The sequence below is a fragment of the Perissodus microlepis genome, chromosome 13 (genome assembly GCF_051167445.1).
Source record: "Perissodus microlepis isolate ML-2025 ecotype Zambia chromosome 13, ASM5116744v1, whole genome shotgun sequence".
NCBI classification, from domain to species: Eukaryota; Metazoa; Chordata; class Actinopteri; order Cichliformes; family Cichlidae; genus Perissodus; species Perissodus microlepis.
The window spans coordinates 32,368,537-32,439,627 of NC_140473.1; the positions used below are offsets into that span (position 1 = coordinate 32,368,537).

The 71,091-nt window shown below is 43.6% G+C and overlaps 3 protein-coding genes and 1 long non-coding RNA gene across 28 annotated transcripts; 2 read left to right on the forward strand and 2 right to left on the reverse strand.

Moving 5' to 3' along the window:
• Positions 1-5,002: 5,002 nt before the first annotated feature.
• LOC146375454 (uncharacterized) lies at positions 5,003-14,781 on the reverse strand. Of its 10 annotated transcripts, none has more exons than XR_014801982.1 (8): positions 14,676-14,780; positions 14,303-14,382; positions 12,284-12,465; positions 11,693-12,185; positions 11,074-11,204; positions 5,955-9,027; positions 5,728-5,849; positions 5,003-5,585 (listed from the first exon to the last, which is right to left on the reverse strand). XR_014801982.1 is itself a non-coding variant. In XM_084948848.1 (6 exons), the coding sequence occupies exon 6, from the start codon at positions 10,720-10,722 to the stop codon at positions 9,217-9,219; it is 1,506 nt and encodes a 501-aa protein (XP_084804974.1). In that variant the 5' UTR covers positions 10,723-11,204; positions 11,693-11,917; positions 12,072-12,185; positions 12,284-12,465; positions 14,303-14,382; positions 14,676-14,781; the 3' UTR covers positions 9,034-9,216. The 10 variants fall into 10 exon arrangements, 7 of the variants coding, with proteins under 7 accessions (XP_084804974.1, XP_084804973.1, XP_084804968.1 ...); XR_014801984.1 differs by having other exon boundaries at positions 7,894-9,027; positions 14,676-14,779; XR_014801983.1 differs by having other exon boundaries at positions 7,120-9,027; positions 14,676-14,779.
• A 3,499-nt stretch (positions 14,782-18,280) lies between these two features.
• LOC146375455 (uncharacterized) lies at positions 18,281-24,647 on the forward strand. 4 transcript variants are annotated; one of them, XR_014802052.1, is made up of 6 exons: positions 18,281-18,772; positions 19,066-19,145; positions 20,220-20,331; positions 21,058-21,215; positions 21,649-21,706; positions 24,160-24,647. It is a non-coding gene; the product is annotated as an uncharacterized LOC146375455 (long non-coding RNA). The 4 variants fall into 4 exon arrangements; XR_014802053.1 differs by having other exon boundaries at positions 18,291-19,145; positions 24,163-24,647; XR_014802050.1 differs by having other exon boundaries at positions 18,292-19,145.
• Positions 24,648-35,356: 10,709 nt separating this feature from the next.
• LOC146375456 (uncharacterized) lies at positions 35,357-45,126 on the reverse strand. Of its 3 annotated transcripts, XR_014801977.1 has the most exons (7): positions 45,014-45,126; positions 44,641-44,720; positions 42,620-42,796; positions 42,029-42,521; positions 41,409-41,539; positions 36,079-36,200; positions 35,357-35,936 (listed from the first exon to the last, which is right to left on the reverse strand). XR_014801977.1 is itself a non-coding variant. In XM_084948760.1 (2 exons), exon 1 carries the CDS (start codon positions 41,055-41,057, stop codon positions 39,438-39,440), a length of 1,620 nt encoding a protein of 539 aa, XP_084804886.1. In that variant the 5' UTR covers positions 41,058-41,372; the 3' UTR covers positions 35,357-35,936; positions 36,079-39,437. The 3 variants fall into 3 exon arrangements, 1 of the variants encoding a protein (XP_084804886.1); XR_014801976.1 differs by lacking the exon at positions 45,014-45,126 and having other exon boundaries at positions 42,620-42,801; positions 44,641-44,861; XM_084948760.1 differs by lacking the exons at positions 41,409-41,539; positions 42,029-42,521; positions 42,620-42,796; positions 44,641-44,720; positions 45,014-45,126 and having other exon boundaries at positions 36,079-41,372.
• Positions 45,127-48,460: 3,334 nt separating this feature from the next.
• On the forward strand, positions 48,461-54,024 carry LOC146375457 (uncharacterized). Of its 11 annotated transcripts, XM_084949326.1 has the most exons (8): positions 48,474-49,106; positions 49,400-49,479; positions 51,319-51,500; positions 51,599-52,091; positions 52,581-52,711; positions 52,964-53,002; positions 53,178-53,299; positions 53,442-54,024. In XM_084949326.1, the coding sequence occupies exons 1-3, from the start codon at positions 49,019-49,021 to the stop codon at positions 51,481-51,483; spliced, it is 333 nt and encodes a 110-aa protein (XP_084805452.1). In that variant the 5' UTR covers positions 48,474-49,018; the 3' UTR covers positions 51,484-51,500; positions 51,599-52,091; positions 52,581-52,711; positions 52,964-53,002; positions 53,178-53,299; positions 53,442-54,024. The 11 variants fall into 11 exon arrangements, 10 of the variants coding, with proteins under 10 accessions (XP_084805446.1, XP_084805452.1, XP_084805448.1 ...); XM_084949322.1 differs by having other exon boundaries at positions 52,581-53,072; XM_084949325.1 differs by having other exon boundaries at positions 52,581-53,002.
• Positions 54,025-71,091: the final 17,067 nt, after the last annotated feature.

Consider the following 71,091-nt stretch of genomic DNA (forward strand, 5'->3'; position numbering starts at 1 on the left):
GATGTAAATAAGAGATCTACAACTGAATCTAATCCTGTAGTGAGGACACTGTACTTTGATAGACCTAGTGATTGTCCTAGTGTCCTTTTAAAGGTTGTGAAAGTGCTCCTGCGAAATGGCAAAAGAACTCTTGAAACATATGCAGTACTTGATGATGGCTCCCAGCGTACCATTCTTCTACCATCAGCGGCGCAGCATCTCAACCTAACTGGGGAAGCAGAGAGATTATCACTTAGAACTGTCCGTCAAGAAGTTGAAACTATTCAAGGTTCTTCCGTAAGTTTCAAAATCTCACCCATCGCACACCCAGAGAAAACCTACACAATTAATAATGCCTTCACTGCAAGTCACCTAGCACTTTCAGACCACACCTACCCTGTATCATCTCTCCAATGGAGATACAAGCATCTTCAAGGTATCCCATTACCCATTATTAATAAAGCAGCGCCACTCCTGCTCATAGGCTCAGATCATACTCACCTCATCACGCCTACTGCTCCATTGAGACAGGGACCATATGGGTCTCCTGCAGGAGTTAAAACCCAATTAGGATGGACACTTCAAGGTCCGATCACAGATTTTCAGCCCCAGAGCAGTACAGAGCATGTGCAGTGTTTGTTCACATCTCTCAGTTCATCTGCAGACGTACTGCGTTATCATGTTGAGAAGCTATGGCAACTAGACACTTTACCTGAATACAGTGAGAAATCTGTGATCCGATCAAAGCAAGATCAACTGGCACTGGAACTCCTTGAACAGGCCACAAAAAGGGTTGAGATCAATGGTGTTAATCGCTACGCCACTCCTCTTCTTCGGATGGCAAACTTTCCTCCTTTGAATGTCCCTCCAACTGTAGTCATGTCTAGACTCCGCAACACTGAGGCTCGGTTAGCTAAAGATCCTGACAAAGCCATGTCTTACAAGGATCAGATTTTGAAATTGGAGCAAGCAGGCTATGTAGTTAAACTTAGCCCGGAGGAGATGCACAATAGCAAAGAAGCCTGGTATATTCCTCATCATATGACAAGTCACAACAATAAAGATCGCATAGTCTTTGACTGCTCTTTCACATTTCAAGGTCAGTGTCTCAATAAGTACCTATTGCCAGGACCAATCCTTGGGCCAACACTTCTCGGTGTTTTGTTGCGTTTTAGGCAACATTCAGTGGCAATAAGTGGCGACATCAAAGGCATGTTTCACCAAGTCCGTCTTCTGCCTCCTGATAAACCACTCCTCCGATTCCTGTGGCGTGACATGAACAAAGCAGCTCCCCCTTCAGTGTATGAGTGGCAGGTACTCCCCTTCGGTACGACCTGCAGCCCTTGTTGTGCAATCTATGCACTGCAGAAACACGTGAAGGAATATCAATCTGACAAAGATGTGCAGTCTTCAGTAATGCAGTGTTTCTATGTTGATAACTGCTTGCAGAGTTTTCCATCAGCAGAGTTAGCTCGAACACTCCTAGACAAATTAAGAAACCATCTATCAGAAGGAGGCTTCGATCTTCGCCAGTGGGCCAGCAATAATCCTGTTGTGATTAGCCATCTACCATCTGAGGTAAGAATGGCAAGTAATGCACTTTGCCTGACTGAAGACAAGCCATCTGGCCCACATGAACGCACATTAGGATTATTGTGGAATTGTGAGACTGACTTGTTTGCCTATAAATACAGAACTCTAGCCTCACACCCCACCACAATGCGTCGTATCTATGCAGTACTTGCTCGTCTGTATGACCCATTAGGCTACTTACTCCCATTCACAACACGCGCCAAAACCTTGGTGCAAGAGCTATGGAGAAAGGAGAGAGATTGGGATGACCCTTCCCTTCCATACAACCTCTTAGAGGCATGGAAGTCCTGGGAAGAAGAACTTTGTTATCTTCCACAAATTGCCATCCCACGTTGCTATACTTCTAAGGAAATGAATGTTTCTACCACAGTTCGAGACATTCATATCTTCTGTGACGCTTCGGAGCGAGCATATGGTGCTGTCGCATATTTGAGATCAGATGATCTTGAAGGTCATGTGGAACTGAGTTTCTTGTTAGCTCGCTCACGTGTTGCTCCTAAACGGAATTTAACAATACCCAGACTGGAGCTATGCGCAGCCCTACTAGGCGCACGCCTCTGTGAGCTCATACAAACAGAACTCACCTTACCAGTCAGGACTACCACCCTTTGGACTGACTCAACAACTGTACTTCACTGGCTTCAGTCAGATTCCTGCCGTTTCAAGGTATTCGTAGGAGCCAGAGTCTCAGAAATTCAAAACCTCACAAACAGTCAAGACTGGAGATACATCAATTCAGCCACAAATCCTGCTGATGATGTTACGAGAGGTAAATCCCTGAAAGAGTTCCTTAGCCCAAACAGGTGGACCGAGGGTCCCTCGTTTCTGCATGAACCTCCGAATAACTGGCCCACAGTTACAGATCTCCATCCTGATGATGATCAGACTGAGTTAAAGAAATCCTACTTTTTTGGTATTGTCAGTATACCCTCCCATACATACACACCCAGCTTCAGAATCTATCAAGAGCTATTGGATTTCACGGCTCGTTCACTCTCCAACCAAAAGGGTAACATTCCTTCTGCAGCTGATTATCTAACAGCAGAACAAGAAATCCTTCGTCAGGCACAACTGGACAGTTTCGGTGAAGATTTAGCCCGTTTACAGTCAGACAAACCCCTCTCATCCGACAGCCGTCTATTGTGTTTGTCACCAGTGTTGTGCAGGAATTCTGGACTTATCCATGTAGGAGGCCGACTACGGCAAAGCCCAGACTTGGAATTGAATGTCATTCACCCAATAGTACTTGATCCTGCTCATCCAGTGACCAAACTGATCATACAAGATTATGATGACAAACTGCATCATGCTGGTTCAGAAAGACTTTTTGCTGAACTACGTCGGAAATTTTGGATTCTCAGAGGAAGGGAAGCCGTACGCAGGCATCAGTATAGCTGCGTTGCATGTCAGAAATGGAGAGCACAGCCCATCATTCCAAAAATGTCAGACTTGCCTGCTGCTCGTCTTAGGTTATTCAAACCACCTTTCTACTCCACAGGAATAGACTGCTTTGGACCATACATGGTCAAGACCGGCCGCAGATCGGAGAAAAGGTGGGGAATAATATTCAAATGTCTCACGACTCAGTGTATACATCTTGACCTCCTAAACAGCATGGATACCGACTCCTTCCTCATGGCCCTCCAACGATTCATTTCTCGACGAGGAACACCCCTGGAAATTATATGTGATCAAGGAACTAACTTCAAAGGAGGAGATAAGGAACTACGGGCTGCTTTTGACAACCTTGCTCCGACTCTACAGCCGGTCCTGATGACTAAAAGAATCCATTTCAAATTCAATCCCCCGCATGCACCCCATTTCGGTGGAGCCTGGGAGAGGGAGATACGTTCTGTGAAGAATGCTCTGAAGAGAACCATTGGTGCACAAATGGTCACTGAAGAGGTCTTAAGAACGGTCCTAATTGAGATTGAAGGCATTCTTAACTCAAAACCCCTAGGCTATGTATCCTCAGACATTGCGGATATTGATCCCATAACCCCAAACCTTCTCATTATGGGCCGACATGATTCGTCACTTCCCTTAGTATCCTATTCTGATTCTGACCTCCTAGGTCGACGACGATGGCGACATGCACAAATATTGGCAGATCACTTCTGGCGGCACTTCATAAAGGACTATCTACCATCCCTCCAAAGAAGACACAAATGGCAGAAGGAGAACCCAGATCTCACACTGAACTCTGTCGTAATGATCATGGATTCACGCCTTCCACGTGCCCTCTGGCCCATAGGCAGAGTGACACGCCTCCTGAAAAGCCCAGATGAACGCATCAGAACCGTGGAAGTCTTAGCACAGGATAAAACCTACATCCGCCCTGTCTCCTGTCTTATCCCCCTGCCCCCGCTTCCTGACGAAGACTGATCCTGATCATATCAACATATTTCTCACTAGAAATATGGGGGCGGCTGTTGTAGAGACCCACCTTTTAGCACATCCCAGCACACCCACTCACTTCACCAGATGCACCTTGTTTAGTTCTCTCACCTTTGATTGGGTGTGGTGCTTGTCCTTAATTGCACTCACCTGTCACACATTATATAAGGACTGCATTCACTTTAGGCTCACTCCTTCTTCACTCCCACACGGGGCAGCAGCAGAGGTTCTGTTCTGTTCTGGTTTTTCTTATTTTATGTATTGTTTAAGGTAATGAGTAACTTCTCTGTTTTCTTTCAGCATTGGCAGTCCATGTGTGTCTTTCTTTCCTTCCTTCTTTGCTTTATTGATTTGAGAATAAAAGGAGAACCCTGTGAATGATTAGATGACTGCTTATTCTTATCCTAATCGGATGAGCCCATGATGCTGATTACTCAACCCTGAGCCTTCCTTTCCTTCATAACAATCAGTTTATGTTGTAAAAGAGAAGGAATATTGGAAAGAAAGATCAACATTGTAATATTATTTCTTCCAAACTGACCAGAAACATGCTTGTCAGACTCTCACAGCAAAGGATCAGACTCACTGTGCATGACGGCTCAGGCCAATGATGTCTGTTAGATTGTCAGTTGTTTAGTGCTTCTGTACAGTTAGGGTCACCGACTCTATTTCAGAATAATTAATATGCGGAAAACACTAAAAGTTGATTGTCTTCCAATATTCTAGCATAATTAAAAAACTTTGACTTTGTAAGTACATATTATTAGTCCTAATGCCAATATGATTCTTCATAACTCCTGCTTTGAAATACTGAACTTTAAAATTTACCTGATGAAAGATGATTTACAGTGGCACTCTGTCAGGATCATTCTGACTGTAAGATCACTGTATTAATCTGAATCCTTCTGAAATGTGCTGTGAATGAATGCTGATGCAACTCACTGTGGGAAAGCTGTTAATAAAATGAATCTGTGACACATGCAACACATTCACAGAGGAAGAGGACACAAAGGGAGGACACGCAGAGGCTGTGTTGAAGTCACAAATCCAAATCTTTATTAAAAAACAGGCGGCGGTAACAAACAGGAAGACAAGCAGTCCATCAAACAGTCTACAGGGTCAAACATACAGAGAATTCAAACAGCAGTAAAAAATAACTGGACACTGAAAAACTTAAAGCAATGTGTGACGCAATAAAAGGAAGCAGCGCAGTATATTCACTGAATTATCATCAATTATTTCTAAGGATTATTTTCTTAAATGCAGTTAGAGTGTGGCTGGTAAAGATGGAAACATACAGAATGTAAACTGTGTGAGTTTGGTGAACTTTGTTAGTAACAAATGAGGTAAAAAACAACAACCCCAAAACAGACAAAACACAGAAAGAGGCTCTCAGTATTCATTAATAATTAGAAAGAAAAATTCTGGTCGTGGATTTTTACAGTCTTAGTTCCGCTCGCTGTCATCATTATAATCATCATGATCAATGGCGAGGTCCTGAGGTGGGTGGGGCTGTCTCTGGTGATGTCACCATGAAGGAACAGCATCTGGCACGTGTTGGTGAAACATCTCAGTACACTGGTGTAGTTTCCTCTCCAGCTGTTTGACATGTGACACTTGAACATTAAGGGGAAGAAGAAGAAACAGTGTTAGGTCAGGTGACCACATGGTTTCTAAAGTAACTGACAGGAAGTAACCAGGCCGTTAGAAATGGATGGCATGTGTTTAGAGTTACTGGAGTTGGGTAACTCTACTTACCAAAAGCAGAAGCACACAGATGAAGGATCAGATGCTGAATGTTGCAGGAACATGCTCATGTGTGGTGGTCATTCAGTGCTGCTCCGGCAGGTTAGACAGTCCAAGACTGATATGCTGCCCATCTGAGAGTTTGAAAACACACATGCAAAGATTTATTTTGTATTACAGTCAAAGTTGGATGTTCATTTTTGTCCTTTAAAAATGTTTGTGTATTTGAAAGCACTAACATTTAAGGATGACTTGGATTGTCTCCTTTAAAGGGGAGACAAGTGTATCCACTGTTACGGATTCAAATATTGGGGATGGATACAAGAGGAAAAGTCACAATAACAACACTGGTCCGGCCGGGTTGAGTCAAACGATGATTTTAATGATCACACGCGTGGGAGATGGACACCGTACGCAGACAGCATCAGATCTCACCCCAAAAATCACATCACAATAGTTTCATGAAATCAGGGTATTAGAACGCCCCTTCATGCGTATGACAGGTGCAATACAATCAATGTTGACCATTTTATTTAACACAGCAAAAAGAACATTCTCTCCTTCCCGAGGACAGGCACTGACTCCCGCCTATCTCCTGGAGCCAACTGTCCCCTGCGGAGACACAATATTGCAGCTACAAGGATTTCCAGATTGGTTAAGGTGATCAGTGTGTAATGCTCTAAATCAAGTATGTAATATTAAATGAATATTGTTTAATCAATTGCCACTACTAAAACATAACAAAAGATATAACTGAATACAGAATCGCAAAGAATAACATGATATCAGTGTTGTGTAAGCGCGTGCGGCCTTCTATGCTCAAAGCCTTTCCCTTCCATAGATCAGCCAGACATTCGCGCTGACTGTAGCTTTTAACCCTTATTAATTTGAGCACAACTCTATAATGAGCAACAAACAGCAATATGTATGAGATGATCATGGTAACACCTGCAATGAAAGAGCATATGATTATTCTGGCACTTGTAAATGGAAAATCAACCTGAGGTTATGACCATCACTGTAATACAAATGTCAATGTAATGTCAAAAGCTTTAATCAAAGGTTAATTAAAGGCTGCTTATATGATTCTTATATGATTATGATTATATGATTCTGAGGTTTCAATAATGCCGATGATAAAATAACAAAATAATAAAAGAAAAGAAAAAGAACACCCCTTTTATCCCACAATTCCCTCTGTTGACCTCTGGAGAATCCAGAGGTCACAACACTGACAGTTGTGTCATGTCACTCCTTGGCCTACACAGCAGGTCCTACGTACATCATTGGCATCATGGACATTGGAGTGATAACTCTAGGCTCCACTGCCCTCCTAAACATCATCACTAACACTCTTCTGGCACAAGGAATGAGACAACAACAACAGGTAACCATAATACATACCAAAACAGATAAAGCCAGCATGACCGACACAATAAGCCCCTTCCATCGTCCGAACACTGAGGTCAGCCAGCCCTCCAGCGGATTGTCAATACCTGAGTGATCATGCATAGTTTCAGAAAGGCTCTTTAGGCCCTCCAGAGCCCGAGTCACTGAGCCATCTGGAGCAGTGTTGTTGGGAATGAAGGTGCAGCACTGATCGCCAAAGATGGAACAGACGCCCCCTTTTTCTGCCAATACCATATCAAGGGCCATCCTATTCTGCACGCCCATTAACGAGGTCGGACCCACCTGCTCCGCCAACCCCTCCATGCCATCTTTGGTGAGGTTAGAGAGTCTCAGCACATTATAATGAACATAATTTATCCTATCTACGTTCTTGTTTGGGGTCACTGGAAAGAAAGCAGAGATTATTGGAATATTCTCAAAACCGGCTGCTATTTGATCAGCGAGTTTAAATTCATTTGGAACTCCCCTGGGCACTCCAATGGAGTCAATCCAGGTGGGGGAATTCAACCTAGGGTCGTATGCATGTGTGCCATCAAAGCCTGTCTTCATTAAAATGTGTCTTTTGCGTTTAGCTGCCAATGTGCGCGTGTTGTGTTGTGGAATCGCTTTTACCTGGTTTCCAATTAGCATAAGTGGCGCCCCTAGTCTCACCATTGCGCATGTACCCACGCTCCCCACAGGAACACGAACCACAAGAGTCCTATGCCCGCAATAGTAATACAGCCCGCTTCTAGCCCATGTTCCAATTACGGTGGCTGCATCACTCACATTGTTGGTGGTCCTACCCGTCCGGGTGACCGAACACCAATTTGGATCGATTTCCCCTAGTCGATATTTAACTTTATCTGTGGAAAAAGTAAAACACGTATAGTTATCTTTTCTGGGCATAAACGGTCCTGCTCGCGTGAGTTTGTCAATAGGGGGAAATAGACTGGACAACACAGTGCAGTTCCCCGTATTAACAACTTCTCTAGTCATTCGCAACATACAGTTATAGCCCCACTGATCCTCTGGATGCAGCGGTGCTGGCTCAGTAAATAAACGCGGCCTTGCGGAAGCACAAGCTACACAGTTAGACACTTTCTGTTCTTTAGCGTTTTGGGCCATCCAGTCCAGCCAGATGTTGCTGTCACTGAACCCGGTGGCGCGTTCAATCAGATCTTGAGGTTTTAACGTGCTGTAGTCCACCGAAACGACTTGTCTAACTTTTGGTTCCTGTTCCTCTGGTCCAGCCTCCGACGACCCGCTCCCCTCTTGCCCTGTAAAAGATGCAACAGAGTTCATTGGATTGGGAATCACGTGTGTTGTCATTTCTTCTCTACCTGGCGACCTGGGATTAGTCTTTTCTAGAAAATTAACTTTAATTAACACTTTTGGATCAACCCCAGCTGTTTCCACCCCCAAGATTAGATATACAGGTTTTTCCCGACGCCAATTACCTAATGATAAGGTTAACAGATTTTTAGATGGGCTGTAGTCCCTTTGAAGTTTAAGCTCATTTTCTGGTCCTAATTCTGGCGGTTCCCAATTTTCCCCAGTGTAACCCCTTACCTGATCCCAATTACGGCACCAGCTGTCATAAGGCCGATTTCCCCTTTCGCAGTGTGTACTCACTGAATAGTCCCAACAGACCCACACATTATATCCCCTCCAGCTACTGCTTACATCCTGACAATTAAAAACATCACACAGATCAAACGTGAAAGAAGTTGTGGAACCCTTAACATAATCTAATTCTACTCCACCGTATGTGCTGAGACACTCATCCTTTTTACCAGAGACCTCGCGCTTCGTTCTCGCCCACGGCCTGAAGTCACTAAGGATCACGAGTGGTGTAAGTGGCGTATCAAACAGCGCCGGGCCGGCCTGACCTCCGTGCTCAGACAGTTTTCCCTTGTCGGCCTGCAAAAGATAAACCAAAAAACATATAGCTGTGATTAAAAACATCATCGACATTAAACCTATGGTATTATTGAACATTGTGATAGCCTTTTGAACTCTTTTCTCGTCACGAGTATCTGATTGTTGTGATGGCATGGTGTTGTGTGTAAGTTATGTTGTAGCAAAAAGTTCAAAGCCCTTTTTAGATGCTCAGTTTGGTGCCGCTCCCTTTCGCTGGCGCGGCGACTTCCTCCTAGGCTGCTCTTCTTTCTTCGACCTCCCGGGTAGACCACCGGTTGGCCCGTTGCGCAGGTGTGAGGGTTTATTCTGCCTCTGAGTTTCACCTGTGTTGGGTGGAGATTGATTTCTCCCCACCAAGTCCTCGTGCGCCGCTGCGCACTGCGTCCAGTGATACCAGGCGTCGCCTTTCCCTCTCAGTTGAACCGCTGTAGCTGTCCGAGCCGACACCTCGTATGGACCAGTCCAACGGGGTTCCTTCCACTTGCGTTTGATGACCTTCAGCCACACTGCCTTTGCGTCCGGGACCTCTCCTCCTCCTGTGGGCTTTTCACAAGCCACCTGTTTGGTGAAACTGGACACCAGCGCCTTTAACTCGTTCCAATAGTCTGCGTGAGACCTGTTCCCTCTGGTGTCCTGTCCCACCGAGCCCACCGTCCAAGGGGCCGGAAACTGTCTCCCAGTTTGCAGCTCGTACGGTGTGAAGCCCACTTCCGGTTTGACCGCTGGCTTGGGATTGTGTGCGCCACAGATTAAACACATCCTGGCCTTTTCCCTTATCATTTCTTTCAACTCAGGATGCCACCAATGACACAAGTTTCTCTCCATCTGTGCTACCCCCACGTGGGCAAGTCCGTGGGCCTCCTCCACCTTCTGTTTTGCCATTTTGGCTGTCAACACGGGGCGCCCGTCTGGCCCCCTCCACAAGTGTCCATCCTGCCAGGCTCCTTTGTTTTTCCACACCCCCTTTTCCTCTGGGGATGCCTCCTCCTGAGCCTGTTTGACTTCCTCCGTCATGTTAGTGGATACTTCCTCTTCTGCAGTTACCTGTATCATTTGTTTCCGTCCTTTGTAGTCTGCCGCCTCATTTGCGGCTTCATCTGCTTTCTGGTTTCCTTTTGCCACCATGCTGGTTCCTTGTGAGTGCGCTTTGCATTTTATGATACTCACTTCATCTGGGTCAGCCAAGGCCTTTTCCAGTTCCTCCATTTCACTTTTGTGGCAGATAGGTGCATTGGTTGCTGTTCTGAATCCTGCTCTTTTCCATTGAGCCAGCTCCACATGAGCTGCTCCGAATGCATACGCTGAGTCAGTGTAGATGTTCACTCTCCTATTCTTAGCTAATCTCAAGGCTCGAGCTAGGGCTATCACTTCAGCTCTCTGTGCCGACTGCTGTCCCCCAATTCTTCCTGCTTCTTTGACCTGATACTCCTCTCCTACTCTGCAGACTACCGCATATCCTGCTTTCAGTCCTTCTTCGTCTCTGTGGCAACATCCATCAGTGAACCAGTCCTCAGCTCCAGGTATAGGTTCTGCCTTCAGGTCCTCTCTAATTTTTTCTTCAACCTGTGCTCTTCTGACGCAGTCATGGGGTTCCCCTGCTCCCATTAAATCTGCCATGTTTGATCCTTCATGTGTGAATGTTAGATTTGGGGCCTCTAAGACTTTGCTCAATCTCTGTTGTGCCCGTGGTGACATACTAAATGCTTGTGAGTTCACGTATGCCACTATGCTGTGTGTAGCTCTACGTCATTTTACCTGGATGATGACTCCTCTCCCCCTCACTCAGAAACACTCCTAATATAACCAAGCAAATAAATAATATTGAAGATTTACTTACATCATTACAAAAACAGCAAAAACATCTCCCTTTGATTCTATTTCTCCATTCCTGCTGAACATCAGGCAACAAATATCTCAATAAATCAGAGTAAAATGTAAAGCACATGTTTTCTCTGCTTTGTCTAACCTCTGCAGAGCCTCTGTCAAGAAAAACATAACTGTAAGCATAAAACAAATATACATTTCATAACACGTCACTGGACAAACCTTGGTCAGTTGATTTCCTCTGTGCAGTGCAGACGAACATCAGTCAGCAAGTGACTCTGCTGGTTCTTCTGAGGAAACACCACCGTCTCTCCACACCGTCACCATCTGTGAGCACAAACTGCCGCTCTGCTCTGCCAGCATGTAGGAAATCACATATCACACACAGGGGTGAAGAAACATCAGAGCTCAACTTTGGATACTTTAGATCTTAACAGATCAAAGTAGCTCTTAGTTTCAGCAATCAGTGAGCAGACAAACAATGATACCATACTGATTCTGTATGAATACAATATGGTATTTTCAATACAGGTGTCAAATTAATTTATTAAAACTAATACAGATATATGTATATTTTTTTTGATAAATTAGTTTGCTAAATTATAAGAATATATTTTTATTTATTTTTTTCATTTAACAATTGCAACTGAAAGAAATTAAATATTGAACAAAAATATATTGTCACATTCTGAGCATGCTCAGCACGCTGACAGACTTGAAGTTGCTACAGATTTTAAGAAGTGATAATTATAGGGAAGAAACTTCTCTTTTTCATCCGTTTAATCAAACATTTGATGCCTCAGCTGTCTCAGTCCTATAGCGTTCTGCAACTACAACTAACCTGAAGCTTGGATTTGGCTGCAGGTGCCCCTGTACATCCTTCTCAGCAGCACACATGTGGGTACCATTTAATCACACTTCTTCCTGAGCTTTGCTTCATCACAAGACCAAAGGTGGCATCCCGTGTCACAGTCTTATCATCATCCAGAAGAAACATTTGAAGAAACATCATGGAGAAGAAACATTTACGCGCCTCCTGGTTTTGTTTTCTGATCCTGCGAAAAGACTGAGGACAACAAAGCCCAGAGAACACGAGATACACAACATCCAACATTCAGACTCAACAGCCTCCATAAATGAAGAGCACCAGGTTGGTTCAGTTATAGTAGATATAAGCATACTTCACATTACTGGGTATGAATAATAATGAGGAGGCAAACTTTGAAGATGCAGAGCATGATGTCCCATCATCAGACTGTAAACAAACATCCACCAGGCTTCTTTGTTGGCAAAATTGATGATTCTCCTATCAGGGATCAGTAGCGTGTATTAACCTGTGGTATAAGCAGCAGTCACTGAAATATTACTCTTTCAGATAAGAAATCTAGGACATAAAAGCCAGGGTGGGAGGGATCTCTGCAAACTGACTTACCTCTGCAAGTGTGAAGCTCAACAAAAATCTGACTCTCCAGTCACAGACAAACAAAAACCTCCAGCTGGGAGATAGAAAACGCTGTCTGGGTCTTGCTGGATGTTGCTGGTCAGAGTCCACACATTAGCAGAGTGCTTCTTGGTCCCACTGACCCATGCGGACAGCGACTGTGGAGAACTGTTCTGGAAAACAGAGAAGAGAATTAAAATAACAAAAAGCCAAACAGGATTTCCACAAAGACTCTCTTGGAATCAGCAATCAAAAAAACCACTGGTTCATATTTCAATTAAATATGAACAGGTTCCTCAAATGTAAGCAGTTCAGATCTGATTTAATTTAATTTCCTTCACACAGCACATTCGTCCAGGCTGACAGGTAAACATAGAATTAATCTCAGGTAACATGACTCAGAGTAGAGATTCAGTAAGAAAGATTGCAGGCTCAAATATTATTACCACACAATCCAAGGACACACCAACAGCTCAGATTTGTAGAACTATTTAAACAAATGTCTTCTGAATATTCAATTCAGGTTCACAGTGGGAGGGTGGGAGGTGTCGTGGAATTTTTTAAATAAAGTCTGCAACACAGAAAGAGCTGTGATCAAGCTATTTATTACTGCGCCAACACACATCAAACATCACAGTTCAGTCATGTCAGCGCTGCCGCAGAAGTGGTGCTCCTACTCCTTTATGCATTCCAAGGAAGAGGGAGGAAGTTACAAACTGATCCTACCACACTTCACGTGCCTCGCTATGAAACCTAACCGATCAATGGTTAAGCTGTTTTGTGCCCTTGGCCTTATCAGCACCTGTAAAGGGAGTTGTTTTCTCAAACTGCTGACGCTGAAGTAAGTTCATCTAGTTTTAGAAACTTTCACTGAACAGTCTATAACAGTGTCACAACTAAGCATATGCATAAGCACTTAAATACTTTAAATGAGAATAACAGAAAATTTCTATTAAAAAGGCTAGAGCCTGTCCCAGTAGTCATAGGTAGAGCACACCTGGACAGGTCACCAGTCTGTCAGAGGACTAACACAGAGACAGACATCAGAGTAACAAATCTATTTAAAATTAATGTAAGTTTGCTGCAGCTGTATGTATGAACATGTGTTTCTGTGCTCACAGTCCACCTCTCGGGAACCTGCAGTTCACTTTTAGTCTACTTTAAACAGACCTCACAAAAGGCTGATGTGGCTGGATCAGTAGTCTGATTTAAGTACGATAGCTTTGGCCAGGGATTAATCTGGTGCATCGCTTCACTGCAGTCTTACGTATTTTCCCCACACCTGAATAAAAAATACTGATATATACAAATAACAGCTTCAGCTGATGCAGCCTGACTCAATCCTAGATGTTCAGCACACAGAGACACAGAGGTGCCGTTTAAACTTTAGTGATAACCTGAGTCACTGATCATTTACAGTATTACAGTCTGGCAGTCTTTGCATGATGTCCACGTCACTGTACGTTTCTAGCTGACTCTCAGGTGTGACAGGTGTGCCAGCAGGAAAGAGTAATAATAACCTGCATCCTGAGGTTTGTCATGCAGGATTAAAGGAGCCAGGCTTTGTTCACACAGCTAGGATTGTATTTTACACTGACCCTGGGTCAGTATAAGTATCATACAGTTTAAACGAAGCACTGAAACTTGCACATATTTATTACAGATGCACTGAAGCTAATCGAGATATTTGCTGTCAGTCTGTGGCTGCGATTAAACACTTTACTGGAAACTTTATTAACTAGTACCTTCATCAGTCATGACAGAAGCTAATATTTCTGTGCTAACATCGTTTAACCAGTAACAGCTTTCCTCCAATATAAGCTAACGTTTACACCGTAACTTTAAGCTAGCACCACAAAGACGGTAAAACACGTAATAATATCTACAAATGCATCTTAAAGCTGTTATATTAGCACTCGGTGTATTACTAAGATAACCACATTAACATTACTGACACTCGCTGACTTTTAATAGTCATTCTATAAATGCTGTCCGTTTAAATGGTCTTACCTGTACACACTGCATATCCACCGGATTCCAGCCAGAGTGGATTCTGGAGTCTTCCCACGCTCCTGTTAGTGATCCTCCATCTGGATGGATGAGAACAACCTTCTGAACAATCTAGCAGGAGATGGCCCATATCTATGGGACTGATTTGTGCTAATAACGCCCATTGTATGGACTGATAACAGCCGAAGCGGGTGAATAAAGTCACCCAGTAGCTAGCTGTGCCATTACCCAGCATACATCACTCCCTCCATAAATGCAATAAACGATAGAAAAGTATCGTTCTACCTGTTTTTCAGGTAGTTGTTTACATTATATAATTTATTGTGTTCTGTATACGTCACTACAATGTGATTTGGAAAATGTCTAAATATACCGACAACAGGCACTTCCGCAGCAATCTCTTCAATCGGAGGAGCCTTCACGTCAATTCCCGACGCGAGGGGGGTACCCTGCGCGTCCATGAGCGAAGCAGAGGGAGCCTGACCATGCGTCACACGTTTGACGAGTTGGGAGTGAGAACGTGTTGGACGATGACGTACACCTAAAAGAGCTCAAAATCAGAAAACGTTGCTCTAAAACATGTTGACATGGTAAATGAAAATGAACAATAATCAAAATTGATCATGCAAACTGAAAGACTACTTACTATGTTTCTCTTGTTACTTCATTAGCCTCAGTGTTCTCAGATCATTCTTTACATAAAAGCACCCAGTTGTCTTGCAAAGAATGTGTAGGATTAGTGAAATCACACACATTCAAAGATACTGGTAGTTATTGTTTCAAATGCCTATTTCATGACAACCAGGCTAAATTCATCGAAAGAGATGATGAAAGAGATTATCTGGATGCTGAAATGATTGTTAAAATACATTAGGCCAATAATAGTAGACCTGTGCTACATTTGTCTAGCTAGGCAACACATATTTCTGCATAAGAGATACATGAGACACCCTTTAAATAAGCAAATTTCATGTTTAAAACATGGAAATGCAGCCAAAACGGACCATACAATGGCCTCAGTGAACACATCAGCACATAAGTAGAGATGAGGAAACTCAATCACATTAGATATTAATATTACTATGAGTAAATTATATATATTATATATTCTGTTACATGGTTTAAAGAATACAATGTGATAATCAGACATGAGAACGTTGTTTCCAGTTATACAAATTTATTTTATTTCACTATTAAAGAAACCAATTATGTGAATAAAAGCTCACCACAAGAACATCTCCCAACCCAGTCTTACAAAGTTGCAGTTACAATAAAAACTGGGTATGGAACATGAACTGTTGGTGAGCTAAAAAACAATCCTGGTGCTGATGCTTGTCATTGAACGTTTTGGACAGAGCTCTTGACTGAAATGCCTACCGTTGTGTGTAGGCATTTCAGTCCAGATGTTATGGAGTTCAGTTCAGCTAAGATGTATTTCTAAAGCACCGGATCGCAAAAATAGCCGCTTCTCGGCTGTTTATATTGTAAGGTAAAGACCATACAATATAAGAGAGAAAACCCCCCAACAATCAGATGATCCCCTGTGAGCAAACCCTTGATGACAGTGTCTGTGAAGGTTATCAGTCATCAAGGCCATAGTAGTCTAAGGAGCTTGGAAAGAAAAGCGCCTGGACTTCTTTAAGTTAAAGAAGTCCAGGCGCTTTTCTCCAAGCTCCTTAGACTTGGTGACGGTGGGAAAGAAAAACTCCCTTTTAACAGGAAGAAACTTTCGGCAGAACCAGGCTCAGTGAGGGGCGGCCATCTGCCTCGACCGGTTGGGGGGGGGCACAGCTGTTATAACCCCTGACGCAGCATAGCTTCTAATTCTGAAAGATACGTAAATACCTTAAACCTGCACTCTATGCAGGACACCAAGTGATGACACGACTTGCAGTACTATAGGAGTCTATGCAGAAACAGTTTTCTCTCTTGAATCTCTGTAATTTTTTTGCTACTGAGTGTCTGGGTGCAGTCACTCATTTTGGGCCAATTAAATCAAATGAATTGAACCTGCGTTAACCAGGTTTAATAGGGAGGGCCAAAGTCGTAGTTGTGCTAAATTTCCTCGAATTCTCCTCGGAGATTTTCGAGTAGCTTCCTTTGTTCTTGAAAGTTCTTTTCCATTTGTCTCATCGCTTCCCGTCCATTCCACATCTTTTTGGTAAGGTCACTAACCTTATTTTCTAAGGCCTTATTTTCTTGTTTGAGTATGTCAACTTGGACATCGTAGTTGTTTATCAGATTGTTATGTTCTTCCTGTGAAACTTTGGGAGTCTGAGCTTGGGTTTGCAACGCCATGTCTTCTGTTTTCAAGGCTTCCTGTACATCACACAGATTTTTCTTGACCTCTTCAAGCTCTCTTTTCAGTGCCTCAAATTCATGGCACAACAACTCCTTTTCTCTGTTGGTCACGTTAAAATCATGTTCGGAGTCTTTCTCAGTGGCTTTGAAGATCCGTGATTCTCCTTTCACACCCTCATCGTGTGGTTTCAGTTCTTTTTGAGAATCACCACTCCTTTTGGAAAGCTCCTGGAGGTCCTGTTCAAGAAGTTCGTTATGCCTCGATATGTCAATTTCACGTGCAACGCATTGGAGTTCCAGGGTCTGTCTGAGCTGTTCACTGTCCGTTGTTTTGTTGTCCTCATTCATGATCCTTTTTCTTTCTTCACTCTCTTGTAACTCTTTAAAGGCTGTGTTTGCCTGATGGAGTTTATCTTTAACAGCCTGTATTTCCTGTTGCATGTCATCTTTTTCCTTTTCAAAGTCCCTTTTCAGCTCACACATGCGTTTTATCGTCACATCATTTTCCTTTCTTAAAGACTGGTTGTCCTTTTCCATGTCTCCCACTTTTATAACCAAGCCTGTCTTGCTGCTTTGCAACTCTCTGATTTCTGCCTCCATTTCCTGCATCACCTCTTTCTGTTGCTGGATCTCTTTGGTTTTGGAGCTGTTTAAATCCTTTAGAATTTGGTTCCAATATTCCAGGTCTTGAATTTTGAAGTGAATTTTTTCATTCTCTAGTTGCAGGTCTCTTTTCCTCTTGTTTTTAGAGAACCCACTTCGTTTGAAGAGAACTTCAATGTTTTTTTGGAGAATTTTGTTCTCATTTATGAGCTCTCTTTTTTGCTCCTTAAGGTCGGCGTTCTCGACTTTAAGGTCACGTATGGTAGAGCTTTGTTCTTTGAGAGTTTTATTCTCATTTTTCAGCTCTTTGATTTGCTGGTTAAGTTTTTCGTTCTCTGCTCTCAGGTTGCACACAACAGGATTTGACAGACTCATATTTCAAATTGAAGTTGATGTTAAATCTCTGTACTAACTAAAAGATTTTTTAAAAATACGGTCAACTGTGTCAGAAACTGAAGTTTCGAGTAGTTTAAGTGTTTTCCTGCCTAATTCTTCCACTATCTTTGAAAGACTGACAAGAATGAGAACCTTTCCCCTCTTTAAGGGTTTTAGTGTGCTGATGTCATAAAGAAGATCAGAGATCAAAGGGATTCTGGTGGAATGTCACTGTGTCTGGTCTGGGCAGTTCTGAATTGAATAATAACAAAATGCAGATTGATGGTAATTGTAACTGATAATGGTTACATGAATTATAAACACCCAATAAATATTATTTAGAAATCCAAACTGTGGTGGAGGTGTGGTCCCTGGCTCAGCCGCAGGGGAGGAGTGATGCAGTGAGCTCAAGGGGGCGGTGCCAGGGAGGCTGCAGGGACAGGTGGTGATGATCTTCCTAACGAGGTTTTCCTTTTTATATAGTCAAGCCGGAGACCAGAGTGAGCAGGAGCATGTGCAGAAGACCAACCGGAGAGTTGGTGAACAGGTTGGCAAACCATGAAAGCCATATGTGTGGTGCTTAAACAAACACTCGTCCAGAGTGATCAACATAACAGTGTGTCGGGTTGACTTTTATACAAACAAACCAAAAAAACAAAAACATGTCATTGTGAAGCTTTGGCAAATACTAGATTGGTCAACTGATGTGCCGTAAGCATCTGTCAGGCTCTCTGACAGTTAGTTAGTGTTGCCTACAGTTAAAATATGTAATTGTGGTGAAGAGTTAGTATGATTTTACATAAATGGAATCCACATTTAGGAGCCCTTCAGTAAATCCAGGCCAAGCTAAGAAGATGAGCAATGGGAGAAAGACCAAGGACAGAACACATGGAGATGACTGACCAGCGAGCTTTTAATGCTTAAACCTCGTCAAAGTAACTTTTTGTTGTGACTAAATTGTAAAGAGGGATGTGTGTGTATAGAAAGATGGCTGTTAGAGTAGCAGATGTTTAATTTTGTCTAAATTCACTATTAATTCAACACGTTCTCACTCCCAACTCGTCAAACGTGTGACGCATGGTCAGGCTCCCTCTGCTTCGCTTATGGACGCGCAGGGTACCCCCCTCGCGTCGGGAATTGACGTGAAGGCTCCTCCGATTGAAGAGATTGCTGCGGAAGTGCCTGTTGTCGGTATATTTAGACATTTTCCAAATCACATTGTAGTGACGTATACGGAACACAATAAATTATATAATGTAAACAACTACCTGAAAAACAGGTAGAACGATACTTTTCTATCGTTTATTGCATTTATGGAGGGAGTGATGTATGCTGGGTAATGGCACAGCTAGCTACTGGGTGACTTTATTCACCCGCTTCGGCTGTTATCAGTCCATACAATGGGCGTTATTAGCACAAATCAGTCCCATAGATATGGGCCATCTCCTGCTAGATTGTTCAGAAGGTTGTTCTCATCCATCCAGATGGAGGATCACTAACAGGAGCGTGGGAAGACTCCAGAATCCACTCTGGCTGGAATCCGGTGGATATGCAGTGTGTACAGGTAAGACCATTTAAACGGACAGCATTTATAGAATGACTATTAAAAGTCAGCGAGTGTCAGTAATGTTAATGTGGTTATCTTAGTAATACACCGAGTGCTAATATAACAGCTTTAAGATGCATTTGTAGATATTATTACGTGTTTTACCGTCTTTGTGGTGCTAGCTTAAAGTTACGGTGTAAACGTTAGCTTATATTGGAGGAAAGCTGTTACTGGTTAAACGATGTTAGCACAGAAATATTAGCTTCTGTCATGACTGATGAAGGTACTAGTTAATAAAGTTTCCAGTAAAGTGTTTAATCGCAGCCACAGACTGACAGCAAATATCTCGATTAGCTTCAGTGCATCTGTAATAAATATGTGCAAGTTTCAGTGCTTCGTTTAAACTGTATGATACTTATACTGACCCAGGGTCAGTGTAAAATACAATCCTAGCTGTGTGAACAAAGCCTGGCTCCTTTAATCCTGCATGACAAACCTCAGGATGCAGGTTATTATTACTCTTTCCTGCTGGCACACCTGTCACACCTGAGAGTCAGCTAGAAACGTACAGTGACGTGGACATCATGCAAAGACTGCCAGACTCTGTAATACTGCAAATGATCAGTGACTCAGGTTAACACTAAAGTTTAAACGGCACCTCTGTGTCTCTGTGTGCTGAACATCTAGGATTGAGTCAGGCTGCATTGACTGTGGGACTTTAATGTGTTAAAAGCAGGTTGAAGACGGCTCAGAAACATTTGAAGATTAAAATTTAGCATTGTGGCTGCTGGTGGCTTGTAAAGCCTCTACTCAGCTGTATTTTTGTTACTAATTTATGTTTGTTGTTGTTTAACACAGATTTCAGAAGAGCAAATATGCTTAATAGTTTAACTAGATTTCATTTGTCAGTGTGGGACTGCTGAGTCACCTGAAGAACTCATTTCATTCATTCTCCACATGATGTTCATTTACAGAAATGTTTCACAGGAACTGATTCCTCCCAAAGGTTGAACTAGTGTGTTTCCATAGATTACCTCTGTATGAATGTACTTCTTAAATGAAGGCAAGTGTTTGTCCTTTTTTGTTCCTCAGGTACAGTACGTGATATCAAGGGCAGGCGGTCAACACTGGGGGTAGACAAGAAGCAGACGTACTTCCAAGAGGGAGCTGCAGTGAGGACACAGCCAGGTCACTGAGGTCAGAGGTCAGAATCTGAAACAGCTCAGGTTTATATTTTAGAGGTTATAAAAAATCAAAATGTATTTATAAAGAAACCTTTAAATAATAGTCATAATTATGATTATTATAAGAAATATCAAACATTTAAGTGGATTTTCTGTTACACATATTGTGTTAGCCCTGCAATAAACTGGCAGCCTGTCTTTGTCCTGTATCAGCTGGGATAGGCTTCATCCTCCCGCAACCCTGAATTGGATACATTGTATTCCAATTATGTAATCTGATCATTTACAAACTCAAGGTATCTAATCAAAATGTAAGTAATAATTATAAAATGGGAAAGCAGAAATAAGTGTGACATGAATGTAAATGTGTGAGCTGACATAGAGGACAGCTACATGCAGTCAGAAAAACCTTTGTTGTCAAGTTTGCAGGTATATCAGCACGAGACATTCTTACATAGAAGAGACTGTTAAAGTCTCTAACTCAGTGAAGCATTATTGGTCCCGTCTGTTTGGATAAATATAGTAAGTTGATGTATGTCCATTTATTGACACATTTTCTTAAGTGCTTATCCAGTTCAGGATCACAGTGGAGCTGCAGCTGGATATGTTCACTAAATAAACCTTACAAAAGTTAACAATAAACCTGCATCCATGTACGTTGTTGTCCACAGGATGAGAAAATCAAACTGGAAGACTGTGGAACATGTTAATAAATGTTTGTGTGTTTATGCCTGTGTCTTTCACAGGAGGCGCTGGAAGGTTTCCCTAATAGTTCCTGGTGAATCAAAGCAGAACCATAAAGGTTGCTGGACTGCATGATGGCCTTACCCCTGAGCAGTCATCCTGTTAAAGGAGGAACCACTTAGAAGCTGTTTTCAAAGTAGCTGAGCAGATTTCATCTCAAGTAAGCAATTAACTGTTTGTTCGTTTGTTCTGCCACTTAAAGAGCATTTAAGGACGTCTTTTGAGTGTCCAGTTGAATTAATTCTACTGGCTCTCATGGTCATTTGTTATTATAGACATATTTTTCATGTTCATCCAGCTATTTAGTAAATTCTATCTATTTAGTAATATCCGTCAGCTATAAAATGTAATATAAATATAAAAATATCTAAATATCTCCTGTCCTTTATGTTTTAATGATGTAAGACCAGACGTCTGTTATCGTGTTACATTAGCATTCCTCACATATCAATGAGATGCTGCACAGTACAATCCTACTGACACAGCAGAGGGATAACGACGGCTATTCAACATCGTTACACGACACATTCGAGCTGCATGACGCAGACAAAGTGACTAAATCATCTTTTTGTGGTTTATTGTCTTCAAACCAGCAGACAAAGCTGATGGCAGAAGATGTCAGAGAAGAACTTCAGGCCGTGGACTGAAAAGGTATTTTTTTCTTGTTATCAAAAGACATTTGGAGTGGCAGCTTCTACAACTGGTTGTGCTAAAGTAAAGCTTACAGTCTAAGAAATCACAGTGTTGATATTCAGCACAAAGAGAAAAGCTCACTTGTTTGAATTCATTTACAATCATAGTTTTATAAATTCTGACTGTAAACAGCTTTTACAGCTTTGATATTGTTTGACACTCGATATCAGGTGATAGGGTTTAATTTAAAGGTTTCTGTGTCCCAATGAGCCATTTACACTGATCAGTGTCAGTTTAACTGTAACACATTCATTATTTAGATTCAACAAAGAAATAAGTGAATGTAAAAAATGGCAGCCCTCAGGCCAGGTTTATAGAGATATATGCATGCATTATGAAATTTATGTATCCCAGATCATTGTTATTCATCTAGTCATGGCAGACCTACCTCTTCCTCCCAAGTTAACTGCAACCCAAAAGAACTAGTGGGGCTATTTACACACTCACAACCAGTGTGGGGTAAAAAGAGCCACCAAAAAGCTGTCAGCCACAGATGTGCTAGAAGAGTTAGAAACTCTACTTATGGAGAAACTTTCTAAGTCTAACAGAGGACAGGTACTCCTGCCCAAATAACATGATATAACCCCACATACAGCCCAGCCATAAAATGAACCAAGTCATTTAGTTAAAGACAGCATGGGACCAAATGCATGTAGCCAGCCTGCATCAACCTGACATTTCTTCCTCCTGAATTAAATGAATGAATGGATGAAAGTTAAATGAGTCAGGGCTCTAGAGTGCGACCAATTTGGTCGCAAATGCGACCAAATTTTTTTAGTGGTGCGACTAAAAAAAAATATTTGGTTGCACCTGTGCGACCAAATGTTCGGGTAGCAAAAAAAAAATAAATAAATAAAAAAAATCTGCAACCTTCCCTGTGGTCAACAACAGACACACATTTTGCCCCTATCGTGGACTAAACCAATCAGAGATAGTAAGGGGCGGGACCTCTCTGATTGGCCGTGGTCCAGTTGAAAGTGCAGGTGGAAGTGGGAGGTGAGTAGCTTGAATAAAGCGATATCAATTCATTAAATCCTGAATCGACTTTTAAATATAACTGTGTTTTGCCAGAAACGCCAGATTCTCCGATTAAAGCTCACAAAACCATTTCAACAACAACCAAACAGCAGATGAGAGCAGGCACACGGATTCCACACAAAGACGTAAACACAGAACGGACCGACGCATCAGAATCAACTTTGTCTTTCTCGGCTTTCTCACCCGACGGCCCGTAGACGGACACGCTGTCGGAGCTCAGCGATTCTGATGCGTCCGGTCCGCGCTGTGTTTACGTCTTCTTGCGCTGATTCTGAGCTGCAGGTTTTGTCTCTCTCCAACCAAAATTCACCGAGCCAGCAGCAAAAGAAGCAGCAAACTGCGCTTCACATTTGATCAATGTCCTCATGAATTTTGCTGTTTTGCTTCCACGACTATTAAAATCACACTCCATGCACAGCTAGCTCTCTCTCTATCTCTCTCTGTACTTCAAGAACAGTTTCCCGTCTCCAATCTCTGTTTTCTGTATTATTCATTCGCTTATTACCCACCAGTCTACCGTTGTTTACAGCGCTGTCGGCTGCTGTCTTTTTCTCTTTTTCTTTTTTTCACTTAAATGACCTCGGACAAGAAAGCCTATTTTTTTCTGTTGTTCAATACTGAAGAAATTTAAACTTTATATGCAGAACATTGTAGAATATTTTTAAGGTTATCTGCTATAAAAAGCCAGACCAGGAAAATCTCCTTCATGTTTTTCTGTTTTATTCTCAGTTACTTTCACACAAAGGCATCTGCTGTGATGTTCACAATTCTGATGAAGTCAGTACTGATAAATGATCAGAATTATAATATTTCTGACTGTCTGAGGCTAAGTTGAATCGAATCGGGACTTTGAAAACCGGAATCGAATGGATTATAGAAATCAGTGATGATACCCAGCCCTAGTGAGCAGCCTAGGCACGACAGAAGTGGATGTAGCTGTAATAGGAAAAGAACTATTGTTAACTTTTCTGTTAAGTTAAGGCCTGATCCTTCTGAAATTCATAGCCAGTGCTCTGACACGGTGTCATCAATCTTTGAATGCTGAAAAAGCACAGTGTATCCAGAAAAACACATTATATAAATTATTATAAAATTTGTGTGCGCCTAACTTTTGTGCCGGTACGCCTAACTTTTTAAAGTTAGGCGTACCGGTACGCCCATGGCAAAAAGTTAGTCTAGAGCCCTGTGACTACAAACCTAAAGCCACTAGTTCCCACACTGGAGCTCCCTGACACTGTGTGCTAACCGTATTTAGCTTGTATCAACAGTTGTAACAGGCTAAGCCACCTGAGACACTGCATTGAATGATTGTTCCTGTCTTAATGATTTCAGCTGACTGGTTTCAGCTCAGATGTTCTGCTTTTTCCTTTCAGTAGATCAAAGCAGCTCGTGCTCCTTCTGCTTCCAATTTAGAAGAAGAAGAAGAAGGTGAAGGCTTCAGCGAAGTGGCGTTCATGGTCTCAGTGAACAGTCACGGTCACACACTGCATGTGGTTTTAAAAGCAACATGTCTGTTCACCACAACAATGGAGATGTGTAATATTAGTGCAGCTACGGTTTGTTTTTGAACATCAGTTCTGTTTTCTACTTTGATCACTTAGACCAAAAAAGTGTTGTTTTCAGATTCTTTCTTTTACATCTATAAACCACCTGTTCATTTTTTTATTACAATTAGTTTCACATAAATGTTAGTGTTTCCTTTATGATCTTTTAATGCTTACACTACACTGTACAAGTCTACATTAGAGACATTTCTGTTACCTGTTTCTGTTGACTCAGAGTTGTGAAATGTTCTTTTATTTGATGCACAATATGAAGTTCATAATTTTCTTACAAATAAAACTCTAATGACAAACATGAACAGCTGTGCTTATTTCTGAGACATGAGTTTTGAATGTGTTCATATTTAGACAGTGTGCATCTGTATGCTGAAACTGTAATGGTGAACCTGAGGTGATGGTCAACAGAAGGCAAATATATATCAATATAAAACAATATTGAAGTAATGTCTTTACCCCCTGCAGCGTGTGGACGCTGTGCACGCAGTCACCTTATTCACTGTAGTAAACATGCACCGCTAGCTCACGTGACTGACTGTCTCCATGGTTACATCGTATATTATTAGCTATGTAAACAGCTTCCAAAGATACCGCCATAGCTCTCTGCAGCTGTAACACTTAAACACTTTGCAAATCATTTCACGTGTTTGATAGTTATGAAGACAGAATATGTTTTTAAGGTCATGCTAGGCGGTTGCTGTGGTGGTTGCTGTGGACTTGGGTGGACCGCGTCCGATTCCTGTTATTAGCTGTCCGCCGTAGGAAGGCCTTTTATAGCCGTTCATGACACGCACACACACACACATAAAGCACTTTGCCTCACCATGAGAATGCAAGTTTACCTAACCTAACCTTAAAGTATCTGATATAGGATAGAAAAATGAAGCAACCAGAGATTTAATGATGAAGACTCTGGGTTCTGTAGTTCACGTTTTACAGTCCTGAATGACTCTTTGCATATGATTTATTGAAGAGGAGTTTAGAATGCACTTTACATTTAGACTGTTGCTGTTTCATTTTTTACATTGTTGCCGTGTTATGTCATGAATAAGGTTCACCTGCTGGGGGTTTGATGGATCAGCTGGACAATACAGTCAAAGACAGACTTCATTCATCATATGCAAGAATCCTAGTTGGATTTTTGTTGTCACTCATGTTTTTGAACCAAATATTGAAAACAATTCTGACAGACTGGATACCTGGTCAGGGTGTACATTACCTTGTACTCAAGCATCCCAGGACAGAGCCCTGCCCCACCATGAGCCTGGGTGGATACGTGGTTATTAATATAAGGACCAATACTGAATATGAATATTTCATGAAAATTGAATTATAATACAAATTAGTAATAAGGGTTTCTCTGCGCCCTTATCTACCCCATACTCAAAGAGCTGCGGGCAGAGAGGGTGACAGGAGAGGATGGCACTGAAGAGAAGATGCTCGGTTTCTGGAGTCTCCTGGTCCTGTCAGTATTAGTAGGATGCATCTGCTGTGTCTTCTCGTGGATGCTCACCTACCTTGACTCGTCCCAGCCTGGTATGGATTTCCCAACACTGCGGACAGTGGCCCACGTCAGAGACGTTTAATATTGATTACATATGTCTGAATTGCTAACCCTAACCCTAACCCTAGCTCAACAGACCACAATGCCCTGGACTGTCAGTATTATTACACGCTGTGAACATAAGTACCTTTGATCACTGTTGTAGAGACCCACCTTTTAGCACATCCCAGCACACCCACTCACTTCACCAGATGCACCTTGTTTAGTTCTCTCACCTTTGATTGGGTGTGGTGCTTGTCCTTAATTGCACTCACCTGTCACACATTATATAAGGACTGCATTCACTTTAGGCTCACTCCTTCTTCACTCCCACACGGGGCGGCAGCAGAGGTGAGGTTCTGTTCTGGTTTTTCTTATTTTATGTATTGTTTAAGGTAATGAGTAACTTCTCTGTTTTCTTTCAGCATTGGCAGTCCATGTGTGTCTTTCTTTCCTTCCTTCTTTGCTTTATTGATTTGAGAATAAAAGGAGAACCCTGTGAATGATTAGATGACTGCTTATTCTTATCCTAATCGGATGAGCCCATGATGCTGATTACTCAACCCTGAGCCTTCCTTTCCTTCATAACATGGTCCTCCGAGCCGGAGCAGTGTTAGCGTCATGGATTCAAAGCAGCCATTGACTGAAGGTTTGAGAAGATCCAGTCGTGATAGTCGACCTCCTGCCCACCTGCAGCAGTATGACGTTCAGTATCATGGAAGTAGAAGAGCTACATGTGAGACAGAGAGTCAAACCGAATGCCAGCATAGTGACAAAGACACACATGGGCTGCAGGATCCTGTCGGAGAGTCAGAAAGTCAACCAGAGACCCGCCCTGCTCCTTTACCTACCAACCAAGATGAGGTCATGAGGGAACTCCTGACGACGATGAGGGAGATTAGGCAATTTATGATTCAATCATCTCCTTCCCATTCTCGTAGCTCCAGATCTTCAATTCGCACTGTCTCATCTGATGGAATCAGATCTTCTGTATGCAGTTTACGAGCCTTCCAGCCCCCACAGATTAGCCGTCAGTCTGGCTTAGTTACAGCTGCCAGCCCTCCTTTACCTAATTCAACAATATTAGATGCTGCAATCCCTTCAACTGGTTTACCTAGACCAGTCCTTGCTACAGAAGATGAGACTCCCTTTGATTTCCTGGCCTTATCACGGCAGGATCCCCACCAGGTCTCATGTGTTCAACCTGCTGTTCCTTTAGCTGAAGACCCTGTTCAACCTCTCATTTGCATATCTGACCACAAGTATTGCCCTCCTCTAGAGCAGCAACCAGCTACATCCAATGCCTCACATGAACAGAAACCTTTGATACCTGTTACTGCTAGCTCGGGTCACTCCTCTAGCACGAGAACACATGTATATAAGCTTGAAGGTCCTTCGTTTCCAGACCTTAGTAGAGAAGACGAAATGCAATACAGGATGTTACGGATGGCCCTTACAAACCTTCTTGATCCTCATGAGACGGAGCAGTTCAAATATCATGTCCTTCTTCATCACCTCAAAGTAGACCAAGCTAAACGATTAGCTCTTGCCTTTTCCTACGCTCCTGACCCATACACTCAAGCCATCAAAGCCCTTGATGAGCGTTATGGGCAACCAAGACAGCTGGCATTGAAAGAGCTAAAGAATATACTGGAACTGCCTCCTATCAGAGCAGGTGATGGTCAGAGTCTTGATAATTTTGCTCTTCGTGTACAGGCTTTAGTTGGGTTGCTTAGCACTATGGGAGAACAAGGACGTGCAGAACTAGATTGTGGCTCCCATGTTGATCGCTTGTTAGCGAATAGAATAGAATAGAATAGCCTTTATTGTCATTGTACAGAGTACAACGAAATTGGAGTGCCACTCCCTTGGTGCAAGTTTCAATAATAAATACAAATGTAAAATATAAAAAGTACAAAAAAACAACAAAAAAAAACAAACAATCGTATTACTCAAACAATAGTATGTACAATATATATAGGATAGCAGCATTAATATAATGACAGTATGAGTAGCAGCATAATATAATGACAGTGACGGTATGGAATAGGTTCAATTGTTTTTGTGCTTATTTACTATGGTGATAGCTCTGGGAAAGAAGCTATCCCTGAATCTGTTTGTCCTGGTTTTATGTGACCTGTACCGTCGGCCTGACGGTAATAGTTCAAACAGTTGATTGCTGGGGTGAGAGTAGTCCTTGATGATATTGCCAGTCTGCTGAGGTACCGAGAGTTTGCAGTGACCTCCAGGCTGGGCAGAGAGCAGCCAGTGATCTTCTGGGCTGTGTTGATGACCCTCTGCAGTACTTTCCTGTCCGCAGCTGAGCACCCTGCATACCATGATGTTATGCCGTACGTTAGGATGCTCTCTATGGTGGCTCTGTAAAATGTCACCAGCAGCCTCTCCTCCAGGTTGTTCCTCCTGAGCACTCTCAGAAAGTGGAGATGCTGCTGGGCCTTTTTAACCACCGCCGTGGTATTTGCAGTCCAGGAGAGGTCATCAGAGATGTGCACGCCCAGAAACCTCATGGAGTGTACCCTCTCCACACAGTTCCCGTGGATGTAGAGTGGGGCCGGGTCTGCTCTGCCCTTCCTGAAGTCCAAGATAAGTTCTTTAGTTTTCGTGGTGTTCAGTTGGAGGTTGTTAACTGAACACCACTCAGTCAGTCTGTTGACCTCATCTCTGTAGTCCGACTCATCCCCCCTTGAGATGAGTCCAACCACTGTGGTGTCATCCGCGAACTTTATGATGGTGTTTGAGAGATGGGTAGGGGAGCAGTCGGATGTGTAGAGCGTAAACAGGAGGGGACTCAAAACACATCCTTGTGGAGACCCGGTGCTGAGTGTGATGGTGCTGGACAGGTGGGGGCCGAGTCTGACAGACTGTGGTCTATTTGTCAGGAAGTCCTTGATCCAGAGGCAGATGGGGGTGGAGAGTCCCAGGTGAGACAGTTTCTGGACCAGGATCTCCGGGATGATATGATTGAATGCTGAGCTAAAGTCCAGGAAGAGCATTCTCACATAGCTTCCTCGGTGCTCCAGGTGACTCAGCGCAGTGTGGAGCGCTATGGTGATAGCGTCCTCGGTGGATCGATTTGTCCTGTAGGCAAATTGGTGGGGGTCCAGAGTGGGAGGCAGACCGGCCCTGATGTGCTGACAGACCAGTCTCTCAAAGCACTTCATCACTACAGGCGTAAGTGCAACAGGCCTGTAGTCATTTGGGCTGGCCACAGCTGTCTTCTTGGCGATGGGGATGATGGTGGAGGTTTTGAGGCAGGGCGGGACGGTGTTTGATGACAAGGAAAGGTTGAAGATTTTAGTGAAGACTCCGGTCAGTTCGTCAGCACATGCTCTGAGAACCTTTCCATGTATTCCATCAGGACCTGCCGCCTTCCTGGGATTCACTGACCTTAGAACACACCTCACTTGATGCTCCCTGAGTGTTAGTGTGCCAGTGCTGGGGGCGGGTGGAAGTGGTGTGGCAGCTGGGGGCCTGGTCGTCTCAAAGCGGGCGAAGAAACGGTTTAGATCCTCAGCCAGCGAGGCATCAGTCCTAGATGTCGCCTGGTTATTGCTTCTGTAGTTGGTAATGTGATTGATCCCCTGCCACATTTTTCTGGGGTCGTTGTCAGCAAAGTGATCTTCAATCCTTCTCCTATAGTCCGTTTTAGCTTTCCTGATGCCTCTACTCAGGTCTGCCCTGGCCGCCCTATACGCAGCCCTGTCCCCTGACTTGAAGGCAGTGTTGCGGCTTTTTAGGAGGGATTGTACTTCGCTATTCATCCAGGGTTTTTGATTTGGAAACACCCTGACCCTTTTGTTGACGGTGACATTGTCAACACAGTTCCTGATGTACGAGAGTACAGTGTCCGTGTACTCCTGGAGGTTGTGGCTGGAGAATAAATCCCATACAGTTGTTGAGAAGCAGTCCTGCAGTTGAGAAAGGGCTCCTTCAGGCCAAGTTTTTATTGTCTTTGTCTGGGGCTTTGTTTTTTTCTGCAGGCAGCGAAGTTGCCTGCAGAGCATTTCAGTCGCTTCAAACGGCACGTTTACAGGGAACAGGGAGAAATAACGTATACCTTGCCTTTGTTCTCATCCTGGTTGCAAATGGAATGCAAGTGTCAACCCAGAAAGGCCAGTCCTGTTTCATCCTTCAACCAGCCACAACCTGCCCGTAAGTACACCTCTCCACTTACAACAATATTACATGGGGCAAATACATCTGATGATCCTGTACAGGCAGCACAACCGATCATAACAACTAAGGCAACATGTGCATATTGCCGCTCACCTGAACACCACATTAGTAAGTGTCCCGAGTTCATTCAGAAGACAAAGGATTAGAAAATAAACTGGATGAAAGCAAACAAACAGTGTTGACGTTGTGCTAGGACTCATCAGGCCGCAAAGTGTGACCTGAGGAAAGCATGTGCCACCTGTATGGGACGACATCTACAGATCCTATGTGATGTAAATAAGAGATCTACAACTGAATCTAATCCTGTAGTGAGGACACTGTACTTTGATAGACCTAGTGATTGTCCTAGTGTCCTTTTAAAGGTTGTGAAAGTGCTCCTGCGAAATGGCAAAAGAACTCTTGAAACATATGCAGTACTTGATGATGGCTCCCAGCGTACCATTCTTCTACCATCAGCGGCGCAGCATCTCAACCTAACTGGGGAAGCAGAGAGATTATCACTTAGAACTGTCCGTCAAGAAGTTGAAACTATTCAAGGTTCTTCCGTAAGTTTCAAAATCTCACCCATCGCACACCCAGAGAAAACCTACACAATTAATAATGCCTTCACTGCAAGTCACCTAGCACTTTCAGACCACACCTACCCTGTATCATCTCTCCAATGGAGATACAAGCATCTTCAAGGTATCCCATTACCCATTATTAATAAAGCAGCGCCACTCCTGCTCATAGGCTCAGATCATACTCACCTCATCACGCCTACTGCTCCATTGAGACAGGGACCATATGGGTCTCCTGCAGGAGTTAAAACCCAATTAGGATGGACACTTCAAGGTCCGATCACAGATTTTCAGCCCCAGAGCAGTACAGAGCATGTGCAGTGTTTGTTCACATCTCTCAGTTCATCTGCAGACGTACTGCGTTATCATGTTGAGAAGCTATGGCAACTAGACACTTTACCTGAATACAGTGAGAAATCTGTGATCCGATCAAAGCAAGATCAACTGGCACTGGAACTCCTTGAACAGGCCACAAAAAGGGTTGAGATCAATGGTGTTAATCGCTACGCCACTCCTCTTCTTCGGATGGCAAACTTTCCTCCTTTGAATGTCCCTCCAACTGTAGTCATGTCTAGACTCCGCAACACTGAGGCTCGGTTAGCTAAAGATCCTGACAAAGCCATGTCTTACAAGGATCAGATTTTGAAATTGGAGCAAGCAGGCTATGTAGTTAAACTTAGCCCAGAGGAGATGCACAATAGCAAAGAAGCCTGGTATATTCCTCATCATATGACAAGTCACAACAATAAAGATCGCATAGTCTTTGACTGCTCTTTCACATTTCAAGGTCAGTGTCTCAATAAGTACCTATTGCCAGGACCAATCCTTGGGCCAACACTTCTCGGTGTTTTGTTGCGTTTTAGGCAACATTCAGTGGCAATAAGTGGCGACATCAAAGGCATGTTTCACCAAGTCCGTCTTCTGCCTCCTGATAAACCACTCCTCCGATTCCTGTGGCGTGACATGAACAAAGCAGCTCCCCCTTCAGTGTATGAGTGGCAGGTACTCCCCTTCGGTACGACCTGCAGCCCTTGTTGTGCAATCTATGCACTGCAGAAACACGTGAAGGAATATCAATCTGACAAAGATGTGCAGTCTTCAGTAATGCAGTGTTTCTATGTTGATAACTGCTTGCAGAGTATTCCATCAGCAGAGTTAGCTCGAACACTCCTAGACAAATTAAGAAACCATCTATCAGAAGGAGGCTTCGATCTTCGCCAGTGGGCCAGCAATAATCCTGTTGTGATTAGCCATCTACCATCTGAGGTAAGAATGGCAAGTAATGAACTTTGCCTGACTGAAGACAAGCCATCTGGCCCACATGAACGCACATTAGGATTATTGTGGAATTGTGAGACTGACTTGTTTGCCTATAAATACAGAACTCTAGCCTCACACCCCACCACAATGCGTCGTATCTATGCAGTACTTGCTCGTCTGTATGACCCATTAGGCTACTTACTCCCATTCACAACACGCGCCAAAACCTTGGTGCAAGAGCTATGGAGAAAGGAGAGAGATTGGGATGACCCTTCCCTTCCATACAACCTCTTAGAGGCATGGAAGTCCTGGGAAGAAGAACTTTGTTATCTTCCACAAATTGCCATCCCACGTTGCTATACTTCTAAGGAAATGAATGTTTCTACCACAGTTCGAGACATTCATATCTTCTGTGACGCTTCGGAGCGAGCATATGGTGCTGTCGCATATTTGAGATCAGATGATCTTGAAGGTCATGTGGAACTGAGTTTCTTGTTAGCTCGCTCACGTGTTGCTCCTAAACGGAATTTAACAATACCCAGACTGGAGCTATGCGCAGCCCTACTAGGCGCACGCCTCTGTGAGCTCATACAAACAGAACTCACCTTACCAGTCAGAACTACCACCCTTTGGACTGACTCAACAACTGTACTTCACTGGCTTCAGTCAGATTCCTGCCATTTCAAGGTATTCGTAGGAGCCAGAGTCTCAGAAATTCAAAACCTCACAAACAGTCAAGACTGGAGATACATCAATTCAGCCACAAATCCTGCTGATGATGTTACGAGAGGTAAATCCCTGAAAGAGTTCCTTAGCCCAAACAGGTGGACCGAGGGTCCCTCGTTTCTGCATGAACCTCCGAATAACTGGCCCACAGTTACAGATCTCCATCCTGATGATGATCAGACTGAGTTAAAGAAATCCTACTTTTTTGGTATTGTCAGTATACCCTCCCATACATACACACCCAGCTTCAGAATCTATCAAGAGCTATTGGATTTCACGGCTCGTTCACTCTCCAACCAAAAGGGTAACATTCCTTCTGCAGCTGATTATCTAACAGCAGAACAAGAAATCCTTCGTCAGGCACAACTGGACAGTTTCGGTGAAGATTTAGCCCGTTTACAGTCAGACAAACCCCTCTCATCCGACAGCCGTCTATTGTGTTTGTCACCAGTGTTGTGCAGGAATTCTGGACTTATCCATGTAGGAGGCCGACTACGGCAAAGCCCAGACTTGGAATTGAATGTCATTCACCCAATAGTACTTGATCCTGCTCATCCAGTGACCAAACTGATCATACAAGATTATGATGACAAACTGCATCATGCTGGTTCAGAAAGACTTTTTGCTGAACTACGTCGGAAATTTTGGATTCTCAGAGGAAGGGAAGCCGTACGCAGGCATCAGTATAGCTGCGTTGCATGTCAGAAATGGAGAGCACAGCCCATCATTCCAAAAATGTCAGACTTGCCTGCTGCTCGTCTTAGGTTATTCAAACCACCTTTCTACTCCACAGGAATAGACTGCTTTGGACCATACATGGTCAAGACCGGCCGCAGATCGGAGAAAAGGTGGGGAATAATATTCAAATGTCTCACGACTCAGTGTATACATCTTGACCTCCTAAACAGCATGGATACCGACTCCTTCCTCATGGCCCTCCAACGATTCATTTCTCGACGAGGAACACCCCTGGAAATTATATGTGATCAAGGAACTAACTTCAAAGGAGGAGATAAGGAACTACGGGCTGCTTTTGACAACCTTGCTCCGACTCTACAGCCGGTCCTGATGACTAAAAGAATCCATTTCAAATTCAATCCCCCGCATGCACCCCATTTTGGTGGAGCCTGGGAGAGGGAGATACGTTCTGTGAAGAATGCTCTGAAGAGAACCATTGGTGCACAAATGGTCACTGAAGAGGTCTTAAGAACGGTCCTAATTGAGATTGAAGGCATTCTTAACTCAAAACCCCTAGGCTATGTATCCTCAGACATTGCGGATATTGATCCCATAACCCCAAACCTTCTCATTATGGGCCGACATGATTCGTCACTTCCCTTAGTATCCTATTCTGATTCTGACCTCCTAGGTCGACGACGATGGCGACATGCACAAATATTGGCAGATCACTTCTGGCGGCACTTCATAAAGGACTATCTACCATCCCTCCAAAGAAGACACAAATGGCAGAAGGAGAACCCAGATCTCACACTGAACTCTGTCGTAATGATCATGGATTCACGCCTTCCACGTGCCCTCTGGCCCATAGGCAGAGTGACACGCCTCCTGAAAAGCCCAGATGAACGCATCAGAACCGTGGAAGTCTTAGCACAGGATAAAACCTATATCCGCCCTGTCTCCTGTCTTATCCCCCTGCCCCCGCTTCCTGACGAAGACTGATCCTGATCATATCAACATATTTCTCACTAGAAATATGGGGGCGGCTGTTGTAGAGACCCACCTTTTAGCACATCCCAGCACACCCACTCACTTCACCAGATGCACCTTGTTTAGTTCTCTCACCTTTGATTGGGTGTGGTGCTTGTCCTTAATTGCACTCACCTGTCACACATTATATAAGGACTGCATTCACTTTAGGCTCACTCTTTCTTCACTCCCACACGGGGCGGCAGCAGAGGTGAGGTTCTGTTCTGGTTTTTCTTATTTTATGTATTGTTTAAGGTAATGAGTAACTTCTCTGTTTTCTTTCAGCATTGGCAGTCCATGTGTGTCTTTCTTTCCTTCCTTCTTTGCTTTATTGATTTGAGAATAAAAGGAGAACCCTGTGAATGATTAGATGACTGCTTATTCTTATCCTAATCGGATGAGCCCATGATGCTGATTACTCAACCCTGAGCCTTCCTTTCCTTCATAACAATCAGTTTATGTTGTAAAAGAGAAGGAATATTGGAAAGAAAGATCAACATTGTGATATTATTTCTTCCAAACTGACCAGAAACATGCTTGTCAGACTCTCACAGCAAAGGATCAGACTCACTGTGCATGACGGCTCAGGCCAATGATGTCTGTTAGATTGTCAGTTGTTTAGTGCTTCTGTACAGTTAGGGTCACCGTCTCTATTTCAGAATAATTAATATGCGGAAAACACTAAAAGTTGATTGTCTTCCAATATTCTAGCATAATTAAAAAACTTTGACTTTGTAAGTACATATTATTAGTCCTAATGCCAATATGATTCTTCATAACTCCTGCTTTGAAATACTGAACTTTAAAATTTACCTGATGAAAGATCATTTACAGTGGCACTCTGTCAGGATCATTCTGACTGTAAGATCACTGTATTAATCTGAATCCTTCTGAAATGTGCTGTGAATGAATGCTGATGCAACTCACTGTGGGAAAACTGTTAATAAAATGAATCTGTGACACATGCAACACATTCACAGAGGAAGAGGACACAAAGGGAGGACACGCAGAGGCTGTGTTGAAGTCAGAAATCCAAATCTTTATTAAAAAACAGGCGGCAGTAACAAACAGGAAGACAAGCAGTCCATCAAACAGTCTACAGGGTCAAACATACAGAGAATTCAAACAGCAGTAAAAAATAACTGGACACTGAAAAACTTAAAGCAATGTGTGACGCAATAAAAGGAAGCAGCGCAGTATATTCACTGAATTATCATCAATTATTTCTAAGGATTATTTTCTTAAATGCAGTTAGAGTGTGGCTGGTAAAGATGGAAACATACAGAATGTAAACTGTGTGAGTTTGGTGAACTTTGTTAGTAACAAATGAGGTAAAAAACAACCCCAAAACAGACAAAACACAGAAAGAGGCTCTCAGTATTCATTAATAATTAGAAAGAAAAATTCTGGTCGTGGATTTTTACAGTCTTAGTTCCGCTCGCTGTCATCATTATAATCATCATGATCAATGGCGAGGTCCTGAGGTGGGTGGGGCTGTCTCTGGTGATGTCACCATGAAGGAACAGCATCTGGCACGTGTTGCTGAAACATCCCAGTACACTGGTGTAGTTTCCTCTCCAGCTGTTTGACATGTGACACTTGAACATTAAGGGGAAGAAGAAGAAACAGTGTTAGGTCAGGTGACCACATGGTTTCTAAAGTAACTGACAGGAAGTAACCAGGCCGTTAGAAATGGATGGCATGTGTTTAGAGTTACTGGAGTTGGGTAACTCTACTTACCAAAAGCAGAAGCACACAGATGAAGGATCAGATGCTGAATGTTGCAGGAACATGCTCATGTGTGGTGGTCATTCAGTGCTGCTCCGGCAGGTTAGACAGTCCAAGACTGATATGCTGCCCATCTGAGAGTTTGAAAACACACATGCAAAGATTTATTTTGTATTACAGTCAAAGTTGGATGTTCATTTTTGTCCTTTAAAAATGTTTGTGTATTTGAAAGCACTAACATTTAAGGATGACTTGGATTGTCTCCTTTAAAGGGGAGACAAGTGTATCCACTGTTACGGATTCAAATATTGGGGATGGATACAAGAGGAAAAGTCACAATAACAACACTGGTCCGGCCGGGTTGAGTCAAACGATGATTTTAATGATCACACGCGTGGGAGATGGACACCGTACGCAGACAGCATCAGATCTCACCCCAAAAATCACATCACAATAGTTTTATGAAATCAGGGTATTAGAACGCCCCTTCATGCGTATGACAGGTGCAATACAATCAATGTTGACCATTTTATTTAACACAGCAAAAAGAACATTCTCTCCTTCCCGAGGACAGGCACTGACTCCCGCCTATCTCCTGGAGCCAACTGTCCCCTGCGGAGACACAATATTGCAGCTACAAGGATTTCCAGATTGGTTAAGGTGATCAGTGTGTAATGCTCTAAATCAAGTATGTAATATTAAATGAATATTGTTTAATCAATTGCCACTACTAAAACATAACAAAAGATATAACTGAATACAGAATGGCAAAGAATAACATGATATCAGTGTTGTGTAAGCGCGTGCGGCCTTCTATGCTCAAAGCCTTTCCCTTCCATAGATCAGCCAGACATTCGCGCTGACTGTAGCTTTTAACCCTTATTAATTTGAGCACAACTCTATAATGAGCAACAAACAGCAATATGTATGAGATGATCATGGTAACACCTGCAATGAAAGAGCATATGATTATTCTGGCACTTGTAAATGGAAAATCAACCTGAGGTTATAACCATCACTGTAATACAAATGTCAATGTAATGTCAAAAGCTTTAATCAAAGGTTAATTAAAGGCTGCTTATATGATTCTTATATGATTATGATTATATGATTCTGAGGTTTCAATAATGCCGATGATAAAATAACAAAATAATAAAAGAAAAGAAAAAGAACACCCCTTTTATCCCACAATTCCCTCTGTTGACCTCTGGAGAATCCAGAGGTCACAACACTGACAGTTGTGTCATGTCACTCCTTGGCCTACACAGCAGGTCCTACGTACATCATTGGCATCATGGACATTGGAGTGATAACTCTAGGCTCCACTGCCCTCCTAAACATCATCACTAACACTCTTCTGGCACAAGGAATGAGACGACAACAACAGGTAACCATAATACATACCAAAACAGATAAAGCCAGCATGACCGACACAATAAGCCCCTTCCATCGTCCGAACACTGAGGTCAGCCAGCCCTCCAGCGGATTGTCAATACCTGAGTGATCATGCATAGTTTCAGAAAGGCTCTTTAGGCCCTCCAGAGCCCGAGTCACTGAGCCATCTGGAGCAGTGTTGTTGGGAATGAAGGTGCAGCACTGATCGCCAAACATGGAACAGACGCCCCCTTTTTCTGCCAATACCATATCAAGGGCCATCCTATTCTGCACGCCCATTAACGAGGTCGGACCCACCTGCTCCGCCAACCCCTCCATGCCATCTTTGGTGAGGTTAGAGAGTCTCAGCACATTATAATGAACATAATTTATCCTATCTACGTTCTTGTTTGGGGTCACTGGAAAGAAAGCAGAGATTATTGGAATATTCTCAAAACCGGCTGCTATTTGATCAGCGAGTTTAAATTCATTTGGAACTCCCCTGGGCACTCCAATGGAGTCAATCCAGGTGGGGGAATTCAACCTAGGGTCGTATGCATGTGTGCCATCAAAGCCTGTCTTCATTAAAATGTGTCTTTTGCGTTTAGCTGCCAATGTGCGCGTGTTGTGTTGTGGAATCGCTTTTACCTGGTTTCCAATTAGCATAAGTGGCGCCCCTAGTCTCACCATTGCGCATGTACCCACGCTCCCCACAGGAACACGAACCACAAGAGTCCTATGCCCGCAATAGTAATACAGCCCGCTTCTAGCCCATGTTCCAATTACGGTGGCTGCATCACTCACATTGTTGGTGGTCCTACCCGTCCGGGTGACCGAACACCAATTTGGATCGATTTCCCCTAGTCGATATTTAACTTTATCTGTGGAAAAAGTAAAACACGTATAGTTATCTTTTCTGGGCATAAACGGTCCTGCTCGCGTGAGTTTGTCAATAGGGGGAAATAGACTGGACAACACAGTGCAGTTCCCCGTATTAACAACTTCTCTAGTCATTCGCAACATACAGTTATAGCCCCACTGATCCTCTGGATGCAGCGGTGCTGGCTCAGTAAATAAACGCGGCCTTGCGGAAGCACAAGCTACACAGTTAGACACTTTCTGTTCTTTAGCGTTTTGGGCCATCCAGTCCAGCCAGATGTTGCTGTCACTGAACCCGGTGGCGCGTTCAATCAGATCTTGAGGTTTTAACGTGCTGTAGTCCACCGAAACGACTTGTCTAACTTTTGGTTCCTGTTCCTCTGGTCCAGCCTCCGACGACCCGCTCCCCTCTTGCCCTGTAAAAGATGCAACAGAGTTCATTGGATTGGGAATCACGTGTGTTGTCATTTCTTCTCTACCTGGCGACCTGGGATTAGTCTTTTCTAGAAAATTAACTTTAATTAACACTTTTGGATCAACCCCAGCTGTTTCCACCCCCAAGATTAGATATACAGGTTTTTCCCGACGCCAATTACCTAATGATAAGGTTAACAGATTTTTAGATGGGCTGTAGTCCCTTTGAAGTTTAAGCTCATTTTCTGGTCCTAATTCTGGCGGTTCCCAATTTTCCCCAGTGTAACCCCTTACCTGATCCCAATTACGGCACCAGCTGTCATAAGGCCGATTTCCCCTTTCGCAGTGTGTACTCACTGAATAGTCCCAACAGACCCACACATTATATCCCCTCCAGCTACTGCTTACATCCTGACAATTAAAAACATCACACAGATCAAACGTGAAAGAAGTTGTGGAACCCTTAACATAATCTAATTCTACTCCACCGTATGTGCTGAGACACTCATCCTTTTTACCAGAGACCTCGCGCTTCGTTCTCGCCCACGGCCTGAAGTCACTAAGGATCACGAGTGGTGTAAGTGGCGTATCAAACAGCGCCGGGCCGGCCTGACCTCCGTGCTCAGACAGTTTTCCCTTGTCGGCCTGCAAAAAATAAACCAAAAAACATATAGCTGTGATTAAAAACATCATCGACATTAAACCTATGGTATTATTGAACATTGTGATAGCCTTTTGAACTCTTTTCTCGTCACGAGTATCTGATTGTTGTGATGGCATGGTGTTGTGTGTAAGTTATGTTGTAGCAAAAACTTCAAAGCCCTTTTTAGATGCTCGTTTGGTGCCGCTCCCTTTCGCTGGCGCGGCGACTTCCTCCTAGGCTGCTCTTCTTTCTTCGACCTCCCGGGTAGACCACCGGTTGGCCCGTTGCACAGGTGTGAGGGTTTATTCTGCCTCTGAGTTTCACCTGTGTTGGGTGGAGATTGATTTCTCCCCACCAAGTCCTCGTGCGTCCAGTGATACCAGGCGTCGCCTTTCCCTCTCAGTTGAACCGCTGTAGCTGTCCGAGCCGACACCTCGTATGGACCAGTCCAACGGGGTTCCTTCCACTTGCGTTTGATGACCTTCAGCCACACTGCCTTTGCGTCCGGGACCTCTCCTCCTCCTGTGGGCTTTTCACAAGCCACCTGTTTGGTGAAACTGGACACCAGCGCCTTTAACTCGTTCCAATAGTCTGCGTGAGACCTGTTCCCTCTGGTGTCCTGTCCCACCGAGCCCACCGTCCAAGGGGCCGGAAACTGTCTCCCAGTTTGCAGCTCGTACGGTGTGAAGCCCACTTCCGGTTTGACCGCTGGCTTGGGATTGTGTGCGCCACAGATTAAACACATCCTGGCCTTTTCCCTTATCATTTCTTTCAACTCAGGATGCCACCAATGACACAAGTTTCTCTCCATCTGTGCTACCCCCACGTGGGCAAGTCCGTGGGCCTCCTCCACCTTCTGTTTTGCCATTTTGGCTGTCAACACGGGGCGCCCGTCTGGCCCCCTCCACAAGTGTCCATCCTGCCAGGCTCCTTTGTTTTTCCACACCCCCTTTTCCTCTGGGGATGCCTCCTCCTGAGCCTGTTTGACTTCCTCCGTCATGTTAGTGGATACTTCCTCTTCTGCAGTTACCTGTATCATTTGTTTCCGTCCTTTGTAGTCTGCCGCCTCATTTGCGGCTTCATCTGCTTTCTGGTTTCCTTTTGCCACCATGCTGGTTCCTTGTGAGTGCGCTTTGCATTTTATGATACTCACTTCATCTGGGTCAGCCAAGGCCTTTTCCAGTTCCTCCATTTCACTTTTGTGGCAGATAGGTGCATTGGTTGCTGTTCTGAATCCTGCTCTTTTCCATTGAGCCAGCTCCACATGAGCTGCTCCGAATGCATACGCTGAGTCAGTGTAGATGTTCACTCTCCTATTCTTAGCTAATCTCAAGGCTCGAGCTAGGGCTATCACTTCAGCTCTCTGTGCCGACTGCTGTCCCCCAATTCTTCCTGCTTCTTTGACCTGATACTCCTCTCCTACTCTGCAGACTACCGCATATCCTGCTTTCAGTCCTTCTTCGTCTCTGTGGCAACATCCATCAGTGAACCAGTCCTCAGCTCCAGGTATAGGTTCTGCCTTCAGGTCCTCTCTAATTTTTTCTTCAACCTGTGCTCTTCTGACGCAGTCATGGGGTTCCCCTGCTCCCATTAAATCTGCCATGTTTGCTCCTTCATGTGTGAATGTTAGATTTGGGGCCTCTAAGACTTTGCTCAATCTCTGTTGTGCCCGTGGTGACATACTAAATGCTTGTGAGTTCACGTATGCCACTATGCTGTGTGTAGCTCTACGTCACTTTACCTGGATGATGACTCCTCTCCCCCTCACTCAGAAACACTCCTAATATAACCAAGCAAATAAATAATATTGAAGATTTACTTACATCATTACAAAAACAGCAAAAACATCTCCCTTTGATTCTATTTCTCCATTCCTGCTCAACATCAGGCAACAAATATCTCAATAAATCACAGTAAAATGTAAAGCACATGTTTTCTCTGCTTTGTCTAACCTCTGCAGAGCCTCTGTCAAGAAAAACACAACTGTAAGCATAAAACAAATATACATTTCATAACACGTCACTGGACAAACCTCGGTCAGTTGATTTCCTCTGTGCAGTGCAGACGAACATCAGTCAGCAAGTGACTCTGCTGGTTCTTCTGAGGAAACGCCACCGTCTCTCCACACCGTCACCATCTGTGAGCACAAACTGCCGCTCTGCTCTGCCAGCATGTAGGAAATCACATATCACACACAGGGGTGAAGAAACATCAGAGCTCAACTTTGGATACTTTAGATCTTAACAGATCAAAGTAGCTCTTAGTTTCAGCAATCAGTGAGCAGACAAACAATGATACCATACTGATTCTGTATGAATACAATATGGTATTTTCAATACAGGTGTCAAATTAATTTATTAAAACTAATACAGATATATGTATATTTTTTTTTGATAAATTAGTTTGCTAAATTATAAGAATATATTTTTATTTATTTTTTTCATTTAACAATTGCAACTGAAAGAAATTAAATATTGAACAAAAATATATTGTCACATTCTGAGCATGCTCAGCATGCTGACAGACTTGAAGTTGCTACAGATTTTAAGAAGTGATAATTATAGGGAAGAAACTTCTCTTTTTCATCCGTTTAATCAAACATTTGATGCCTCAGCTGTCTCAGTCCTATAGCGTTCTGCAACTACAACTAACCTGAAGCTTGGATTTGGCTGCAGGTGCCCCTGTACATCCTTCTCAGCAGCACACATGTGGGTACCATTTAATCACACTTCTTCCTGAGCTTTGCTTCATCACAAGACCAAAGGTGGCATCCCGTGTCACAGTCTTATCATCATCCAGAAGAAACATTTGAAGAAACATCATGGAGAAGAAACATTTACGCGCCTCCTGGTTTTGTTTTCTGATCCTGCGAAAAGACTGAGGACAACAAAGCCCAGAGAACACGAGATACACAACATCCAACATTCAGACTCAACAGCCTCCATAAATGAAGAGCACCAGGTTGGTTCAGTTATAGTAGATATAAGCATACTTCACATTACTGGGTATGAATAATAATGAGGAGGCAAACTTTGAAGATGCAGAGCATGATGTCCCATCATCAGACTGTAAACAAACATCCACCAGGCTTCTTTGTTGGCAAAATTGATGATTCTCCTATCAGGGATCAGTAGCGTGTATTAACCTGTGGTATAAGCAGCAGTCACTGAAATATTACTCTTTCAGATAAGAAATCTAGGACATAAAAGCCAGGGTGGGAGGGATCTCTGCAAACTGACTTACCTCTGCAAGTGTGAAGCTCAACAAAAATCTGACTCTCCAGTCACAGACAAACAAAAGCCTCCAGCTGGGAGATAGAAAACGCTGTCTGGGTCTTGCTGGATGTTGCTGGTCAGAGTCCACACATTAGCAGAGTGCTTCTTGGTCCCACTGACCCATCTGGACAGCGACTGTGGAGAACTGTTCTGGAAAACAGAGAAGAGAATTAAAATAACAAAAAGCCAAACAGGATTTCCACAAAGACTCTCTTGGAATCAGCAATCAAAAAAACCACTGGTTCATATTTCAATTAAATATGAACAGGTTCCTCAAATGTAAGCAGTTCAGATCTGATTTAATTTAATTTCCTTCACACAGCACATTCGTCCAGGCTGACAGGTAAACATAGAATTAATCTCAGGTAACATGACTCAGAGTAGAGATTCAGTAAGAAAGATTGCAGGCTCAAATATTATTACCACACAATCCAAGGACACAGCAACAGCTCAGATTTGTAGAACTATTTAAACAAATGTCTTCTGAATATTCAATTCAGGTTCACAGTGGGAGGGTGGGAGGTGTCGTGGAATTTTTTAAATAAAGTCTGCAACACAGAAAGAGCTGTGATCAAGCTATTTATTACTGCGCCAACACACATCAAACATCACAGTTCAGTCATGTCAGCGCTGCCGCAGAAGTGGTGCTCCTACTCCTTTATGCATTCCAAGGAAGAGGGAGGAAGTTACAAACTGATCCTACCACACTTCACGTGCCTCGCTATGAAACCTAACGGATCAATGGTTAAGCTGTTTTGTGCCCTTGGCCTTATCAGCACCTGTAAAGGGAGTTGTTTTCTCAAACTGCTGACGCTGAAGTAAGTTCATCTAGTTTTAGAAACTTTCACTGAACAGTCTATAACAGTGTCACAACTAAGCATATGCATAAGCACTTAAATACTTTAAATGAGAATAACAGAAAATTTCTATTAAAAAGGCTAGAGCCTGTCCCAGTAGTCATAGGTAGAGCACACCTGGACAGGTCACCAGTCTGTCAGAGGACTAACACAGAGACAGACATCAGAGTAACAAATCTATTTAAAATTAATGTAAGTTTGCTGCAGCTGTATGTATGAACATGTGTTTCTGTGCTCACAGTCCACCTCTCAGGAACCTGCAGTTCACTTTTAGTCTACTTTAAACAGACCTCACAAAAGGCTGATGTGGCTGGATCAGTAGTCTGATTTAAGTACGATAGCTTTGGCCAGGGATTAATCTGGTGCATCGCTTCACTGCAGTCTTACGTATTTTCCCCACACCTGAATAAAAAATACTGATATATACAAATAACAGCTTCAGCTGATGCAGCCTGACTCAATCCTAGATGTTCAGCACACAGAGACACAGAGGTGCCGTTTAAACTTTAGTGTTAACCTGAGTCACTGATCATTTGCAGTATTACAGAGTCTGGCAGTCTTTGCATGATGTCCACGTCACTGTACGTTTCTAGCTGACTCTCAGGTGTGACAGGTGTGCCAGCAGGAAAGAGTAATAATAACCTGCATCCTGAGGTTTGTCATGCAGGATTAAAGGAGCCAGGCTTTGTTCACACAGCTAGGATTGTATTTTACACTGACCCTGGGTCAGTATAAGTATCATACAGTTTAAACGAAGCACTGAAACTTGCACATATTTATTACAGATGCACTGAAGCTAATCGAGATATTTGCTGTCAGTCTGTGGCTGCGATTAAACACTTTACTGGAAACTTTATTAACTAGTACCTTCATCAGTCATGACAGAAGCTAATATTTCTGTGCTAACATCGTTTAACCAGTAACAGCTTTCCTCCAATATAAGCTAACGTTTACACCGTAACTTTAAGCTAGCACCACAAAGACGGTAAAACACGTAATAATATCTACAAATGCATCTTAAAGCTGTTATATTAGCACTCGGTGTATTACTAAGATAACCACATTAACATTACTGACACTCGCTGACTTTTAATAGTCATTCTATAAATGCTGTCCGTTTAAATGGTCTTACCTGTACACACTGCATATCCACCGGATTCCAGCCAGAGTGGATTCTGGAGTCTTCCCACGCTCCTGTTAGTGATCCTCCATCTGGATGGATGAGAACAACCTTCTGAACAATCTAGCAGGAGATGGCCCATATCTATGGGACTGATTTGTGCTAATAACGCCCATTGTATGGACTGATAACAGCCGAAGCGGGTGAATAAAGTCACCCAGTAGCTAGCTGTGCCATTACCCAGCATACATCACTCCCTCCATAAATGCAATAAACGATAGAAAAGTATCGTTCTACCTGTTTTTCAGGTAGTTGTTTACATTATATAATTTATTGTGTTCCGTATACGTCACTACAATGTGATTTGGAAAATGTCTAAATATACCGACAACAGGCACTTCCGCAGCAATCTCTTCAATCGGAGGAGCCTTCACGTCAATTCCCGACGCGAGGGGGGTACCCTGCGCGTCCATAAGCGAAGCAGAGGGAGCCTGACCATGCGTCACACGTTTGACGAGTTGGGAGTGAGAACGTGTTGAATTAATAGTGAATTTAGACAAAATTAAACATCTGCTACTCTAACAGCCATCTTTCTATACACACACATCCCTCTTTACAATTTAGTCACAACAAAAAGTTACTTTGACGAGGTTTAAGCATTAAAAGCTCGCTGGTCAGTCATCTCCATGTGTTCTGTCCTTGGTCTTTCTCCCATTGCTCATCTTCTTAGCTTGGCCTGGATTTACTGAAGGGCTCCTAAATGTGGATTCCATTTATGTAAAATCATACTAACTCTTCACCACAATTACATATTTTAACTGTAGGCAACACTAACTAACTGTCAGAGAGCCTGACAGATGCTTACGGCACATCAGTTGACCAATCTAGTATTTGCCAAAGCTTCACAATGACATGTTTTTGTTCTTTTTGGTTTGTTTGTATAAAAGTCAACCCGACACACTGTTATGTTGATCACTCTGGACGAGTGTTTGTTTAAGCACCACACATATGGCTTTCATGGTTTGCCAACCTGTTCACCAACTCTCCGGTTGGTCTTCTGCACATGCTCCTGCTCACTCTGGTCTCCGGCTTGACTATATAAAAAGGAAAACCTCGTTAGGAAGATCATCACCACCTGTCCCTGCAGCCTCCCTGGCACCGCCCCCTTGAGCTCACTGCATCACTCCTCCCCTGCGGCTGAGCCAGGGACCACACCTCCACCACAGTTTGGATTTCTAAATAATATTTATTGGGTGTTTATAATTCATGTAACCATTATCAGTTACAATTACCATCAATCTGCATTTTGTTATTATTCAATTCAGAACTGCCCAGACCAGACACAGTGACATTCCACCAGAATCCCTTTGATCTCTGATCTTCTTTATGACATCAGCACACTAAAACCCTTAAAGAGGGGAAAGGTTCTCATTCTTGTCAGTCTTTCAAAGATAGTGGAAGAATTCACTAGGCAGTTAAACTACTCGAAACTTCAGTTTCTGACACAGTTGACCGTATTTTTAAAAAATCTTTTAGTTAGTACAGAGATTTAACATCAACTTCAATTTGAAATATGAGTCTGTCAAATCCTGTTGTGTGCAACCTGAGAGCCGAGAACGAAAAACTTAACCAGCAAATCAAAGAGCTGAAAAATGAGAATAAAACTCTCAAAGAACAAAGCTCTACCATACGTGACCTTAAAGTCGAGAACGCCGACCTTAAGGAGCAAAAAAGAGAGCTCATAAATGAGAACAAAATTCTCCAAAAAAACATTGAAGTTCTCTTCAAACGAAGTGGGTTCTCTAAAAACAAGAGGAAAAGAGACCTGCAACTAGAGAATGAAAAAATTCACTTCAAAATTCAAGACCTGGAATATTGGAACCAAATTCTAAAGGATTTAAACAGCTCCAAAACCAAAGAGATCCAGCAACAGAAAGAGGTGATGCAGGAAATGGAGGCAGAAATCAGAGAGTTGCAAAGCAGCAAGACAGGCTTGGTTATAAAAGTGGGAGACATGGAAAAGGACAACCAGTCTTTAAGAAAGGAAAATGATGTGACGATAAAACGCATGTGTGAGCTGAAAAGGGACTTTGAAAAGGAAAAAGATGACATGCAACAGGAAATACAGGCTGTTAAAAATAAACTCCATCAGGCAAACACAGCCTTTAAAGAGTTACAAGAGAGTGAAGAAAGAAAAAGGATCATGAATGAGGAAAACAAAACAACGGACAGTGAACAGCTCAGACAGACCCTGGAACTCCAATGCGTTGCACGTGAAATTGACATATCGAGGCATAACGAACTTCTTGAACAGGACCTCCAGGAGCTTTCCAAAAGGAGTGGTGATTCTCAAAAAGAACTGAAACCACACGATGAGGGTGTGAAAGGAGAATCACGGATCTTCAAAGCCACTGAGAAAGACTCCGAACATGATTTTAACGTGACCAACAGAGAAAAGGAGTTGTTGTGCCATGAATTTGAGGCACTGAAAAGAGAGCTTGAAGAGGTCAAGAAAAATCTGTGTGATGTACAGGAAGCCTTGAAAACAGAAGACATGGCGTTGCAAACCCAAGCTCAGACTCCCAAAGTTTCACAGGAAGAACATAACAATCTGATAAACAACTACGATGTCCAAGTTGACATACTCAAACAACAAAATAAGGCCTTAGAAAATAAGGTTAGTGACCTTACCAAAAAGATGTGGAATGGACGGGAAGCGATGAGACAAATGGAAAAGAACTTTCAAGAACAAAGGAAGCTACTCGAAAATCTCCGAGGAGAATTCGAGGAAATTTAGCACAACTACGACTTTGGCCCTCCCTATTAAACCTGGTTAACGCAGGTTCAATTCATTTGATTTAATTGGCCCAAAATGAGTGACTGCACCCAGACACTCAGTAGCAAAAAAATTACAGAGATTCAAGAGAGAAAACTGTTTCTGCATAGACTCCTATAGTACTGCAAGTCGTGTCATCACTTGGTGTCCTGCATAGAGTGCAGGTTTAAGGTATTTACCTATCTTTCAGAATTAGAAGCTATGCTGCGTCAGGGGTTATAACAGCTGTGCCCCCCCCAACCGGTCGAGGCAGATGGCCGCCCCTCACTGAGCCTGGTTCTGCCGAAAGTTTCTTCCTGTTAAAAGGGAGTTTTTCTTTCCCACCGTCACCAAGTCTAAGGAGCTTGGAGAAAAGCGCCTGGACTTCTTTAACTTAAAGAAATCCAGGCGCTTTTCTTTCCAAGCTCCTTAGACTACTATGGCCTTGATGACTGATAACCTTCACAGACACTGTCATCAAGGGTTTGCTCACAGGGGATCATCTGATTGTTGGGGGGTTTTCTCTCTTATATTGTATGGTCTTTACCTTACAATATAAACAGCCGAGAAGCGGCTATTTTTGCGATCCGGTGCTTTAGAAATACATCTTAGCTGAACTGAACTCCATAACATCTGGACTGAAATGCCTACACACAACGGTAGGCATTTCAATCAAGAGCTCTGTCCAAAACGTTCAATGACAAGCATCAGCACCAGGATTGTTTTTTAGCTCACCAACAGTTCATGTTCCATACCCAGTTTTTATTGTAACTGCAACTTTGTAAGACTGGGTTGGGAGATGTTCTTGTGGTGAGCTTTTATTCACATAATTGGTTTCTTTAATAGTGAAATAAAATAAATTTGTATAACTGGAAACAACGTTCTCATGTCTGATTATCACATTGTATTCTTTAAACCATGTAACAGAATATATAATATATATAATTTACTCATAGTAATATTAATATCTAATGTGATTGAGTTTCCTCATCTCTACTTATGTGCTGATGTGTTCACTGAGGCCATTGTATGGTCCATTTTGGCTGCATTTCCATGTTTTAAACATGAAATTTGCTTATTTAAAGGGTGTCTCATGTATCTCTTATGCAGAAATATGTGTTGCCTAGCTGGACAAATGTAGCACAGGTCTACTATTATTGGCCTAATGTATTTTAACAATCATTTCAGCATCCAGATAATCTCTTTCATCATCTCTTTCGATGAATTTAGCCTGGTTGTCATGAAATAGGCATTTGAAACAATAACTACCAGTATCTTTGAATGTGTGTGATTTCACTAATCCTACACATTCTTTGCAAGACAACTGGGTGCTTTTATGTAAAGAATGATCTGAGAACACTGAGGCTAATGAAGTAACAAGAGAAACATAGTAAGTAGTCTTTCAGTTTGCATGATCAATTTTGATTATTGTTCATTTTCATTTACCATGTCAACATGTTTTAGAGCAACGTTTTCTGATTTTGAGCTCTTTTAGGTGTACGTCATCGTCCAACACGTTCTCACTCCCAACTCGTCAAACGTGTGACGCATGGTCAGGCTCCCTCTGCTTCGCTTATGGACGCGCAGGGTACCCCCCTCGCGTCGGGAATTGACGTGAAGGCTCCTCCGATTGAAGAGATTGCTGCGGAAGTGCCTGTTGTCGGTATATTTAGACATTTTCCAAATCACATTGTAGTGACGTATACAGAACACAATAAATTATATAATGTAAACAACTACCTGAAAAACAGGTAGAACGATACTTTTCTATCGTTTATTGCATTTATGGAGGGAGTGATGTATGCTGGGTAATGGCACAGCTAGCTACTGGGTGACTTTATTCACCCGCTTCGGCTGTTATCAGTCCATACAATGGGCGTTATTAGCACAAATCAGTCCCATAGATATGGGCCATCTCCTGCTAGATTGTTCAGAAGGTTGTTCTCATCCATCCAGATGGAGGATCACTAACAGGAGCGTGGGAAGACTCCAGAATCCACTCTGGCTGGAATCCGGTGGATATGCAGTGTGTACAGGTAAGACCATTTAAACGGACAGCATTTATAGAATGACTATTAAAAGTCAGCGAGTGTCAGTAATGTTAATGTGGTTATCTTAGTAATACACCGAGTGCTAATATAACAGCTTTAAGATGCATTTGTAGATATTATTACGTGTTTTACCGTCTTTGTGGTGCTAGCTTAAAGTTACGGTGTAAACGTTAGCTTATATTGGAGGAAAGCTGTTACTGGTTAAACGATGTTAGCGCAGAAATATTAGCTTCTGTCATGACTGATGAAGGTACTAGTTAATAAAGTTTCCAGTAAAGTGTTTAATCGCAGCCACAGACTGACAGCAAATATCTCGATTAGCTTCAGTGCATCTGTAATAAATATGTGCAAGTTTCAGTGCTTCGTTTAAACTGTATGATACTTATACTGACCCAGGGTCAGTGTAAAATACAATCCTAGCTGTGTGAACAAAGCCTGGCTCCTTTAATCCTGCATGACAAACCTCAGGATGCAGGTTATTATTACTCTTTCCTGCTGGCACACCTGTCACACCTGAGAGTCAGCTAGAAACTTACAGTGACGTGGACATCATGCAAAGACTGCCAGACTCTGTAATACTGCAAATGATCAGTGACTCAGGTTAACACTAAAGTTTAAACGGTACCTCTGTGTCTCTGTGTGCTGAACATCTAGGATTGAGTCAGGCTGCATCAGCTGAAGCTGTTATTTGTATATATCAGTATTTTTTATTCAGGTGTGGGGAAAATACGTAAGACTGCAGTGAAGCGATGCACCAGATTAATCCCTGGCCAAAGCTATCGTACTTAAATCAGACTACTGATCCAGCCACATCAGCCTTTTGTGAGGTCTGTTTAAAGTAGACTAAAAGTGAACTGCAGGTTCCTGAGAGGTGGACTGTGAGCACAGAAACACATGTTCATACATACAGCTGCAGCAAACTTACATTAATTTTAAATAGATTTGTTACTCTGATGTCTGTCTCTGTGTTAGTCCTCTGACAGACTGGTGACCTGTCCAGGTGTGCTCTACCTATGACTACTGGGACAGGCTCTAGCCTTTTTAATAGAAATTTTCTGTTATTCTCATTTAAAGTATTTAAGTGCTTATGCATATGCTTAGTTGTGACACTGTTATAGACTGTTCAGTGAAAGTTTCTAAAACTAGATGAACTTACTTCAGCGTCAGCAGTTTGAGAAAACAACTCCCTTTACAGGTGCTGATAAGGCCAAGGGCACAAAACAGCTTAACCATTGATCGGTTAGGTTTCATAGCGAGGCACGTGAAGTGTGGTAGGATCAGTTTGTAACTTCCTCCCTCTTCCTTGGAATGCATAAAGGAGTAGGAGCACCACTTCTGCGGCAGCGCTGACATGACTGAACTGTGATGTTTGATGTGTGTTGGCGCAGTAATAAATAGCTTGATCACAGCTCTTTCTGTGTTGCAGACTTTATTTAAAAAATTCCACGACACCTCCCACCCTCCCACTGTGAACCTGAATTGAATATTCAGAAGACATTTGTTTAAATAGTTCTACAAATCTGAGCTGTTGGTGTGTCCTTGGATTGTGTGGTAATAATATTTGAGCCTGCAATCTTTCTTACTGAATCTCTACTCTGAGTCATGTTACCTGAGATTAATTCTATGTTTACCTGTCAGCCTGGACGAATGTGCTGTGTGAAGGAAATTAAATTAAATCAGATCTGAACTGCTTACATTTGAGGAACCTGTTCATATTTAATTGAAATATGAACCAGTGGTTTTTTTGATTGCTGATTCCAAGAGAGTCTTTGTGGAAATCCTGTTTGGCTTTTTGTTATTTTAATTCTCTTCTCTGTTTTCCAGAACAGTTCTCCACAGTCGCTGTCCGCATGGGTCAGTGGGACCAAGAAGCACTGTGCTAATGTGTGGACTCTGACCAGCAACATCCAGCAAGACCCAGACAGCGTTTTCTATCTCCCAGCTGGAGCTTTTTGTTTGTCTGTGACTGGAGAGTCAGATTTTTGTTGAGCTTCACACTTGCAGAGGTAAGTCAGTTTGCAGAGATCCCTCCCACCCTGGCTTTTATGTCCTAGATTTCTTATCTGAAAGAGTAATATTTCAGTGACTGCTGCTTATACCACAGGTTAATACACGCTACTGATCCCTGATAGGAGAATCATCAATTTTGCCAACAAAGAAGCCTGGTGGATGTTTGTTTACAGTCTGATGATGGGACATCATGCTCTGCATCTTCAAAGTTTGCCTCCTCATTATTATTCATACCCAGTAATGTGAAGTATGCTTATATCTACTATAACTGAACCAACCTGGTGCTCTTCATTTATGGAGGCTGTTGAGTCTGAATGTTGGATGTTGTGTATCTCGTGTTCTCTGGGCTTTGTTGTCCTCAGTCTTTTCGCAGGATCAGAAAACAAAACCAGGAGGCGCGTAAATGTTTCTTCTCCATGATGTTTCTTCAAATGTTTCTTCTGGATGATGATAAGACTGTGACACGGGATGCCACCTTTGGTCTTGTGATGAAGCAAAGCTCAGGAAGAAGTGTGATTAAATGGTACCCACATGTGTGCTGCTGAGAAGGATGTACAGGGGCACCTGCAGCCAAATCCAAGCTTCAGGTTAGTTGTAGTTGCAGAACGCTATAGGACTGAGACAGCTGAGGCATCAAATGTTTGATTAAACGGATGAAAAAGAGAAGTTTCTTCCCTATAATTATCACTTCTTAAAATCTGTAGCAACTTCAAGTCTGTCAGCATGCTGAGCATGCTCAGAATGTGACAATATATTTTTGTTCAATATTTAATTTCTTTCAGTTGCAATTGTTAAATGAAAAAAAAATAAAAATATATATTCTTATAATTTAGCAAACTAATTTATCAAAAAAAAATATACATATATCTGTATTAGTTTTAATAAATTAATTTGACACCTGTATTGAAAATACCATATTGTATTCATACAGAATCAGTATGGTATCATTGTTTGTCTGCTCACTGATTGCTGAAACTAAGAGCTACTTTGATCTGTTAAGATCTAAAGTATCCAAAGTTGAGCTCTGATGTTTCTTCACCCCTGTGTGTGATATGTGATTTCCTACATGCTGGCAGAGCAGAGCGGCAGTTTGTGCTCACAGATGGTGACGGTGTGGAGAGACGGTGGTGTTTCCTCAGAAGAACCAGCAGAGTCACTTGCTGACTGATGTTCGTCTGCACTGCACAGAGGAAATCAACTGACCAAGGTTTGTCCAGTGACGTGTTATGAAATGTATATTTGTTTTATGCTTACAGTTATGTTTTTCTTGACAGAGGCTCTGCAGAGGTTAGACAAAGCAGAGAAAACATGTGCTTTACATTTTACTGTGATTTATTGAGATATTTGTTGCCTGATGTTCAGCAGGAATGGAGAAATAGAATCAAAGGGAGATGTTTTTGCTGTTTTTGTAATGATGTAAGTAAATCTTCAATATTATTTATTTGCTTGGTTATATTAGGAGTGTTTCTGAGTGAGGGGGAGAGGAGTCATCATCCAGGTAAAGTGACGTAGATCAGTGGATACACTTGTCTCCCCTTTAAAGGAGACAATCCAAGTCATCCTTAAATGTTAGTGCTTTCAAATACACAAACATTTTTAAAGGACAAAAATGAACATCCAACTTTGACTGTAATACAAAATAAATCTTTGCATGTGTGTTTTCAAACTCTCAGATGGGCAGCATATCAGTCTTGGACTGTCTAACCTGCCGGAGCAGCACTGAATGACCACCACACATGAGCATGTTCCTGCAACATTCAGCATCTGATCCTTCATCTGTGTGCTTCTGCTTTTGGTAAGTAGAGTTACCCAACTCCAGTAACTCTAAACACATGCCATCCATTTCTAACGGCCTGGTTACTTCCTGTCAGTTACTTTAGAAACCATGTGGTCACCTGACCTAACACTGTTTCTTCTTCTTCCCCTTAATGTTCAAGTGTCACATGTCAAACAGCTGGAGAGGAAACTACACCAGTGTACTGAGATGTTTCACCAACACGTGCCAGATGCTGTTCCTTCATGGTGACATCACCAGAGACAGCCCCGCCCACCTCAGGACCTCGCCATTGATCATGATGATTATAATGATGACAGCGAGCGGAACTAAGACTGTAAAAATCCACGACCAGAATTTTTCTTTCTAATTATTAATGAATACTGAGAGCCTCTTTCTGTGTTTTGTCTGTTTTGGGGTTGTTGTTTTTTACCTCATTTGTTACTAACAAAGTTCACCAAACTCACACAGTTTACATTCTGTATGTTTCCATCTTTACCAGCCACACTCTAACTGCATTTAAGAAAATAATCCTTAGAAATAATTGATGATAATTCAGTGAATATACTGCGCTGCTTCCTTTTATTGCGTCACACATTGCTTTAAGCTTTTCAGTGTCCAGTTATTTTTTACTGCTGTTTGAATTCTCTGTATGTTTGACCCTGTAGACTGTTTGATGGACTGCTTGTCTTCCTGTTTGTTACTGCCGCCTGTTTTTTAATAAAGATTTGGATTTGTGACTTCAACACAGCCTCTGCGTGTCCTCCCTTTGTGTCCTCTTCCTCTGTGAATGTGTTGCATGTGTCACAGATTCATTTTATTAACAGCTTTCCCACAGTGAGTTGCATCAGCATTCATTCACAGCACATTTCAGAAGGATTCAGATTAATACAGTGATCTTACAGTCAGAATGATCCTGACAGAGTGCCACTGTAAATGATCTTTCATCAGGTAAATTTTAAAGTTCAGTATTTCAAAGCAGGAGTTATGAAGAATCATATTGGCATTAGGACTAATAATATGTACTTACAAAGTCAAAGTTTTTTAATTATGCTAGAATATTGGAAGACAATCAACTTTTAGTGTTTTCCGCATATTAATTATTCTGAAATAGAGACGGTGACCCTAACTGTACAGAAGCACTAAACAACTGACAATCTAACAGACATCATTGGCCTGAGCCGTCATGCACAGTGAGTCTGATCCTTTGCTGTGAGAGTCTGACAAGCATGTTTCTGGTCAGTTTGAAAGAAATAATATCACAATGTTGATCTTTCTTTCCAATATTCCTTCTCTTTTACAACATAAACTGATTGTTATGAAGGAAAGGAAGGCTCAGGGTTGAGTAATCAGCATCATGGGCTCATCCGATTAGGATAAGAATAAGCAGTCATCTAATCATTCACAGGGTTCTCCTTTTATTCTCAAATCAATAAAGCAAAGAAGGAAGGAAAGAAAGACACACATGGACTGCCAATGCTGAAAGAAAACAGAGAAGTTACTCATTACCTTAAACAATACATAAAATAAGAAAAACCAGAACAGAACCTCACCTCTGCTGCCGCCCCGTGTGGGAGTGAAGAAAGAGTGAGCCTAAAGTGAATGCAGTCCTTATATAATGTGTGACAGGTGAGTGCAATTAAGGACAAGCACCACACCCAATCAAAGCTGAGAGAACTAAACAAGGTGCATCTGGTGAAGTGAGTGGGTGTGCTGGGATGTGCTAAAAGGTGGGTCTCTACAACAGCCGCCCCCATATTTCTAGTGAGAAATATGTTGATATGATCAGGATCAGTCTTCGTCAGGAAGCGGGGGCAGGGGGATAAGACAGGAGACAGGGCGGATATAGGTTTTATCCTGTGCTAAGACTTCCACGGTTCTGATGCGTTCATCTGGGCTTTTCAGGAGGCGTGTCACTCTGCCTATGGGCCAGAGGGCACGTGGAAGGCGTGAATCCATGATCATTACGACAGAGTTCAGTGTGAGATCTGGGTTCTCCTTCTGCCATTTGTGTCTTCTTTGGAGGGATGGTAGATAGTCCTTTATGAAGTGCCGCCAGAAGTGATCTGCCAATATTTGTGCATGTCGCCATCGTCGTCGACCTAGGAGGTCAGAATCAGAATAGGATACTAAGGGAAGTGACGAATCATGTCGGCCCATAATGAGAAGGTTTGGGGTTATGGGATCAATATCCGCAATGTCTGAGGATACATAGCCTAGGGGTTTTGAGTTAAGAATGCCTTCAATCTCAATTAGGACCGTTCTTAAGACCTCTTCAGTGACCATTTGTGCACCAATGGTTCTCTTCAGAGCATTCTTCACAGAACGTATCTCCCTCTCCCAGGCTCCACCGAAATGGGGTGCATGCGGGGGATTGAATTTGAAATGGATTCTTTTAGTCATCAGGACCGGCTGTAGAGTCGGAGCAAGGTTGTCAAAAGCAGCCCGTAGTTCCTTATCTCCTCCTTTGAAATTAGTTCCTTGATCACATATAATTTCCAGGGGTGTTCCTCGTCGAGAAATGAATCGTTGGAGGGCCATGAGGAAGGAGTCGGTATCCATGCTGTTTAGGAGGTCAAGATGTATACACTGAGTCGTGAGACATTTGAATATTATTCCCCACCTTTTCTCCGATCTGCGGCCGGTCTTGACCATGTATGGTCCAAAGCAGTCTATTCCTGTGGAGTAGAAAGGTGGTTTGAATAACCTAAGACGAGCAGCAGGCAAGTCTGACATTTTTGGAATGATGGGCTGTGCTCTCCATTTCTGACATGCAACGCAGCTATATTGATGCCTGCGTACGGCTTCCCTTCCTCTGAGAATCCAAAATTTCCGACGTAGTTCAGCAAAAAGTCTTTCTGAACCAGCATGATGCAGTTTGTCATCATAATCTTGTATGATCAGTTTGGTCACTGGATGAGCAGGATCAAGTACTATTGGGTGAATGACATTCAATTCCAAGTCTGGGCTTTGCCGTAGTCGGCCTCCTACATGGATAAGTCCAGAATTCCTGCACAACACTGGTGACAAACACAATAGACGGCTGTCGGATGAGAGGGGTTTGTCTGACTGTAAACGGGCTAAATCTTCACCGAAACTGTCCAGTTGTGCCTGACGAAGGATTTCTTGTTCTGCTGTTAGATAATCAGCTGCAGAAGGAATGTTACCCTTTTGGTTGGAGAGTGAACGAGCCGTGAAATCCAATAGCTCTTGATAGATTCTGAAGCTGGGTGTGTATGTATGGGAGGGTATACTGACAATACCAAAAAAGTAGGATTTCTTTAACTCAGTCTGATCATCATCAGGATGGAGATCTGTAACTGTGGGCCAGTTATTCGGAGGTTCATGCAGAAACGAGGGACCCTCGGTCCACCTGTTTGGGCTAAGGAACTCTTTCAGGGATTTACCTCTCGTAACATCATCAGCAGGATTTGTGGCTGAATTGATGTATCTCCAGTCTTGACTGTTTGTGAGGTTTTGAATTTCTGAGACTCTGGCTCCTACAAATACCTTGAAATGGCAGGAATCTGACTGAAGCCAGTGAAGTACAGTTGTTGAGTCAGTCCAAAGGGTGGTAGTTCTGACTGGTAAGGTGAGTTCTGTTTGTATGAGCTCACAGAGGCGTGCGCCTAGTAGGGCTGCGCATAGCTCCAGTCTGGGTATTGTTAAATTCCGTTTAGGAGCAACACGTGAGCGAGCTAACAAGAAACTCAGTTCCACATGACCTTCAAGATCATCTGATCTCAAATATGCGACAGCACCATATGCTCGCTCCGAAGCGTCACAGAAGATATGAATGTCTCGAACTGTGGTAGAAACATTCATTTCCTTAGAAGTATAGCAACGTGGGATGGCAATTTGTGGAAGATAACAAAGTTCTTCTTCCCAGGACTTCCATGCCTCTAAGAGGTTGTATGGAAGGGAAGGGTCATCCCAATCTCTCTCCTTTCTCCATAGCTCTTGCACCAAGGTTTTGGTGCGTGTTGTGAATGGGAGTAAGTAGCCTAATGGGTCATACAGACGAGCAAGTACTGCATAGATACGACGCATTGTGGTGGGGTGTGAGGCTAGAGTTCTGTATTTATAGGCAAACAAGTCAGTCTCACAATTCCACAATAATCCTAATGTGCGTTCATGTGGGCCAGATGGCTTGTCTTCAGTCAGGCAAAGTTCATTACTTGCCATTCTTACCTCAGATGGTAGATGGCTAATCACAACAGGATTATTGCTGGCCCACTGGCGAAGATCGAAGCCTCCTTCTGATAGATGGTTTCTTAATTTGTCTAGGAGTGTTCGAGCTAACTCTGCTGATGGAAAACTCTGCAAGCAGTTATCAACATAGAAACACTGCATTACTGAAGACTGCACATCTTTGTCAGATTGATATTCCTTCACGTGTTTCTGCAGTGCATAGATTGCACAACAAGGGCTGCAGGTCGTACCGAAGGGGAGTACCTGCCACTCATACACTGAAGGGGGAGCTGCTTTGTTCATGTCACGCCACAGGAATCGGAGGAGTGGTTTATCAGGAGGCAGAAGACGGACTTGGTGAAACATGCCTTTGATGTCGCCACTTATTGCCACTGAATGTTGCCTAAAACGCAACAAAACACCGAGAAGTGTTGGCCCAAGGATTGGTCCTGGCAATAGGTACTTATTGAGACACTGACCTTGAAATGTGAAAGAGCAGTCAAAGACTATGCGATCTTTATTGTTGTGACTTGTCATATGATGAGGAATATACCAGGCTTCTTTGCTATTGTGCATCTCCTCCGGGCTAAGTTTAACTACATAGCCTGCTTGCTCCAATTTCAAAATCTGATCCTTGTAAGACATGGCTTTGTCAGGATCTTTAGCTAACCGAGCCTCAGTGTTGCGGAGTCTAGACATGACTACAGTTGGAGGGACATTCAAAGGAGGAAAGTTTGCCATCCGAAGAAGAGGAGTGGCGTAGCGATTAACACCATTGATCTCAACCCTTTTTGTGGCCTGTTCAAGGAGTTCCAGTGCCAGTTGATCTTGCTTTGATCGGATCACAGATTTCTCACTGTATTCAGGTAAAGTGTCTAGTTGCCATAGCTTCTCAACATGATAACGCAGTACGTCTGCAGATGAACTGAGAGATGTGAACAAACACTGCACATGCTCTGTACTGCTCTGGGGCTGAAAATCTGTGATCGGACCTTGAAGTGTCCATCCTAATTGGGTTTTAACTCCTGCAGGAGACCCATATGGTCCCTGTCTCAATGGAGCAGTAGGCGTGATGAGGTGAGTATGATCTGAGCCTATGAGCAGGAGTGGCGCTGCTTTATTAATAATGGGTAATGGGATACCTTGAAGATGCTTGTATCTCCGTTGGAGAGATGATACAGGGTAGGTGTGGTCTGAAAGTGCTAGGTGACTTGCAGTGAAGGCATTATTAATTGTGTAGGTTTTCTCTGGGTGTGCGATGGGTGAGATTTTGAAACTTACGGAAGAACCTTGAATAGTTTCAACTTCTTGACGGACAGTTCTAAGTGATAATCTCTCTGCTTCCCCAGTTAGGTTGAGATGCTGCGCCGCTGATGGTAGAAGAATGGTACGCTGGGAGCCATCATCAAGTACTGCATATGTTTCAAGAGTTCTTTTGCCATTTCGCAGGAGCACTTTCACAACCTTTAAAAGGACACTAGGACAATCACTAGGTCTATCAAAGTACAGTGTCCTCACTACAGGATTAGATTCAGTTGTAGATCTCTTATTTACATCACATAGGATCTGTAGATGTCGTCCCATACAGGTGGCACATGCTTTCCTCAGGTCACACTTTGCGGCCTGATGAGTCCTAGCACAACGCCAACACTGTTTGTTTGCTTTCATCCAGTTTATTTTCTAATCCTTTGTCTTCTGAATGAACTCGGGACACTTACTAATGTGGTGTTCAGGTGAGCGGCAATATGCACATGTTGCCTTAGTTGTTATGATCGGTTGTGCTGCCTGTACAGGATCATCAGATGTATTTGCCCCATGTAATATTGTTGTAAGTGGAGAGGTGTACTTACGGGCAGGTTGTGGCTGGTTGAAGGATGAAACAGGACTGGCCTTTCTGGGTTGACACTTGCATTCCATTTGCAACCAGGATGAGAACAAAGGCAAGGTATACGTTATTTCTCCCTGTTCCCTGTAAACGTGCCGTTTGAAGCGACTGAAATGCTCTGCAGGCAACTTCGCTGCCTGCAGAAAAAAACAAAGCCCCAGACAAAGACAATAAAAACTTGGCCTGAAGGAGCCCTTTCTCAACTGCAGGACTGCTTCTCAACAACTGTATGGGATTTATTCTCCAGCCACAACCTCCAGGAGTACACGGACACTGTACTCTCGTACATCAGGAACTGTGTTGACAATGTCACCGTCAACAAAAGGGTCAGGGTGTTTCCAAATCAAAAACCCTGGATGAATAGCGAAGTACAATCCCTCCTAAAAAGCCGCAACACTGCCTTCAAGTCAGGGGACAGGGCTGCGTATAGGGCGGCCAGGGCAGACCTGAGTAGAGGCATCAGGAAAGCTAAAACGGACTATAGGAGAAGGATTGAAGATCACTTTGCTGACAACGACCCCAGAAAAATGTGGCAGGGGATCAATCACATTACCAACTACAGAAGCAATAACCAGGCGACATCTAGGACTGATGCCTCGCTGGCTGAGGATCTAAACCGTTTCTTCGCCCGCTTTGAGACGACCAGGCCCCCAGCTGCCACACCACTTCCACCCGCCCCCAGCACTGGCACACTAACACTCAGGGAGCATCAAGTGAGGTGTGTTCTAAGGTCAGTGAATCCCAGGAAGGCGGCAGGTCCTGATGGAATACATGGAAAGGTTCTCAGAGCATGTGCTGACGAACTGACCGGAGTCTTCACTAAAATCTTCAACCTTTCCTTGTCATCAAACACCGTCCCGCCCTGCCTCAAAACCTCCACCATCATCCCCATCGCCAAGAAGACAGCTGTGGCCAGCCCAAATGACTACAGGCCTGTTGCACTTACGCCTGTAGTGATGAAGTGCTTTGAGAGACTGGTCTGTCAGCACATCAGGGCCGGTCTGCCTCCCACTCTGGACCCCCACCAATTTGCCTACAGGACAAATCGATCCACCGAGGACGCTATCACCATAGCGCTCCACACTGCGCTGAGTCACCTGGAGCACCGAGGAAGCTATGTGAGAATGCTCTTCCTGGACTTTAGCTCAGCATTCAATCATATCATCCCGGAGATCCTGGTCCAGAAACTGTCTCACCTGGGACTCTCCACCCCCATCTGCCTCTGGATCAAGGACTTCCTGACAAATAGACCACAGTCTGTCAGACTCGGCCCCCACCTGTCCAGCACCATCACACTCAGCACCGGGTCTCCACAAGGATGTGTTTTGAGTCCCCTCCTGTTTACGCTCTACACATCCGACTGCTCCCCTACCCATCTCTCAAACACCATCATAAAGTTCGCGGATGACACCACAGTGGTTGGACTCATCTCAAGGGGGGATGAGTCGGACTACAGAGATGAGGTCAACAGACTGACTGAGTGGTGTTCAGTTAACAACCTCCAACTGAACACCACGAAAACTAAAGAACTTATCTTGGACTTCAGGAAGGGCAGAGCAGACCCGGCCCCACTCTACATCCACGGGAACTGTGTGGAGAGGGTACACTCCATGAGGTTTCTGGGCGTGCACATCTCTGATGACCTCTCCTGGACTGCAAATACCACGGCGGTGGTTAAAAAGGCCCAGCAGCGTCTCCACTTTCTGAGAGTGCTCAGGAGGAACAACCTGGAGGAGAGGCTGCTGGTGACATTTTACAGAGCCACCATAGAGAGCATCCTAACGTACGGCATAACATCATGGTATGCAGGGTGCTCAGCTGCGGACAGGAAAGTACTGCAGAGGGTCATCAACACAGCCCAGAAGATCACTGGCTGCTCTCTGCCCAGCCTGGAGGTCACTGCAAACTCTCGGTACCTCAGCAGACTGGCAATATCATCAAGGACTACTCTCACCCCAGCAATCAACTGTTTGAACTATTACCGTCAGGCCGACGGTACAGGTCACATAAAACCAGGACAAACAGATTCAGGGATAGCTTCTTTCCCAGAGCTATCACCATAGTAAATAAGCACAAAAACAATTGAACCTATTCCATACCGTCACTGTCATTATATTATGCTGCTACTCATACTGTCATTATATAAATGCTGCTATCCTATATATATTGTACATACTATTGTTTGAGTAATACGATTGTTTGTTTTTTTTTGTTTGTTTTTTGTACTTTTTATATTTTACATTTGTATTTATTATTGAAACTTGCACCAAGGGAGTGGCACTCCAATTTCGTTGTACTCTGTACAATGACAATAAAGGCTATTCTATTCTATTCTATTCTATTCTATTCGCTAACAAGCGATCAACATGGGAGCCACAATCTAGTTCTGCACGTCCTTGTTCTCCCATAGTGCTAAGCAACCCAACTAAAGCCTGTACACGAAGAGCAAAATTATCAAGACTCTGACCATCACCTGCTCTGATAGGAGGCAGTTCCAGTATATTCTTTAGCTCTTTCAATGCCAGCTGTCTTGGTTGCCCATAACGCTCATCAAGGGCTTTGATGGCTTGAGTGTATGGGTCAGGAGCGTAGGAAAAGGCAAGAGCTAATCGTTTAGCTTGGTCTACTTTGAGGTGATCAAGAAGGACATGATATTTGAACTGCTCTGTCTCATGAGGATCAAGAAGGTTTGTAAGGGCCATCCGTAACATCCTGTATTGCATTTCGTCTTCTCTACTAAGGTCTGGAAACGAAGGACCTTCAAGCTTATATACATGTGTTCTCGTGCTAGAGGAGTGACCCGAGCTAGCAGTAACAGGTATCAAAGGTTTCTGTTCATGTGAGGCATTGGATGTAGCTGGTTGCTGCTCTAGAGGAGGGCAATACTTGTGGTCAGATATGCAAATGAGAGGTTGAACAGGGTCTTCAGCTAAAGGAACAGCAGGTTGAACACATGAGACCTGGTGGGGATCCTGCCGTGATAAGGCCAGGAAATCAAAGGGAGTCTCATCTTCTGTAGCAAGGACTGGTCTAGGTAAACCAGTTGAAGGGACTGCAGCATCTAATATTGTTGAATTAGGTAAAGGAGGGCTGGCAGCTGTAACTAAGCCAGACTGACGGCTAATCTGTGGGGGCTGGAAGGGTGATTGACAGGTTGCTGTATCAATCATTGGGAGCTGCTCATGTTGTTGATGTGTTTGAGGACTGGCTCGTAAACTGCATACAGAAGATCTGATTCCATCAGATGAGACAGTGCGAATTGAAGATCTGGAGCTACGAGAATGGGAAGGACATGATTGAATCATAAATTGCCTGATCTCCCTCATCGTCGTCAGGAGTTCCCTCATGACCTCATCTTGGTTGGTAGGTAAAGGAGCAGGGCGGGTCTCTGGTTGACTTTCTGACTCTCCGACAGGATCCTGCAGCCCATGTGTGTCTTTGTCACTATGCTGGCATTCGGTTTGACTCTCTGTCTCACATGTAGCTCTTCTACTTCCATGATACTGAACGTCATACTGCTGCAGGTGGGCAGGAGGTCGACTATCACGACTGGATCTTCTCAAACCTTCAGTCAATGGCTGCTTTGAATCCATGACGCTAACACTGCTCCGGCTCGGAGGACCATGTTATGAAGGAAAGGAAGGCTCAGGGTTGAGTAATCAGCATCATGGGCTCATCCGATTAGGATAAGAATAAGCAGTCATCTAATCATTCACAGGGTTCTCCTTTTATTCTCAAATCAATAAAGCAAAGAAGGAAGGAAAGAAAGACACACATGGACTGCCAATGCTGAAAGAAAACAGAGAAGTTACTCATTACCTTAAACAATACATAAAATAAGAAAAACCAGAACAGAACCTCACCTCTGCTGCCGCCCCGTGTGGGAGTGAAGAAGGAGTGAGCCTAAAGTGAATGCAGTCCTTATATAATGTGTGACAGGTGAGTGCAATTAAGGACAAGCACCACACCCAATCAAAGGTGAGAGAACTAAACAAGGTGCATCTGGTGAAGTGAGTGGGTGTGCTGGGATGTGCTAAAAGGTGGGTCTCTACAACAGCCGCCCCCATATTTCTAGTGAGAAATATGTTGATATGATCAGGATCAGTCTTCGTCAGGAAGCGGGGGCAGGGGGATAAGACAGGAGACAGGGCGGATATAGGTTTTATCCTGTGCTAAGACTTCCACGGTTCTGATGCGTTCATCTGGGCTTTTCAGGAGGCGTGTCACTCTGCCTATGGGCCAGAGGGCACGTGGAAGGCGTGAATCCATGATCATTACGACAGAGTTCAGTGTGAGATCTGGGTTCTCCTTCTGCCATTTGTGTCTTCTTTGGAGGGATGGTAGATAGTCCTTTATGAAGTGCCGCCAGAAGTGATCTGCCAATATTTGTGCATGTCGCCATCGTCGTCGACCTAGGAGGTCAGAATCAGAATAGGATACTAAGGGAAGTGACGAATCATGTCGGCCCATAATGAGAAGGTTTGGGGTTATGGGATCAATATCCGCAATGTCTGAGGATACATAGCCTAGGGGTTTTGAGTTAAGAATGCCTTCAATCTCAATTAGGACCGTTCTTAAGACCTCTTCAGTGACCATTTGTGCACCAATGGTTCTCTTCAGAGCATTCTTCACAGAACGTATCTCCCTCTCCCAGGCTCCACCGAAATGGGGTGCATGCGGGGGATTGAATTTGAAATGGATTCTTTTAGTCATCAGGACCGGCTGTAGAGTCGGAGCAAGGTTGTCAAAAGCAGCCCGTAGTTCCTTATCTCCTCCTTTGAAGTTAGTTCCTTGATCACATATAATTTCCAGGGGTGTTCCTCGTCGAGAAATGAATCGTTGGAGGGCCATGAGGAAGGAGTCGGTATCCATGCTGTTTAGGAGGTCAAGATGTATACACTGAGTCGTGAGACATTTGAATATTATTCCCCACCTTTTCTCCGATCTGCGGCCGGTCTTGACCATGTATGGTCCAAAGCAGTCTATTCCTGTGGAGTAGAAAGGTGGTTTGAATAACCTAAGACGAGCAGCAGGCAAGTCTGACATTTTTGGAATGATGGGCTGTGCTCTCCATTTCTGACATGCAACGCAGCTATACTGATGCCTGCGTACGGCTTCCCTTCCTCTGAGAATCCAAAATTTCCGACGTAGTTCAGCAAAAAGTCTTTCTGAACCAGCATGATGCAGTTTGTCATCATAATCTTGTATGATCAGTTTGGTCACTGGATGAGCAGGATCAAGTACTATTGGGTGAATGACATTCAATTCCAAGTCTGGGCTTTGCCGTAGTCGGCCTCCTACATGGATAAGTCCAGAATTCCTGCACAACACTGGTGACAAACACAATAGACGGCTGTCGGATGAGAGGGGTTTGTCTGACTGTAAACGGGCTAAATCTTCACCGAAACTGTCCAGTTGTGCCTGACGAAGGATTTCTTGTTCTGCTGTTAGATAATCAGCTGCAGAAGGAATGTTACCCTTTTGGTTGGAGAGTGAACGAGCCGTGAAATCCAATAGCTCTTGATAGATTCTGAAGCTGGGTGTGTATGTATGGGAGGGTATACTGACAATACCAAAAAAGTAGGATTTCTTTAACTCAGTCTGATCATCATCAGGATGGAGATCTGTAACTGTGGGCCAGTTATTCGGAGGTTCATGCAGAAACGAGGGACCCTCGGTCCACCTGTTTGGGCTAAGGAACTCTTTCAGGGATTTACCTCTCGTAACATCATCAGCAGGATTTGTGGCTGAATTGATGTATCTCCAGTCTTGACTGTTTGTGAGGTTTTGAATTTCTGAGACTCTGGCTCCTACGAATACCTTGAAATGGCAGGAATCTGACTGAAGCCAGTGAAGTACAGTTGTTGAGTCAGTCCAAAGGGTGGTAGTCCTGACTGGTAAGGTGAGTTCTGTTTGTATGAGCTCACAGAGGCGTGCGCCTAGTAGGGCTGCGCATAGCTCCAGTCTGGGTATTGTTAAATTCCGTTTAGGAGCAACACGTGAGCGAGCTAACAAGAAACTCAGTTCCACATGACCTTCAAGATCATCTGATCTCAAATATGCGACAGCACCATATGCTCGCTCCGAAGCGTCACAGAAGATATGAATGTCTCGAACTGTGGTAGAAACATTCATTTCCTTAGAAGTATAGCAACGTGGGATGGCAATTTGTGGAAGATAACAAAGTTCTTCTTCCCAGGACTTCCATGCCTCTAAGAGGTTGTATGGAAGGGAAGGGTCATCCCAATCTCTCTCCTTTCTCCATAGCTCTTGCACCAAGGTTTTGGCGCGTGTTGTGAATGGGAGTAAGTAGCCTAATGGGTCATACAGACGAGCAAGTACTGCATAGATACGACGCATTGTGGTGGGGTGTGAGGCTAGAGTTCTGTATTTATAGGCAAACAAGTCAGTCTCACAATTCCACAATAATCCTAATGTGCGTTCATGTGGGCCAGATGGCTTGTCTTCAGTCAGGCAAAGTTCATTACTTGCCATTCTTACCTCAGATGGTAGATGGCTAATCACAACAGGATTATTGCTGGCCCACTGGCGAAGATCGAAGCCTCCTTCTGATAGATGGTTTCTTAATTTGTCTAGGAGTGTTCGAGCTAACTCTGCTGATGGAATACTCTGCAAGCAGTTATCAACATAGAAACACTGCATTACTGAAGACTGCACATCTTTGTCAGATTGATATTCCTTCACGTGTTTCTGCAGTGCATAGATTGCACAACAAGGGCTGCAGGTCATACCGAAGGGGAGTACCTGCCACTCATACACTGAAGGGGGAGCTGCTTTGTTCATGTCACGCCACAGGAATCGGAGGAGTGGTTTATCAGGAGGCAGAAGACGGACTTGGTGAAACATGCCTTTGATGTCGCCACTTATTGCCACTGAATGTTGCCTAAAACGCAACAAAACACCGAGAAGTGTTGGCCCAAGGATTGGTCCTGGCAATAGGTACTTATTGAGACACTGACCTTGAAATGTGAAAGAGCAGTCAAAGACTATGCGATCTTTATTGTTGTGACTTGTCATATGATGAGGAATATACCAGGCTTCTTTGCTATTGTGCATCTCCTCCGGGCTAAGTTTAACTACATAGCCTGCTTGCTCCAATTTCAAAATCTGATCCTTGTAAGACATGGCTTTGTCAGGATCTTTAGCTAACCGAGCCTCAGTGTTGCGGAGTCTAGACATGACTACAGTTGGAGGGACATTCAAAGGAGGAAAGTTTGCCATCCGAAGAAGAGGAGTGGCGTAGCGATTAACACCATTGATCTCAACCCTTTTTGTGGCCTGTTCAAGGAGTTCCAGTGCCAGTTGATCTTGCTTTGATCGGATCACAGATTTCTCACTGTATTCAGGTAAAGTGTCTAGTTGCCATAGCTTCTCAACATGATAACGCAGTACGTCTGCAGATGAACTGAGAGATGTGAACAAACACTGCACATGCTCTGTACTGCTCTGGGGCTGAAAATCTGTGATCGGACCTTGAAGTGTCCATCCTAATTGGGTTTTAACTCCTGCAGGAGACCCATATGGTCCCTGTCTCAATGGAGCAGTAGGCGTGATGAGGTGAGTATGATCTGAGCCTATGAGCAGGAGTGGCGCTGCTTTATTAATAATGGGTAATGGGATACCTTGAAGATGCTTGTATCTCCATTGGAGAGATGATACAGGGTAGGTGTGGTCTGAAAGTGCTAGGTGACTTGCAGTGAAGGCATTATTAATTGTGTAGGTTTTCTCTGGGTGTGCGATGGGTGAGATTTTGAAACTTACGGAAGAACCTTGAATAGTTTCAACTTCTTGACGGACAGTTCTAAGTGATAATCTCTCTGCTTCCCCAGTTAGGTTGAGATGCTGCGCCGCTGATGGTAGAAGAATGGTACGCTGGGAGCCATCATCAAGTACTGCATATGTTTCAAGAGTTCTTTTGCCATTTCGCAGGAGCACTTTCACAACCTTTAAAAGGACACTAGGACAATCACTAGGTCTATCAAAGTACAGTGTCCTCACTACAGGATTAGATTCAGTTGTAGATCTCTTATTTACATCACATAGGATCTGTAGATGTCGTCCCATACAGGTGGCACATGCTTTCCTCAGGTCACACTTTGCGGCCTGATGAGTCCTAGCACAACGCCAACACTGTTTGTTTGCTTTCATCCAGTTTATTTTCTAATCCTTTGTCTTCTGAATGAACTCGGGACACTTACTAATGTGGTGTTCAGGTGAGCGGCAATATGCACATGTTGCCTTAGTTGTTATGATCGGTTGTGCTGCCTGTACAGGATCATCAGATGTATTTGCCCCATGTAATATTGTTGTAAGTGGAGAGGTGTACTTACGGGCAGGTTGTGGCTGGTTGAAGGATGAAACAGGACTGGCCTTTCTGGGTTGACACTTGCATTCCATTTGCAACCAGGATGAGAACAAAGGCAAGGTATACGTTATTTCTCCCTGTTCCCTGTAAACGTGCCGTTTGAAGCGACTGAAATGCTCTGCAGGCAACTTCGCTGCCTGCAGAAAAAAACAAAGCCCCAGACAAAGACAATAAAAACTTGGCCTGAAGGAGCCCTTTCTCAACTGCAGGACTGCTTCTCAACAACTGTATGGGATTTATTCTCCAGCCACAACCTCCAGGAGTACACGGACACTGTACTCTCGTACATCAGGAACTGTGTTGACAATGTCACCGTCAACAAAAGGGTCAGGGTGTTTCCAAATCAAAAACCCTGGATGAATAGCGAAGTACAATCCCTCCTAAAAAGCCGCAACACTGCCTTCAAGTCAGGGGACAGGGCTGCGTATAGGGCGGCCAGGGCAGACCTGAGTAGAGGCATCAGGAAAGCTAAAACGGACTATAGGAGAAGGATTGAAGATCACTTTGCTGACAACGACCCCAGAAAAATGTGGCAGGGGATCAATCACATTACCAACTACAGAAGCAATAACCAGGCGACATCTAGGACTGATGCCTCGCTGGCTGAGGATCTAAACCGTTTCTTCGCCCGCTTTGAGACGACCAGGCCCCCAGCTGCCACACCACTTCCACCCGCCCCCAGCACTGGCACACTAACACTCAGGGAGCATCAAGTGAGGTGTGTTCTAAGGTCAGTGAATCCCAGGAAGGCGGCAGGTCCTGATGGAATACATGGAAAGGTTCTCAGAGCATGTGCTGACGAACTGACCGGAGTCTTCACTAAAATCTTCAACCTTTCCTTGTCATCAAACACCGTCCCGCCCTGCCTCAAAACCTCCACCATCATCCCCATCGCCAAGAAGACAGCTGTGGCCAGCCCAAATGACTACAGGCCTGTTGCACTTACGCCTGTAGTGATGAAGTGCTTTGAGAGACTGGTCTGTCAGCACATCAGGGCCGGTCTGCCTCCCACTCTGGACCCCCACCAATTTGCCTACAGGACAAATCGATCCACCGAGGACGCTATCACCATAGCGCTCCACACTGCGCTGAGTCACCTGGAGCACCGAGGAAGCTATGTGAGAATGCTCTTCCTGGACTTTAGCTCAGCATTCAATCATATCATCCCGGAGATCCTGGTCCAGAAACTGTCTCACCTGGGACTCTCCACCCCCATCTGCCTCTGGATCAAGGACTTCCTGACAAATAGACCACAGTCTGTCAGACTCGGCCCCCACCTGTCCAGCACCATCACACTCAGCACCGGGTCTCCACAAGGATGTGTTTTGAGTCCCCTCCTGTTTACGCTCTACACATCCGACTGCTCCCCTACCCATCTCTCAAACACCATCATAAAGTTCGCGGATGACACCACAGTGGTTGGACTCATCTCAAGGGGGGATGAGTCGGACTACAGAGATGAGGTCAACAGACTGACTGAGTGGTGTTCAGTTAACAACCTCCAACTGAACACCACGAAAACTAAAGAACTTATCTTGGACTTCAGGAAGGGCAGAGCAGACCCGGCCCCACTCTACATCCACGGGAACTGTGTGGAGAGGGTACACTCCATGAGGTTTCTGGGCGTGCACATCTCTGATGACCTCTCCTGGACTGCAAATACCACGGCGGTGGTTAAAAAGGCCCAGCAGCATCTCCACTTTCTGAGAGTGCTCAGGAGGAACAACCTGGAGGAGAGGCTGCTGGTGACATTTTACAGAGCCACCATAGAGAGCATCCTAACGTACGGCATAACATCATGGTATGCAGGGTGCTCAGCTGCGGACAGGAAAGTACTGCAGAGGGTCATCAACACAGCCCAGAAGATCACTGGCTGCTCTCTGCCCAGCCTGGAGGTCACTGCAAACTCTCGGTACCTCAGCAGACTGGCAATATCATCAAGGACTACTCTCACCCCAGCAATCAACTGTTTGAACTATTACCGTCAGGCCGACGGTACAGGTCACATAAAACCAGGACAAACAGATTCAGGGATAGCTTCTTTCCCAGAGCTATCACCATAGTAAATAAGCACAAAAACAATTGAACCTATTCCATACCGTCACTGTCATTATATTATGCTGCTACTCATACTGTCATTATATTAATGCTGCTATCCTATATATATTGTACATACTATTGTTTGAGTAATACGATTGTTTGGTTTTTTTTGTTGTTTTTTTGTACTTTTTATATTTTACATTTGTATTTATTATTGAAACTTGCACCAAGGGAGTGGCACTCCAATTTCGTTGTACTCTGTACAATGACAATAAAGGCTATTCTATTCTATTCTATTCGCTAACAAGCGATCAACATGGGAGCCACAATCTAGTTCTGCACGTCCTTGTTCTCCCATAGTGCTAAGCAACCCAACTAAAGCCTGTACACGAAGAGCAAAATTATCAAGACTCTGACCATCACCTGCTCTGATAGGAGGCAGTTCCAGTATATTCTTTAGCTCTTTCAATGCCAGCTGTCTTGGTTGCCCATAACGCTCATCAAGGGCTTTGATGGCTTGAGTGTATGGGTCAGGAGCGTAGGAAAAGGCAAGAGCTAATTGTTTAGCTTGGTCTACTTTGAGGTGATCAAGAAGGACATGATATTTGAACTGCTCCGTCTCATGAGGATCAAGAAGGTTTGTAAGGGCCATCCGTAACATCCTGTATTGCATTTCGTCTTCTCTACTAAGGTCTGGAAACGAAGGACCTTCAAGCTTATATACATGTGTTCTCGTGCTAGAGGAGTGACCCGAGCTAGCAGTAACAGGTATCAAAGGTTTCTGTTCATGTGAGGCATTGGATGTAGCTGGTTGCTGCTCTAGAGGAGGGCAATACTTGTGGTCAGATATGCAAATGAGAGGTTGAACAGGGTCTTCAGCTAAAGGAACAGCAGGTTGAACACATGAGACCTGGTGGGGATCCTGCCGTGATAAGGCCAGGAAATCAAAGGGAGTCTCATCTTCTGTAGCAAGGACTGGTCTAGGTAAACCAGTTGAAGGGACTGCAGCATCTAATATTGTTGAATTAGGTAAAGGAGGGCTGGCAGCTGTAACTAAGCCAGACTGACGGCTAATCTGTGGGGGCTGGAAGGCTCGTAAACTGCATACAGAAGATCTGATTCCATCAGATGAGACAGTGCGAATTGAAGATCTGGAGCTACGAGAATGGGAAGGAGATGATTGAATCATAAATTGCCTAATCTCCCTCATCGTCGTCAGGAGTTCCCTCATGACCTCATCTTGGTTGGTAGGTAAAGGAGCAGGGCGGGTCTCTGGTTGACTTTCTGACTCTCCGACAGGATCCTGCAGCC

What these genes read in the sequence shown, in the direction of transcription:
- LOC146375454 (XM_084948844.1), bottom strand. Translation starts at nt 10,722, where the DNA reads ATGTCACCACGGGCACAACAGAGATTGAGCAAAGTCTTAGAGGCCCCA.
- LOC146375456 (XM_084948760.1), bottom strand. Translation starts at nt 41,057, where the DNA reads ATGTCACCACGGGCACAACAGAGATTGAGCAAAGTCTTAGAGGCCCCA.
- LOC146375457 (XM_084949320.1), top strand. Translation starts at nt 49,019, where the DNA reads ATGGACGCGCAGGGTACCCCCCTCGCGTCGGGAATTGACGTGAAGGCT. An exon ending in TGCGGAAGTGCCTGTTGTCG is followed by an intron (nt 49,107 to 49,399) that starts GTATATTTAGAC and finishes TCATCCATCCAG; the next exon opens with ATGGAGGATCACTAACAGGA. An exon ending in TGGATATGCAGTGTGTACAG is followed by an intron (nt 49,480 to 51,318) that starts GTAAGACCATTT and finishes TCTGTTTTCCAG; the next exon opens with AACAGTTCTCCACAGTCGCT.